The 71245-nt window shown below is 34.5% G+C and overlaps 7 protein-coding genes, 1 long non-coding RNA gene and 2 other non-coding genes across 11 annotated transcripts in view; 6 read left to right on the top strand and 4 right to left on the bottom strand.

The window, feature by feature from the left end:
• Positions 1–4326: 4326 nt before the first annotated feature.
• On the bottom strand, positions 4327–5910 carry LOC144547100 (uncharacterized). 2 transcript variants are annotated; one of them, XM_078295717.1, is made up of 4 exons: positions 5652–5910; positions 5247–5534; positions 4892–5174; positions 4717–4851 (listed from the first exon to the last, which is right to left on the bottom strand). In XM_078295717.1, the coding sequence occupies exons 1-4, from the start codon at positions 5859–5861 to the stop codon at positions 4814–4816; spliced, it is 819 nt and encodes a 272-aa protein (XP_078151843.1). In that variant the 5' UTR covers positions 5862–5910; the 3' UTR covers positions 4717–4813. The 2 variants fall into 2 exon arrangements, with proteins under 2 accessions (XP_078151838.1, XP_078151843.1); XM_078295712.1 differs by having other exon boundaries at positions 4327–5174.
• A 14766-nt stretch (positions 5911–20676) lies between these two features.
• On the top strand, positions 20677–24197 carry LOC144547181 (Zinc finger (C3HC4-type RING finger) family protein). Its single transcript, XM_078295772.1, has 2 exons — positions 20677–21153; positions 22108–24197. Exons 1-2 carry the CDS (start codon positions 20899–20901, stop codon positions 24040–24042), a joined length of 2190 nt encoding a protein of 729 aa, XP_078151898.1. The 5' UTR covers positions 20677–20898; the 3' UTR covers positions 24043–24197.
• Positions 24198–30491: 6294 nt separating this feature from the next.
• On the top strand, positions 30492–32632 carry LOC144550628 (uncharacterized). The gene is made up of 2 exons (XR_013510524.1): positions 30492–31036; positions 31470–32632. It is a non-coding gene; the product is annotated as an uncharacterized LOC144550628 (long non-coding RNA).
• Positions 32633–34891: 2259 nt separating this feature from the next.
• LOC144547116 (P-loop containing nucleoside triphosphate hydrolases superfamily protein) lies at positions 34892–41640 on the top strand. The gene is made up of 15 exons (XM_078295724.1): positions 34892–35058; positions 35153–35506; positions 35847–36001; positions 36109–36306; positions 36706–36882; positions 37342–37715; positions 38078–38258; positions 38985–39107; positions 39187–39303; positions 39386–39490; positions 39583–39723; positions 40359–40424; positions 40515–40670; positions 41199–41280; positions 41378–41640. Exons 1-15 carry the CDS (start codon positions 34968–34970, stop codon positions 41428–41430), a joined length of 2373 nt encoding a protein of 790 aa, XP_078151850.1. The 5' UTR covers positions 34892–34967; the 3' UTR covers positions 41431–41640.
• An 8315-nt stretch (positions 41641–49955) lies between these two features.
• LOC144550723 (small nucleolar RNA F1/F2/snoR5a) lies at positions 49956–50095 on the bottom strand. The gene has a single exon (XR_013510565.1). It is a non-coding gene; the product is annotated as a small nucleolar RNA F1/F2/snoR5a (small nucleolar RNA).
• A 238-nt stretch (positions 50096–50333) lies between these two features.
• On the bottom strand, positions 50334–50422 carry LOC144550725 (small nucleolar RNA U31b). Its single transcript, XR_013510567.1, has one exon. It is a non-coding gene; the product is annotated as a small nucleolar RNA U31b (small nucleolar RNA).
• A 617-nt stretch (positions 50423–51039) lies between these two features.
• Positions 51040–54205, top strand: LOC144547132 (small ribosomal subunit protein cS23-like). Its single transcript, XM_078295728.1, has 2 exons — positions 51040–51274; positions 53605–54205. The coding sequence occupies exons 1-2, from the start codon at positions 51098–51100 to the stop codon at positions 53881–53883; spliced, it is 456 nt and encodes a 151-aa protein (XP_078151854.1). The 5' UTR covers positions 51040–51097; the 3' UTR covers positions 53884–54205.
• Positions 54206–60071: 5866 nt separating this feature from the next.
• On the top strand, positions 60072–64559 carry LOC144547143 (glycosyltransferase family protein 2). Its single transcript, XM_078295738.1, has 4 exons — positions 60072–60258; positions 60999–62132; positions 62460–63130; positions 63234–64559. The coding sequence occupies exons 2-4, from the start codon at positions 61033–61035 to the stop codon at positions 64250–64252; spliced, it is 2790 nt and encodes a 929-aa protein (XP_078151864.1). The 5' UTR covers positions 60072–60258; positions 60999–61032; the 3' UTR covers positions 64253–64559.
• Positions 64560–66739: 2180 nt separating this feature from the next.
• LOC144547153 (glycosyltransferase BC10-like) lies at positions 66740–68818 on the top strand. The gene is made up of 2 exons (XM_078295749.1): positions 66740–67483; positions 68017–68818. Exons 1-2 carry the CDS (start codon positions 66986–66988, stop codon positions 68698–68700), a joined length of 1182 nt encoding a protein of 393 aa, XP_078151875.1. The 5' UTR covers positions 66740–66985; the 3' UTR covers positions 68701–68818.
• Positions 68819–69574: 756 nt separating this feature from the next.
• The window catches only part of LOC144547161 (putative prolyl 4-hydroxylase 3), a 3573-nt gene continuing 1902 nt past the window's right edge, over positions 69575–71245 (bottom strand). The window contains exons 5-8 of the mRNA XM_078295755.1: positions 70675–70804; positions 70195–70382; positions 70018–70116; positions 69575–69828 (exon numbers count right to left, since the gene is read on the bottom strand). Coding sequence (XP_078151881.1) covers positions 70043–70116; positions 70195–70382; positions 70675–70804 — 392 coding nt within the window. The 3' untranslated portion in view covers positions 69575–69828; positions 70018–70042. The remainder of the gene's footprint in view (positions 69829–70017; positions 70117–70194; positions 70383–70674; positions 70805–71245) is intronic.

Genomic DNA, 71245 nt, shown 5'->3' on the forward strand with positions numbered 1-71245 from the left:
CAAAGCAATATTAAATGAGAAAAATGACCTGTAGTTTTCAAAATTTCAATGATGTTCGTCAATGCTTAATTCAAAGAACTATAGGAGACGCTGCTCTTCGATTCTGAGACTCAATACTTGATTGAAACAAAGAAGAAAAATAAAAATAAAAGGAAAAAAATCATATCAGAAAAGGAAAGAAGTTTCAAAATTATAGGAAATTGAAAAATTACATCAATACCAGTATATAATGAACAAAATATAGATTTCAAAACTTCGATGCTGTTCGTCAATGCTGATGCTCCTCGATTGTGGCACTAAATACTCGATTAAAACAGAGAACAAAAAGAAAAGGAACAAAATCAGATCAGGAAAGGAAAAATCAGATCAGGAAGGTTCAAAAAACAATTCAATTTTCAAAAAAAAGGAAAGCGGTAAAAAAAGAATGCCTTAAATAGGAAAAATGGCAGCTGTAGTAGTGGGGACCGCGTCGCTACCGGTTATGGCAGTTGAAAGCGCGTGGCTGAAAAGTACTTCTTCCTTTATCGGCGGTTGAAAGCGCGTCGGAACGACGCTAAAACGGGAAGATTTTTATACGTGGGGATTTTCGGGGGACTGTAGTCCGGAGGACGTTACCTTTTCTCTTTTTTCTTATCTAATTTATAATTTTTTGTGGTGATAAGGATCGGTAATATTTGTAATATGGGCGATGTTGTTGTTACTACTTGTATATATATAATTTGTATAAGAGTCATATATCAACTAGTTGTTTTAATTTCACAAAATGAAATGCTAATCACAGAATCAAAGACCAAACAATTATCACGGGCTACATTTAATCAAACAAGATACAAACCATATATAGCATGATAATACATTACGCATTAAAAACACAATACATTTTTAGCATCACGTGAACATTAATTTAGCTCACATAGTCACATAGCATACAAGCATTTTATTTAGCATAAATATAACAGATCATGGAAATTAATTATCAAATGCTAGTTCTCTTTCTCATTCGCACCCTGAGCTCATTCTTCATGTTTAGTGTAATAGACAATAATATATGTAGGTTCGACAGCCTGCCCTTCTACAACTTCAAATTAAAACAAAAATTATACACCATTGCTGCTGCTATCATCTTCATTTGAGTTAAGACCATATTCTTTCCCAAACAAGTTCTTGGGCCAGTATATATTGAAGACCATAAATTTGTATGAAGGCACATGACGCAATGTGCCCTTTTCAGAAATCCACCTTTCTGGTTTATACTCCATGCATGCAATCTTCCCCCCATATCTTTTGCATCCTCCCCATTGCATAAATAGACACTAAAATCCTCATATCTGGAGTTACTCTGAAGCCACTTGGTAGTAGGTCAGGCTTCAAGGCTGCCTTAGCTTCAAGTTGCTATATATTCACTAGGATTTTGGTTATCCAGTCGTGTATTTGGTGGACATTGGCTAGTGCTGAAGGCAGCATACGGACTATGGGGAAGTTTACTAATGGACGGGAGATCAAGAAGTTGTTTAACAGATAATAGAGAAATATGAGGCAAGGAAAAATATAGAGGATTAGGTTCGCCAATGCAAACCATGCCCAAGCCATAATTTGTTAATTTCAGGAATCAGAGGAGGATGTTTTGATAATTGATATATATGCATGGTAAACCTTGGGAATTATATAGTGATATATATAGGCTAGCTGTCAGCACATTAAGTTGAATCAAGTTTCCTTTTCCTACGATAATTAATTATCACAAGTTAGGCAAATTTTTAATCTATATATATATCATCAAATTAAACGAAAAGAAATTATAAATTTTGGTATTAATTATTAAACAGCTGTTGTGGTCGAATGAGAATACAATATATATCACCTGAGTTCATGACAGAATAATAATAAATTAATTAATAAATAAAACGAATGGCAAAATATTCTAAATATTCTATTGTTCCTTGTATAATTGAAGTTAACGGGTGTTTCTATTATCTCAACTAGGTTGTCATGATACAAATTAAACTAATTAAGTTAATTTGCTTGGATGTATTTATTTTTGAGCTATTGGAAATTAAATTCTAGGCTTGTAAATTGATGGCATATGTACGATCGAGGTTGAAATGAATACACTAACAGCAGAAGTGGTTACCACTTAGATACTGTAGCTATGTATAGTTATCGGGTACTTAATTAATTATCCAATAATTCAAGATTGATATATGCACATCTGCACAAAAAGTCCAAACAATTAATGTAGTTTTGTAAACAAGAAAAATTATGAATTCTACATGGGTTCCTGCAACAAAAACCAAAGAGTTAGGCATCTGTTTTCTTAAAAAAATATATTTAAAAACCAAGATGCAGTTTCTTAAAGAAATCACAGTAAAAAATATATTTAGACAGCTAGTACTTCTATAGTCGTAGAGGGTGGCAAATATATTCAGTATTTGTTAGTGAATATGATTTTGAGCACTTTATTTATAATCTTAAACTATTACAAAAATATTGTATACATGTTTATTGTGTGGGACAAAAATACATATTCATTATTGTATTCCCTTTCAAGTCACTCGTTGTCAATTAAGGTGCTTAAATGCCTAGCCCCAACTAACCAGTACCGGTGCTACTGCTCTAATATCTTAACTTACAGTTCCAATCATCTAAATATCTAATGTTGTGATGCATATTCATTATTGTATTATTTTAATTACTAATTTTACTTCATGTCTTTTCTTGGTCCTATAAGAAATAATCCTTTTCAAGGTGCTTAAATGCCTGGCCCCAAGCCCCCAACCAATCAGTACTGGTGCAGCGGTGCTACTGTTATAATATCTTAAGTTGGAGTTCCAATCATCTAATCTGATCAAGCCATTAATATATATAATAATATATATCTAATTAAATCTTGTTGGAAACAAAATAAATTTGCATTCTTCATTTATTGAAGAAAAAATCGTTGATTTTAAAATTTATTCTCTGATGCGCTTTGTTCAATATTGTATATTTAATGGTTAGCAAATATGGATGCAAGCTACGGTTCTAAATAACAAACCATGTATAGTTAAGAAAATAATACACGTATGCCTTGTAGAAACCGTGTATTTAACCATTGTTATTATACATAGTTACTTTGGTCATGTAGAAATCACCATTTTCAGAGGGGTTTTTTTTGGAGACTTGACACGGTTCGTTTCTATTAACCGTGTACAACGTACGTACTACCCTATTCATACACGATGCTCGCTGACACGGTCTTGTAACCGTGTAACATTAACTTTTCGGACCGTATATAGACGTGTTTTATATGTACTAGTGTGAACTTTAAACCGTTGGATTTCACTAAGATTTTTTTATTAAATAAAAAAAAAATCATTTTCCATCATGTAGCGTATGATGCGAATGGTGTAGCGAGTGAGAAAGTAAAAAGATTGTGAATTTGCGACCCCAGCCGCAGAAATCAATCCAAAAAACTCGGAACTGGCACATGAAGGGGTCTGCTGTCGCTATGTGGCTGAATAGGAGCATGCCAAAAGTTTTAATGGAGAATGGACGGGTCTTCAGTCGTTTGATCTGATTAACTGGATAACATAAGGGATTTAGGGACGTTGGATTCAATCAGCCTTTGTAAAGTTTTTCCCCTTATCCGTTGTTTGTGTTATCCCTTGTGCACTGTGGTCAGCTCGAGCTCAAATGAATTATATATATACCGCTTTAGAATTCAGATAAGTTGAGTTACATGATAAAATCAGATTAAATTCGAATCATTTAATTAATTAAGTTTATATGAATTATGAAATGGCCAATATATTTTGAAGAAGCTCGAAAATGTTTTTTTTGCTAGACTAATTCACCATTATTAACGACGCATTGTTAGGCGTGACCTTTTTGTATTTTTAATGTTGGCCCCGGGATTAAAAAACAACCATCCATACATGCACGTAACCCTGACCCCCATTGCCCATTACACTCTGTTCAGACCCCTAACGTAGACTACCAGCTCCATGTTTTTTGTCATACCTCAACCACAGCTATCCTTTCTCCTCTATCCTCTCTGCTAACAGTCGCGGAGGTAATTAACACCTTATTCCTGAAAACCATCGCGTTCATCTGCTTCCAATGGACCATATCCCACAAATAAATTATATTAATTGGGAGCAGCTCGCTTCAATTGGGAGGCCATTTTGTTCTAAATTAGTACTGTATCTAAGTAATGCTACAATGTAGATTAACTGGTGCATTTCATGCTTACAACCAGTCAGAAATATTCTAATTAATATTCACTACGTGGTTGGCAATTGCCACAAAGGGAGTGTTTGAAAAAAAGAAAAGAAAAAAACATGTATTCCAACAATCCTCAAAATTTCCTCAAAATCCAGGCATTCCAACAATCCAAAACACACTAAAACAGGTCCATGCTGCTCGTTACATTTTTATCTCATTCAAGCCTAAGAAAACATGGTATATATGTCCTGAACCAACAAACTAAGGGACTTGAACTATTACAGCAGCATTGCAATATCAAATTAAGGTTATGTACGATTTATATGATAGCGTAGCAGGTCAACCCGAGGATGACAACCCCGTAGAGCATCACATGTTTTTGAATGTTCCATGTAGTACACCCAATTAACAGTTATTTGAATCTCACCATACGGACTGCTGAGCTTCCCCACAGAGTCACCATAATACTCCGGTGGGAAAAGCAATGCGCCACGTACAAAGGGTTCGTTTGTCTCAGCATCCCAAAGATCAACTTTAGCAACCAGGGACGAGCCCGAACGGCAACAAAACAAGGATCGATACATGGGGAAAGACTCCAGAGATTTAATAGTTAAGCAGTCACCAGCTTTCTTGCTGAAAACAAAGTATCTCAGGTACTGCATATCGTTGATGTAAATGATAATATCACCATGAATTCTTGAACTTGTTGTTGTTTCTTTAGTCTCCGACTTGATTAGCTTGACATCTAGCTCAGCAAGCCAAGCATCCTTCATGATAACATAGGTCAGCTCGATGGAACCATTCCTTCCTTTGATCTTGTCATACAACCACTCGTTTGTGCGCTTGTTAACAGGCTTCCATTCTATAATATCTTCACATAGTTTGTCATCATCTATGTTGAGGTCGACCAGGATCATGATGGGATCATAAGCTATAGGGGCTATATCAGGACCGATTAACGGCAAGGAACCCTAGAAAAATGAAAAGAAATGTTGAGAGAGATCTAGTGAGAGATAGGATGGATATTAGTAGTGTATTGTAACCTTTTTGTCAATCATTAGAGCACTTTGTTTGTCAAGATTGAAGAGGTATGTTCTGTAGCACATGCAGTCCAATATGATCTTGCCATGGATATTGCCGTAAGTCTTCGTCTTCCCACACAGGTCCACTTTCACATCATAAACCTCTATCAATGGCTCTGCACACAGGAGCCTCTCCCTCCCTTCACCATTTGTCTTCACAAGAATTGGTTTCCAAATGCCATCTTCTATAGGCATTGGAGGTCTCCATGATAACTGTGTATCTGCTCCCTCAGGCTCAGGATAATAATCCTACACATATGAAACAGAGAGAGGTTTTTGTTAAAAACCCCTAAAACTGCATTATCAGAATCAAAGGTTGAAAGCAGCAAATAAATGACCACATTAAAGAAGATACACTAAAGCGACCTCAATATGCTTCTGATTTTGGAAGGGTGTGATCTGGAATTTGGTGCTCTCGACACAATTGGGGGTTTTTTCTTCTTTTTCTTCTCCTCCGCTCGTGACAGCTTCTTCTATGCAATCTTCATTAGCGCAGTGGTATTCCTTGGTGAGATTGAGATTGAGATTGAGATTGAGACGTGATCCCGTTGCTGTCTTCTTCCTCTTCCTGCCCATGGCGAATTAGGGAATCGAAAGGGACGGGTGCAACTTGGAACGATGGAGATTGCGGCCACCAGGATTTCTCAATGCTAAATTTCTAGAAATAAGAGATGTAATAAGCCCACTTAGGTTGAGATAAGCTTCCAATGATATTTTTGGGCTAAAGTGACTCAGGCCCGTTTCTATTTAAAACTCTACTAAAGAAGATGAATGACAAAATATTGTGTTTCGATCCGAACCGTCTGATCAGAATCGGAGCTAATCCTGTTCGAGATGAGATAAAATGCAGGGATTCATTTAATATTTATGCAGATTCTGATTGAATATTTGATATCTAAACATACATATTTAAAATTAGATCTGAGTCAATTTTAACTTGGCACAAATCTCAAAACAGATTGACCCCTCTATATTTAAATAGATATCGAGTTCTAATTGTTTGGCAGAAAGTTAATATGAGCTAAATCAGGTACCTTGGAGAATACGGATTCCTTACGAACTTAGATACAAAATTTTCAACTTATTTTAAAAGAGTGCCAAAATACCACTGATTTCTATTAAATATAGAAAACTAAAACTAAAAAAGACGACAAACAATTAAAAAATATAACTTCACAGATACCTTACAGTCTGTATCCTCTGTGGTGCCAAAATATTCTGTTTAGATCCAAACCGTCTGATCAGAATTAGATCCAATTTAATTCGAGATAAAATGCACAGCTCATTTAATATTCATGCGGATTCTAATTGAATGGTTCGGATCTAAACATAAATAAACCAAACCTAGAACCCTTATAATTACTCCGGCACATAACATGCCAATGAATATTTAAAATAGATCCATCCCCAGCTGATCCCTGATGATTGTATCAAAATACAGTTTTTTTTTTGAAGGACAGTGTACCAAAGCACTGTCAATTCATTGATATATAAAAAAAGTTATTTACAGAATCAAAATACAGTTTTAGACCAACAATATATCCAAAACTTAAAGGGCAACTGAAGAAGGCACATCTTATTCTTCCATCTACGCTAAAAATCACATTAAACGGGGAAGTCCCTGGGTTCCTCAAAAGACCAGTCTCTATTGTCAAAAACAAATTCATTAGAAATAAAATTTTATTTTCTGCTTGAAAGAGAAAGAATCAGGTAGGTTTTCTGAAAAATAAATAACAACGAAACTTTATTACAGTATAAACATGAGTATATTGTTTACACCGTAAAAACATAATACACATCCTCTCCAATACCTGATAAGGAAATCTTTTATAATTACTAGATCTGAACCGTTCTTTTTAACTTGGCATGAATTCAAAGCTCAAAAATACTGCCCCCCTGAGAAAGGGGAGGTAGCACAATTGGCTAGGAATAAATCCTAGAGTTGTTGTACCCAAAGGTCGAGAGTTCGATTCCCCCTCACGATTTCGCAGCTTCTGCGAAGATTTTCAAAAAAGAAAAAGAAAAAATACTGCCCCCTACTGCAGTTCGAATACCAAACCAGTTGAAATTTAATCTCAAACCGTAAAGTGAAGGTGATCCTCTTCAATATTGGAGAGGATATGAATTCGTAAAAACATCCGTTGTAAGAAAATTTTCTCACCTAACGCAAGAATAGAGACGAAGCAAGAAAAATCCGGCAGCAGAAACATACATAAATAAAAAACTGCTCACACTAGAAATTTTCCGGTTTAAGTAGTATCCCCAAATTTAAATCATGATAACAATTTTTCAGTGTTACCTATTTCTCGAAAATCCACCCGATTCCTTCACTTTCCAGAAAAAAATACTATTTTATTTCTAAATAAATAAAAAGAAATATCTATTGCCTCTGAGTGTCTCATTTGATATTGAACAATCCGGATCTAACATGACAGAATCAGCTTCCCAAATTGATCTAAATTCCTCAAAAGATCAGTCTCTGTTGCGCACAAAAAGATCCCTATTCGTTCATATATTCCACTATCTTTCCAGATGTAAGGTAAGCACCTGAAAGCCTTTATTAAACATTATTATCTCAAACTGGGTGTTCTATCTATTACAAGGGTCTAAAATCTACATGTATTAGAAAAATATCGAATTTATTCCCTGAGTTCACATTGCTCGGATATTCCTCTTACAGTTACAAGCATGTCATCAATTTTGCTTTGGTATTGAACAAGAAAGAATATCATCGTTTGCATGAATGATCCCTAATTCCTCATTACCAGTCAACTCTTAGTCTATATTAAATCATGTAGTTGTGGAAAAGCGATCCTCTTCATAGTTAAGTATTAATAGAATTTAAATGATATTAATTAATTTGAAGAATATTTATTTTAGGAATTCTTAAAAAATCCATTCTCAACTCAATTTTCTATTTATTTCAAATTCAAGAGGAATTCGATAATCCGCCCGTACTAAAAAAAGTCGTTATAATTTTGTCACAAAATTATGTCAGGGTTGAAAAGTTTCGGCTTTATTTTTTTTTCGTAGTTTTCTTTGAAGTTTCTACAAGTTTAAATTTAAAATTAAGTTATATTATTTAAAAAAAAGGACCACTTACAATGATTCATCTTAACAATGTTAAAAATATTTTAAAAATAAAGTTATTTTTAAAACCAGCGTGATAAACAATAACCATTAGTTGTCAGATAATCCCTCTTCCTATTAAATTTATTTTGCTAGATTGAGGAGCACTTGCCCGAATTTAATATTTGAATTTCTGAGGTATAAGATGTATATTTCATAATTCTAGTTATGGTCTTTTGATATATGGGACCATTAATTAGAGGTAAGATGGTCTTTTGATGGGACCATTAAGATGACTTTCAGAACTTGTGAAATTAATTTTTACGGACACTAGGAAGAAAAGTTAAGTTGGAAAGAAGTTACAGAGAAAATAAGCCAATGAAATATGTGAAAATTGAGGGGCTTTTTTTTTTTTTTATCCTTTCACCCTTTAATATGGTCCATCAGTTCAGAACCTTTAATAACTCAAATTTTCTTGACATCGTATAATTTTTCAAGTTATTTGGTTTTAATAAAAAATTGAAGAAAAATAATTTAATAATAGAGGAGACAAGTTATTCTCTTTCTTTTTTGAGAAAAGGTTTATGTCCACTGATTTTTGTCCACTATCTGTCCACAACCTTATTCAACTCTCATTCTAACTGTCGGCCCTCACCTTCTTCTAACGATTTCCTTAAACAAACATTCCTTCTTCACCAGCAATTCCTTTTTACAAATTTTCGATCTCTCTGCTGACTCTTTTCTCTTCTAATCTCTCTCCCTGTTTTCTTCTCTCACCATTCTTATGGATTCAGGTCTGATCTCGCCCCGTTTACACACTAGCTTTTGCCCCGTTTCTTTTGCATCCAGATTTGATCTCAACAGAAACATACTTTCTGCTCTTTCCGAAATCTCTCTTCCGATCATCAAATCATCACATCGACCTTTACTTCTGTCCCTAAAACACCATTGCAAGATCGAATATGAAGAATCAATGAAGAATCGATGCTAACTCGGTCGACAATGGAGCAAGAGGAAGAGAGGGACGAAGGGACCCTTGACAACGACATTACCTTGCTCAGAGAAGAACGGTCTGGAGCATAATTGGGTTTTTTTTTACAGTATTCACTTTGTAGTTTTACAGTATACAAGATTCAATTTTACTGTATACAATATTCAACCCAGTGAACAGATTTTTTGTGTGGTGAACAGTTTTTTGTTGAACAGATGATGGATGTATGTGTAGATTTAGAAATTTTACAGTATGCATGGTATTATTTTATAGTTTATATTTTGAAATTTTACAGTATACATGATTCTTTGCAGGTTGTAGTTTAAACTGAAATGTAGCATTTTTTACATTTTATCTTACAGTATACATGGTATTATTTTATGGTTTAGATTTAGAAATTTTACAGTATACAAGATTCAATTGAAAATTTACAGTATTATTTGAAAATTTTACAGTATACAAGATTCAATTGAAAATTTTACTGTATACAAGATTTAATTTTACAGTATACAAGATTCAATCGAAAATTTTACTGTATACAAGATTCAATTTTACAGTATACAAGATTCAACCCAGTGCAGACGCTAATAACTAACTCTAACTGCCAATAACTACTAATAACCGCTAATAACTAACTCTAACTGCCAATAACTTTCTATAACTGCAATTTCCGAAAGTACAGTTTGAAAGTACATTTCTTTTCTCGTTGCAATCTTTTTCTAACTATCAGGGAACCACTTCAAATAGTTGCTGGATGTTTTGTGATTAACTGATATATTTTATGTGATATATTGTATAATTATACAGTATGTAGAAGTAATTTTACAGTATTCACGCAAGTTAAAGCTGTGAACAAATTGTGGACAAAAGGCTGTGGATAATTAGACGCTTCCATCTTTTTTCATTATTTTTTTTGTATAAATTATGAACGAGATTATACATCTTTATTATATTGAAAAGCATTTTGAAGTACAATTAAAAGCAAGCATATAACAATAAATTTCAGATAACCATTTAAATATGGGTTTCCAAAACGAATAAAGCAGGTGAGGTCATCAATGTGTGTTTCTGTTTTGTACAATTGGATACATGCCAAACTGTAAGTTGCAAGGTTCACCCATGCTGTCATGCATGTTTTAATGATGTAGACACGCAAAACAAAGTTGTTAATTATGGTAAAGATGCTTTAATTAACTATTTAAGTGGGTGGCTCCGCGTTGACTCTCAAAATGTTGCATTTAATAGTTCGGTGCGCTATTACCTCATCCTCCTTGCCGCACCTATGCATCTGATGGAAGCTATATATGTTTCATCAGGTAAACTTAATTTAAACCGTCAGATTTGACTAAGATTTTCTTATTAATAAATAAAAAAAATGATTTTCCATCACGTAGCGTATGAGGCGAATGGTGTAGCGAGTGGGAGAACAATGAATGCAACCCCAGCTGCAGAAAATCAATCCCAAAATACTCGGAAGTCGGAACTGGCCCATGAAGGGATCTGTTGTCGCTTTGTGGCTGAATAGAACTTAGAAGCATGCCAAATGTTTTAATGGAGAATGGTTAGTGAACGGGCCTTTCCGCCTTCGGCCGTTTGATCTGGTTAACTGAATGACGGAAGGGATTTAGGGCCGTTGGATTCAATCTGCTCATTGTATAAGTTTTTCCCCTTATTATTGTTGTTTGTGTTATCCCGTGTACACAGCTTCAGATCAGGTGAGATATTTGATACAATTAGATTAGATCCGAACTATTTAATTTAAGTTTGTATAAATTATTAAGAATCAGCTTGAAAAACAGTGCTTTTGCTCCAATTTAAGATCCTGTTCGGCTGCGTTACTGTTTTCGTGGAAAAAAAAAAATTGAACTGAAATTTTTTTCTCATAAGAACAGTAAAAAGCAGTTTAAATTTTCACTTTTATTGTGCCCACATTTATTCCTATCGGTGCGCCAAACAGGACCTAAAGATAGTAAAAAATATATATATATAAATTGAAGCCATAAGATTTGAATTATGTTAAGCAGTTTAAATTAATTGTTTGAACTTTAAAAACATGAGGTATTTGAACTTGTTTCGAATCCATATATATTAAAAAAATTATTTTGAATTATCTTCCAATCTACTCGTATGGTTAAAAAAAATCAAGAAACTGTGATTGGACACTTCATTTAAAAAGCATTGTAGTCCGTTCTATAACGCTCAATCAAGCTGAATAGTAATTGTGAAAGGGATGTAAACTTTAAATTCAATAGTACAAACTTCAAAATGATCTGACATTATTTACTTTTCATGTTTTTAACAAACACCTAATAGTTCCTAAAAAAAAAACACCTAATAGTATAGATTTGTCGGATCGTTTTAAATAAATCTAAACCTCCCATTTCATGTTGAACAGTTCATACCAGGGTGAACTTAGTACGCGTTCTACTGCACATTTTTCCTTTTAAAATTCATTAGGATCGTCTAGTCCGAGAAAAAAAAAAAAAAAGAAAAAAAAAAAAGAAGAAGAAGACCAAATACCATTTTCTCACAAATTACTCAATTACAGCACAAACTTTCATAATCCTGAGGTTGACTGGTATTGTAGGTATGTTTGATTATGTTTGATTAATTGTAGTGTAAGAAGTGGACTAGGGAATCAGGTTCGATTGAATCAAATCCGACCTGATGTTAGATTAGAATTATATGATATATATATTAAGATTCATGCATATTAAATACACACAAATTTTGATGCGTATTGAATGACTTTTATTGTCTATTGAATTAAATTTGATCTAATACTCGTCGGATGCCCCCCCTACTTTGCTGAGTAAACTTCTTAATTCACATTTAAGTTGTCAAATGAGTAAATAAAAGTAAGATGTAGTATGAGATGAGTTAACTTGTAATAATTAACTTACTAATATTGTTTAAGCATATAACTTACTCTACGTCTCTTATTTTATCTATAGAGTTCCGGTCATGACTCATAAGCGCATATTTATTTTTTAATATTTTATTCTTTCAAACAAATGAACTGTAACCATAATTTAAATTGTCAAATAAAATATAAAATAGTATGAAGAGCACGTAGGATTAAATGAGCAACCTAATCTTCTTCTTGAATTTGACTTGTCTATGCTGTTTGAATTATTACAAAGCTTTTGTTATTTTCAAACGAAAATGGAGAAGTTTAGCAAAAGTTGAAATTTCTTTGCCGTATTTGGGAGTGTGACTGTGAGCTGCCACTATATATGGATGAAGACAGGCACTAATTGATTGCAATTAGGCATGATTTGATGAAAATGAGGTGGTCTAGAATCTAGATAGACAACTTTATCTTCAAGAATAGTTAATATTCAACTATATATAAAATAAGCCTACTGTCAACAAATAACGACAACCATAGTACCTACAAAATGGCCAAGTATAATTCAGACTTGAGAGTCAGCCAAAGAAAAGGAAATACGCAACTAAAAGGAATTTGATTCTCCTTCCACAACAAATCTAATCTGCAACTGCAAGTCACCATCCCACTTCCAAAGTTTCCATGCTGTTAACGAATCCGGATCCTCTCATGTAATGCACCTTTCGGAGTTTTGATTCCAATGTTCAATAAGAATTCGGATCAATTCAGCTCGAGTTATGTAATTTAAGAACTTATGATGGTCCTTTGACCTTCGTTTATACATAAATATTAACTATAAACACTACAATACTAACAATATGTTTATTGTGTACAATTTTAAAAACTTTCTATTACAAATTTAACTATTTGTATTTCAAGTGCAAATTTATATGTGTATGATCATACATAAACATTGTCACGCTATATAAGCAGGGGCAGATTCATATTGGCTCATGGTAAATACTAAATAAGTTGCTCTATTTTGAATTTTGAAAATAGATTTTCGGATATGCAGTTACTGGTCTCTTATCCTGCTCTGAAATATTTTTACCTTAACTTGTTGAGCCAAAATCTCCAACCGAAAATCTTTATTTTCGTAGCACTAAACACTTATTTTTTTATATGTTTTACAATTTAATTACGTAGCTCAGATTTCTGAGTCTTATTATTTTTCTTCCTTTGGCGTTGGAGAAGTTCTCTCTCTCATACGCAATTTGCACATCACTTTCTCTGCTCAACCGCCAGGCGCTCCTCTGTTCCTCCTTGTCTTCTCCGCTCAGGCGATTTGGTTAGCGCAATACTCTGCTCAGCCAATTGGTAAGAGTAGACCCTAATTTTTTTCTACTAATTTGTGAATTGAGATTGAAATTGAATGGATTGTCAACTAGTAAAACCGTAAGAGTTAACTCTATTTTTTTTTTATTATGTGAGAGAATATTATTGTTATTTTTTTGTCATGTTGATTGCTTTTTATGTAGTACTTTATTAACTAATGAATTTAAATCCGATTTGTTCTACCCAACATAAATCTTGAGTACGCCCCTATAAGTATCTAGTTGTACAAAGTTTAAACATTTGTTAGTGCACAATTGGCATCTGCTTAGAATATTACATATATATTAATTAACAACTAGATTATTGTTATAGGGGCCACAGGTTCTTTCTTCAGGTTTTAGTTTTACAGTGTCATATAAATTTATGAATAGTTTGGACGGTGGCATTTGATTAGCTAGGGTAAAATTAATAGTACTAGCCTACTAGGCAGCACATTTTCTTTTTTATGTTAGATTTATTTGATTATTTGGGTAGCTGGGACCGGTACCACTAAGGCACCTTTTCTTTGTTGTAATTTTGGTTTTCCTTATTGATTGCAACGGGTGGCTTGCTACACTCATAAAAAAAAAAATTATATAAATAATAGATAGACGCAGGGCGGAGCTAGACTTTCTGACTATGAGGATCAATCATATAAAATTTTTATGCTGCGAATGAGAGTCAATTTATAGTATCTGATAGGCCTAAATTATATACATATTCGATCTGATTTTTATCATGAAATAATACCAAATATCTTGTATTTTGAATATAAAGTGAATAGAATATACCTAGGATCAAGTTATTGCGTTTGTTTGGTTTTAATTTGCAGAAAATGAAGAAAAACTGAAGAAAAATGCCCAGTGCGGACGCACGATTTACGATACGACCGCACTAAGTACTTAGATGGATTTCTGGACGTGCGCCAATTTTAAAAAGGTATAATAAGCTATTCGTCAAAATCCGTGCGGACGCACGGATATCGATGCGGATGAAATCTGGACGCACAGGAACAATCCGAGCCCAGTGCGGGTGCCCTGGCCGCACTGTAGCAGAGCGCATAACGGGAGCCTGAACTTAAAATAGCCATAATTTTTGACTCGTAACTTCAATTAAGGCTTGTGACCACTTTTTGGAAAGCTAGGAAGAAGATCTACAACATGGGAAACTAAAAAAGAAAATTTGGAGTCAGTTGAATGCACTAAACTCGCAGAAAGCCAAAATTACACGTTTTCAACACGGTTTCTATTTTTGGCGGACCAAGGACACGTTTTTACAGCCAAATGTGGATAAGGCAATCCTGGAAAACAATCTAAATATAGCACCCACTAACTCCACTTTCTAGCCTCTTAATTGGGCATGGTCCTTGGCTATAAAAGAGGAGGTTCACTCACATTCAAAGGCATCTCTTCTCATTCATTCTCTCTCTACTCACACACAATATTTAGCGATAAATTCTGAAGTAAGAAAAGCTTTCAAGCAAGGAGAAGAAGGGTTTCCTGAGCAAGATTCGGCAAGATAGAGGTTTTTGATTTGTTAAAGGGTGCAATTACTTCTTTTATTTCATTTCTTCTTACTTTGTCAACATTTTGTAATGGATCTCTCTAAGAGAGAGTAGTTCTCTCTCTAGGGGTTTAGGTCAATGCATGAACTTGTTTAATTTTATTTTATTTGGTTATTTATTTTTATTATGATTGTTTTATGGGATTTGATTGTTAATTTCTGTGATTTAATCATTTGTGTTAATTACATAGTTAGTACTTGAATTGTAGTATCCCGTTTTGGATTCGAAAGAACCAAAATTGACTGTGATCAATAGGATAGTACCAAATTATGAATGCAAATATCCTAGGTTTAGATTAAGATTGTAACCAATTTAATCTAAGCCGGAACTATAGAAATTAAGGTTAGGGACTTGGTGAAGAACCTAACCGTGAAGTCAAACCCTAATTAGGACATCTCAATTCGAATCGGGTATTTGTATGATGGACTTAATTGTGAAGTACCAATATCTGAGGAGAGGAGAGACTAACAAGAGCTCAATGGGTCTAGGTAGCTAGGGTGGGGGACTTAATCGAGAAGTCCGAGTTACCTAGGCACGTTATTAATTTACGAAAATAACCCTTAATAACATATTAGGTTAGAAACCTCGTCAAATCATACATGAATTCAAACAAATACCGAATTAATAGAGTTAGCAAGGGATTGTAGACCAAAGACCCCTAGATCTCCTTTACTTGAAAGCAAACCAATCTTTCTTTTCTTTATTTACTTTAATTGTTTTTAAAATCCTCTCTTTAGAGTATTGAACCCAAACTTAGGATTAATTAGAACAAAACCCCCCCAATTTACTTTTATTGCACTTTACTTTCCTTTTATTTTCTGAAATTTATTACTAAAGTTTAAACTAAGTTTTTATCATACTCCCTGTGGATCGATACCCGATAATATACTACTTTGATAGGATTGTATACTTGCAATCTAAACCAAAAGCGTATTTAGGGTTTAAAAGGTACATCTCGTTGTACTGAAGCTTTTTACCATACCCTTTGGACGTATCAGTATTCGTAGCATTTTACTCTAGATTATATAGAAAACTGTGTATAAATACATTTTTTTTTTAAACCCGTTAGTTTTTAGTCCCTCCGCTTCTGGATAGACGGTTGAGTCAAGTTTGTACTTATATTAAACCGTCTCACTATATTCTTAATTCTTTAAAAAAAAGAGAGAGCATGTCTCTCAGGAGTGTCAATGGGTACGATACGGATTGAGTGGAGACATTTTCATACATGTATCCGTTATGATAACGAAAAAAAATCTTTACCCTTATCTGGCTTTTCAAATACGGTACGGGTAGGATAAACGGATAAAAAATGCTTTTGACATTTCAATCTGTGTTTTCGATAAAATATTTTTTAAAACAAGAAAAAAAAATAATGAATACAATTTGTATTATGAAAATTTATTGCACCATTACCATCTTCATACAAATACATATTTATATATATAATTTTATTTTTTAAAATTATAGTGTACAAAAACAGGTAAAATAACTGGAAAAAAAAATATTATTCTTATCCATACTCAATAAATTAATGAGAGAAAATAATCTTATTATTACTTGTATTTTTTACATATCAAATAAACGGATAAAAAAGATGGCATTGACACCCCTACCGTCTCTCTATAGAAATTGAGCTGAGCTACACTAAATACATCATACATGGTTTTGTGTATGGGCAGAAGTGGCGTGCAGAATTTTGTTTGTATCTGTTTGCTTTTATTGTTTAAGTCAGAGACAGTAAAATTTTCAAATTATTCACATGTACATAAAAGTTAATTATCTAAAATTATCATGTTAAATTTAGAGCTAATTTTGCACAATTATAATATTTTGCTCTAATATGTACAGTTAATGATGTATAAATGTAAAAGATTTGATATAAAAAATGGGAATCAATTAATTCTATTATTTATTATTTCAACATGGATCTGCCAAAGTAGTAGGCGACCTAACATCATTTTCTTCAGAAATTATTTTGTAGGCGATTCTTAATTTTGCACCATGAAGTTTGTTCATTCTTGAAAGAATTTAATATGAATGGTTTAATATCAAATGATAATTGGTTTAGTTCATAATTAGAATTTGTATATGAATGGAGAGGGTATTAGAAAATTGCAAAGTAGGAAAAGAGAACAGAAGATATTTCTCAGGCAGCGAATCGGCCTATTTATACTTTGTTTTTCTTTTAATTTGATTATGAAATTCAGAGCATAATAGTTTTTATTTTCTAAAATTAATAGGAATATATATTTGTTCTGATTTAATTCAGCGTGATAATAATGTGCACAAGGGACTTAAGTTCGGATGAGTAAATTTGAAATATTTAATGACGAATATATGTTTGATTAATTCGCTAATAATTTGTTGATATTATAAGACAGCTATCACATTTCACATCATTATTAAATATAACATTATTTGCTCCAGTAGTCCAATTATAATTTGATGACTTAATAAACGAATAGCAGCAAGTCCAAATACCCTACTAGACTCCTAGTAATGAAACCGATTGGTCTGACCAGGTTCGCTGTTTCGATTTTCATAAAGAAGAGTATGTCACAAGTCACTGACCGATGAACATTGTTCGTTAATGACTCGTTACATTATTTATTTCATGATGTGTGGAACGGAGAATTTGGGAAATGTATTAATTACGCAAAACAAGGAGATTGTTTTGAGGCTCTATTAGTCTATTGCCTCTTGGTCAACAAATTATTTACAAGTAATTTTGATCGTCATGGTCTCGTACTCGTACTCTCGTGGAGACCAGATCCAGATCTAGTCTCCTTCCTACCTAGCTATCGCGAAGACTCGAAAATTGAGACCATATCCTGGTAAAAATTGAATCGTATGTTTCAATTTGGACGGTGTATAAACATACAATTAAATCTAACTTTTTTTATCTGACTTTTTTATGATAGAAATACATTAAATCTGACTTTTTTTTATCTTCTTTTTCTTATCTTGTTTACGGAATTCATGTGGATAGAAAATTTCTGTCATTAAAGTTCATCCCTTTATTCAGAGGTGAAGCTAGATTTTCGAACTATGAATTATATATATTTTTGTATAGAATGGAGATCAACTTGACAGTATCATGACATTTTACTATAATTTATATAAAAAATTATATATAAATACAAAAAAAAAAAAAAATGGAGTCAGTTGACCTCCTCTACCGTATTCTTATATCTGTCTCTGCATTTATTGATCTATAATTTGAACGATCATAATTAAAGTATGAATTTGTCTTTTTTAAATCTTATACACTTTTTATTTCAAATATAACTGTTCAAATTGTAAATGGATGAGCGGATATGTTAGCAGGAATTTCCTGTCCATGTAGGCAGGAGCGAAAAAAGTAATTAAATGAGCTTTTGTTTTTATCCTTGAAGAAAAGTAATTACTTTTTTACCAGAAAAGAGGGGGAATGGCCGATGGGGGATGTCATTGACTCGCATTAAGTCGAACACCAAAGTCAAGAAAATAAGTACCAATGCCGGTTGGTGCACGGTACTAATAAAAGAGGAGATGTGCTATACTGCTATGGAAATTGGAAATTGTTTTTAATAGGTGGAAGGAAGAGGAACATGGAATAAAAGAGGAGGAGGAGGTAATAAAAAACTATTTAAACAATTTTTGACTGATCCACAAACATTTGTCCCCGCGTAAATCCAAATAATATGGCCAGTTTTTCAAAACTTACTGCGACAGAATAAGGTTTGCTGACCCCTCATTAAATGAATGGATTCCAGGTAAGCATCATCCTTTTCTATATTACTATTAGCCTATTAGCCTATTAGCCTATTAGCCTATTAGCTAGGCTCCACAGCCACTTGTAACTTGTTTCGACTTTTTCAGTTCTTTGTCCTATTTTTTTATAAATAAAAATATATATATATATACGAAGAAACTGAATGTGACTTAAGAAGGTACACTTGCTTTATTTTATTATTTTCTTCAATTCTTCTCACATGATAAGCCGGGCAGAGAAAACAAATATGGAATTTTGGCATAAATTGTTCGTATGGGAGAAGACACTTGTTTCATAGAATCCGGTTCTTCATGACACGGACTTGTCAAGCATCTAGCATACTTGAAATCTTGAATGATTGCGAAATGCAATAATTATAAGGCTATGGTTAGAATATTCAGGACTAAAAGCAAGCGAGGATAAAAAATATTTTTTATCGCTAGCAAACAAAAAAGAGCTATCTTCTTCTTTTTCAAGTTTTATCATCCAATCAAACATAATTCAGATTTTTTTTTTTTTTTTTTTTTACTGATCATAATAAAACATCAAATATGGAAGCGAAAGTTGAAGACAATATTATAAATTATCATATATAGATGTCAAATATTTAATAATAGGGAAACTTAAATGATGTCAAAAAAAACAACAACAGAGAGAGAAAATAAATAGTTAACATGAATCTATCCTGGTATACGAGGATAAAAAAGGAATTATGTCATTGTAATACCTCTTAGGCGAATATAATTAATTAAAAATTAACATATGTAAATTGTAAAGTCATTCAAACTAGCAATATATAGAGAAAGAAATATCATACGTGATGTGATGTGACAAACATGTGATCATTTTTTTTCACGTGACGTGAAAGTGATCAAAATAGTGGTGGACAATCACGTTATGCGAATGATCACGTTATTTGTGGTTAGACTGTTACCACACATGACTGGTCACATTTAATTATTGTTTTCAAATTTTAAGTTAATTTATAGAAAATAATAACAAAATATATTTAAAAATATAAAACTATTACAAATAACAAAACGTGATATGATGTGACTAAAATGATAGGAAAAAAGTCACGTCACATGACACATAAATCAAAACATGTAATCGATACACGTGAAGATTACCGTGACTAATTTTCTTATCTAGTAATACACAAAGACAAAACAAATCGTAACACTCTCGGTACTCTTCTAAATATTACTCTCACTACTCAAAAAATTACTTGATTTACTGCGTTGAGAAATTATAAACCATAATATATTTCGAATGGATATGTTATGTTGGAAATACATTTATTTATAAACTATAATAATTTAATGATTGAATTTAAAAAGACAAAGATAGCAAAAATACTGTTGATGAAGGAGAATAACAGCCGATTTTGATCAATATCTACTTGGTGTATTATACGGCAAGAGCCGGTCATACAAATTCTGCTGGGGGAAGCACACAGAGTCGGAGAACATGTGAGCGTAGTTGCACACAGAGTTGCAACTTTTGCTTTTTTTTTTCAAGTTCTCTTAATTATCACATCTGTGCATAGAGTCGCAACTTTGCAAGTATGTGGGTCAAAGCGTTAAAGAGGTCAAAACTTAGGAATCATGGGGAGTCCAATGACAATCGGACAGAATTCTGTTCTAACCAGTTCATAGCCATGAGATCCGTAATAGGGAAATAGTGCGCACGTATCTTGATGAAAGTTGAATGGCTTTAATCTAATATGGGACCGAATTTGATCCAATGCCTGTGGGACCGCTCTCAACTCCCAAAACTCAAAGCATCCATTCCCTGAGTTCCCTCCCTCTCTCTCTCTCCTCACGCTTTTTAAGGAGCACATTAACCTCCCCTCTTTCTCTCTCTCTTCTTATTTACCAGGAGAATCTGCTCGTTTCGCTCGCAAATGACGGCTCGCAGCGTAGAAAGCACAACCACTCACCTACTTTCTCTTCCCTTGTTCACTCGGATATCGCAAAAGTAGAGAAATTGTGGAACCTAAATTCCATCTAATTTGCTCCTGGAGAGAAGATGGGGAGTAGATGGAGAAAAGCGAAGCTGTCTCTTGGATTGAATCTGTGCGTGTATGTTCCCAAAACACTTGATGAGATTCCTTCTTCTTCAGCGGCTCCATCTCCCTCTGCTGCCACTGTCAGCTCCGATGCGGCTGTGCTGGCTTCTCCGGTCGCATCTGGACCGTCGGATTTCACGATGCTAATGCCGACCACACCGACTCCTTCGTCCTCTGGTCTCAGGCTCTCCAAATCTGGAAGTCGATCTTCCAAGGTAGATCTCTATTTCTTGGCACATCTGTGATTTATAATTTCTGCGTTCAAAATTTTTCTTGTCTCCTAAAACTTAACAAATTCTCTTAATTTTGGCACGGATTGCAAGGCGATTCTCTTTCTTTCTTTTTTACTGCTCTTCTTTTGGAGCTGTTCTTTCAAATCATGGATTTGGATGATTGTGTTGCGTTGCTTTCTTTTGGGGTCCTCCCCTCCGAGCCGCCCCACCCCCTCCTCTCTCTCTCTCTCTCTCTCTCTCTCACACACACACACACCTGAATTTATTGAGTCTTTTATTTCAATTAATTATTTTGAGAGGGGGTTAAAACTCAAAGCGCACTAGCCACTAGCCCAAGTGCCCCATTCTGAAATCAGAAAGAAGAAAAAGGCTGACTTCAGTTCAACCTTTTGCCTGGCATCTCCATCCTATTTGATCTTCATAATATGTTATAATTCTATATAATTTAGGTTTTTCATTGTGACAGCGCTTGATATAGTAGAATTTGGGACGTATTCCTTTCAAATCCAATTGAAATCTCTGGCTGTAAAGGAAAACAACAGTTATACTGCAGCTCATATAGCCTGGTCAAATTTGTGAAAGTGTGCTCCTATACTTCAACCCAGGCATGAATTTGCCCTGAGTTTCCTCAATATTTGAAAACTCTACACCTAATTACTAATAATTTTGTATAACTATCTTCTACTACTTACTGATGGATATTTTGCAGTTAAAGACTTAAAAAAGTATGTTATAGAATTATATAATATTAGAACCTGATAGTAATTGCCTTATGCTGTTGTTTTGCTTTGCGTAGATATTGTGCTCATCTCTTCTATTTTTGGAAGGTTCAAAGTTAGGCACTAATATTTTCCCTTAAGTGCACTTAATCTTCAATTATTAATCCCCTACTTAATTATGTTCAATAAACAGTACACTTGTCTTTGGTTTTTGCAGAAAACCTGTGCAATATGCCTTGGTACCATGAAACCTGGCGATGGCCATGCTTTATTCACAGCTGAGTGCAATCACACATTCCATTTTCATTGTATTGCCTCAAATGTGAAGCACGGAAATCAAGACTGCCCGATTTGCCGGACCAAATGGAAGGAGATTCCTTTCCGTGGGTCCCATTTGTCAGAACAATCCAACGGTCAACCCACCAGGAATAACCCTGGGGTCAACTGGGCCCAAGATGATGGGCAGATCAACCTCTTGCGGCGACTTCCCCGTACTGTATCTTCCCACAGGCAACAGCACCACCATATGCAGTCCATCTTCCATGATCTGGACCCTACTAAATTCAATGATGATGAGCCCTTGGAGGCAGGGCCCACTTTGGATCCTCATCCTGATGAATCAGCACCAGGCTGCTGGACTGCAGGAACCACTACAGTTGAAGTGAAGACCTTCACTGAACTGTCTGAAATTTCTCAATCTGATTGGAAAGAGAGCTTTGCTGTTCTGATCCACTTGAGGGCCCCAATTTCAAATGTCAATGTTAGCAGTCATGGTAAAGAAGAGTCAAGATCCACTCGGGCACCAGTTGATCTAATAACAGTGCTTGATGTCAGTGGTAGCATGGCGGGGACTAAACTTGCATTGCTAAAGAGAGCTATGGGCTTTGTTATACAAAATCTGGGACCATCTGATCGTCTTTCCATTATTTCCTTCTCTTCGACTGCTCGCCGGCTTTTCCCACTTCGCCGGATGTCAGAATCTGGCCGTCAGCAAAGCCTTCTTGCAGTTAACTCACTCACTGCCAATGGTGGCACCAATATTGCCGAAGGTCTCAGGAAAGGTGTCAAAGTGATTGAAGACCGTAAGGAGAAGAATCCTGTTTGTAGTGTAATACTTCTTTCTGATGGGCAGGATACTTATACTGTCTTTCCCACTAACAGCTTGAACCGGGTCCAGCCTGATTATTGTCCACTCCTGCCAGCTGCGGCTCGTAGGAGTGGTGCACAATCAATACCAGTTCATGTTTTCGGGTTTGGTACTGATCATGATTCTGAGTCACTTCATTCCATCTCAGAGGCATCAGGTGGTACGTTCTCATTTATTGAGGCAGAAGCAGCCATCCAAGATGCATTTGCACAGTGCATTGGTGGGCTTCTAAGTGTAGTGGCACAAGAATTGCATGTGCAGGTGGATGCTGGGGACAATGAGGTGCTGCTGGGTTCCATTAAATCAGGGAGCTACACAAATCATACTACAGAGGATAAGAGAGGAGGGTCAATACATGTAGGAGATTTGTATGCTGAAGAAGAGAGGGATTTTCTTGTATCTGTCAATGTTCCTCCGACGAACTCTAACGAAGAATCCATTTTATTGAAAGTGGGCTGTGCATATAAAGAACCTCTAACGAAGGACACAGTCAACATCTCCATGGTAGAGGTGAGAATAGTGAGACCATTGGTTGTGGTTTCTCAGCAAGTCGTATCAATAGAGGTTGACCGGCAGAGGTGCCGTCTAGAGGCAGCAGAGGCCATGGTGGAATCACGCTCTGCTGCTGAGCGGGGGGAACTCTCAGAGGCAGTATCTATTCTAGAGCAGTGTAGGGGAAGAATTTTAGAGTCTGTATCAGGGAAGTCAGGAGATCGGCTGTGCATGGCATTAGATGCTGAGCTGAGAGAGATGCAGGAGAGGATGGCAGATCGGCAGAGGTACGAGGCGTCAGGCAGGGCTTACATGCTGTCTGGTCTGAGCTCTCACTCTTGGCAGAGGGCAACTGCACGTGGTGATTCAACCGATAGCACCAGTCTTGTTCAGGCCTATCAGACATCTTCCATGGTTGAAATGCTTCAGCGCTCTAAGACTATGACTCCTTCAAATAGGAGGCCACAGATAAGGCACACCAATTCTTTTCCAGCAAGGCCAGAGCCTAGATGAATGTGTTTTGTATTTTTATCCTGACAAGAAGTTATTGTAAGTGATGTTTTTTTGTTTGAGAACTATTTTCGTGGTTTGAGGGTGGGTATAATGGAGATAAAGCTGAAGATTGGTTAGGATTGTCATGTAAAGTAATAAGATTTGATTTCTATTGTTGCAAAGGCCGAGAATTGTGGCGGCTTTGTTGTTTTTCTATTATGAGAAGGGATATTTACAATCATATTTATTTGACAATCATGCAACTATTATCAAAATTAAAAAAGGTTATAAATTATAGATACGTTCTTTATAGCTTACATATGTTGTAAATAAAAATTTGACATAATTTAAGAATTATTTGTCAATGTTAAAGTGCCAATATAATTGAACCGTCAAGTTTTCGAACCTCTAGATAGTTGGTTAATCGGATTGAATTGAATTTGATATACAATATAATTGAACAGTTCGAACCTCTAAGAGTCTAGATAGTTGGTCAATCGGATTGCACTGAATTTAGTATACAATATAATTGAACAGTTAATTTTTCAAACATCTAAATAGATGATCAATCGGATTGCATTGAATTTGATATACCATATATTTAAATTATAATGGATATGTCTGTAACTTCAATTCTTTAATTTTGTAGCCATTTTTTAGTTATCACGATTATATAAACTGTTTCTTTTATAAGACCTTGGTCTGTTTTCTTTCCTGGAGGTGGTGTGCAGATTTTTTTATTTATATAAAAAAAAATTAAAAAATAATTAAAGAGAGGCTGTATTTTCATAAGTATCCGAATCAGAATTTTTTTTTTTCCAGAAACTCATGTGTAAAACCGATTTTTTTTTTATATATATTATATATACATATAGAGATGGGTATGGTGCATTGCAATGTATAGCCTCTTTTGTACATTGGACTATAAATTACCGGATTCAAAGTCCAAATAACCGATCCAAACCGTTAATATTGTTCTTCATATTAATATGTATTTGACGACCAAATTTCTTTCAAAAAATGTAAAATTTTGTCTCCAAATACATATTAATATGGAGAACAAGATGAACAGTTTGAATCGGTCATTTAAACTTTGAATCCAGTGATTTATAGTCCAATGTACAAAAGAGTCTATACATTGCAATGCACCATAGCCCATCTCTATATCATATATATACATGTATTATATTATATATACATATACATATATTATATTATATATGAGGAGGGATCGGATTACACCCTTTTTTTGGTGACATCGGTTACACCCTATATTTTCAAAGTCCAAACAGTCGATCCAAACTGTTCAACTTGTTGGATATGTTAAAATGTGCTTGCAGATCAAATTTTATATTTTTCTGAATTTTTTTACTATTTATTAAGATCGGTACAAAAATTCAACGGTCTGAATATAGCAATTTTGTTAAATACTTAATAAATGGTAAAAAAATCTAAAAAATGTAAAATTTGATATGCAAGCACATTTTAACATATCCAACAAGTTGAACGGTTTGGATCGACTGTTTGAACTTTGAAAACTTTGAAAATGGAGAGTGTAATTCGGTGTCACCAAAAAAGGGTGTAATCGGATCCCTCCTCATTATATATACATATACACATATTATATTATACTAATATCGTGCCCGTGCGTTGCAACGGAGATGTATTATAAGAAGAAATTTGTTTTTTCATACATAATAGCATATATATTTCGATGAAATGTCCAATTGACTTTTCTTGGTGTAAAAGAATTGGAATGCCCAATAAATATATATATATATATATATATATATATATATATATATATATATATAGAGAGAGAGAGAGAGAGAGAGAGAGAGAGAGAGAGAGGTTGGCTAAGATCAAAGTGGTAGTTCCTAAGCTTTGGTGCTACCAATTCGTTTTTCAATTTTCAAAGTTCAAAACGTCGATCCGAACCGTTCAAGTTGTTCTCCATATTAAATTGTGCTTGGAGACCAAATTTTACATTTTTCTGAATTTTTTTACTATTTATTAAGCCACTTTGAAAATCGCTGATCCAACGGTGGCTTAACAAAACAGTAAAATCAGAAGCCACCGTTGGATTAGCTGTTTTCAAAGTGGTTTAATAAATAGTAAAAAAATTCAGAAAAATATAAAATTTGGTCTCCAAGCACAATTTAATATGGAGAACAACTTGAACGGTTCGGATCGACGTTTTGAACTTTAAAAATTAAAAAACGAATTGGTAGCACCAAAGCTCAGGAACTACCACTTTGATCTTAGCCAACCTCTATATATATATATATATATATATATATATATATATATATATATATTTAGTAAAGTTGGAGGTCAAGCCATCCAACTATTTAATACTCTTGTTATTACAATAAATATATATATATATATATATATTTAGTAAAGTTGGAGGTCAAGCCATCCAACTATTTAATACTCTTGTTATTACAATAAATGATTTCTTTCATCTGAATTTTGAACCATGACCTTAAAAAAAAATACATATTATTTAAATATATATTCAAAGTAATTGAAACAACATAAAAACCTTGCTTTATTCCTTGCCATGGGGAACAACATGCCGAAGGAACAAAGAGAAAGAAGACTCGGTTGAATTGGCTCAGTTCCTGGATATGCACACTCAGTCATCTCCTTTCTCTGCTAATTAAATCTCTTGATCTTAGATGAAGCCGGAAATGATTTGTATATAAACAAAATTGGGAATCTGTATTTGATCTCAACATATATGTTTCCTTATTGCTTCTTCAATTGAGGACAAGCACTTGGAGATTTGTATAGAAACAAATAAGAAGATATAAGGAAAAAAATAGCAATTTCCATTCCGCTCAATTGAAAAGAGAAAATAAGGAAACATATATGCATAGTTTGCTCAATTGAAAAAGGAGATATAAGGAAACATATTTCATGCAGAGAAATTTTGCTAAAAAACTGAGTTGGCTCAAATTTAATTGTAATATATAGTGTGGTTGTATGTGTGGCAAGTCTTATTTTAACTAAATTTAAACTTCTACGTATAAAAGAGATGCATTTAATCAAAAGAAGACAAATTATGTGATTGGAGGACTGAGATTAAATTCAAAATTTTATCTTTCAATCGTAGCCGTTGGCGGATCAGACACCCAACGTGCTTAATAATATAATGGAGATATACATATATTATAAAAAAATGGATATATTATATATACACATATACATGGAATTTTTTTTTCCGGTTTTAGACATGAGTTTCCGGAAAAAAAATTTCTTGTCATTGGTGCTAAAACCGGAAAAAAAATTTCCGGTTTGGATACTTTTGAAAATACAGCCCCTCTTTGGTTATTTAATTTTTTTTTTTTTGATGAGTAGAACTAGGGTGCTCTTAATTTTTTGATTAGTATAAAGTCAAGCGGTCAAAATTAGAAGGTTAAAAAATTAATTTTAGTGCATTCATTTTTTGAACGTTTTTTGACCGCTTGACTTTATACTAAATTAATTTGAATGTTTAAAAATTTTACATGTAGATGCATCACACGTAAGGTAGGCGGGTTTCAACGGTTCAGATTCGTTATTTGAAATTGATTTGGTGAGTTTTAGAATTAAGCTCACCAAAACTTTGGTAAGCTTAAGAGCACCCTAGTTCTACTCTGCTTAGCAACTTTTATAATTTTAAAATTTAGATTAGTATATTAAAATTTAATTAAATTTAATTTTTTTAGAAGTTATTAAATGGTCAGTCCCATCATTTATGTTTTCTGAAAAAAAGGCCTGAGCTCATTGTATTACACTATTACTAAATAACAGAATGTTTACATATCCCTAAAGTTAACCAAAAAATCCCTCCAAAAAAATGAAACGTTCAGCCCCATTTTATGCCTCTGAATCTATACTTTTGTGCTTTCTCCCAGCATGCACTCCCAAGTTGTGCAACTTTGTACAGATTAGATCTTGAATTTTGGGATTATGCATTATCGTTCGGAAAATTGGTACATATTGATGTCTCTGTCTTCCCTAGGAGATGTGTTTTTCCATGCGATTGGTTTCAAAATTTATTCATAATGTTGATTTTTGGAAATGTTAAATTGAATTTATATCTTAGTATGCAGCTTCGGTCAGTAGTCTGTGCCAAAACATGCAATTCCAAGACAATGATCAAATTGCAAGATAACCATCCAAATATAGACATGCTAACCTGAAAGTCAATCATAAGAAAATTGCAAATCACATATTTTAACAAAAAAGTGAAAAGCATCAATGCTTGGAGGCTATTGAATTCTGGTACAATTTTTTCGTAACGTTCCATCATAATATGACTCGCTTTGTTCATGGATACGGCCGGTGAGTCTAATCTTTTTCCGTTCACAATCAATCAAACATGACCAAAATGAACAATCCTGACCGGATTAACGGACTTGGTAGATATATTTTTAGACAGCGTACCCTATTGTGAAGATATATATTTAGATGTTATCTTATTAAATTTAAATTTATTTTTAAGTTATTGAATCATAAAAACTGTCTGTTATACTTTAAATATAATATAATCTAATACTTGTACATAAATTTAATAGATTAATTTTGATTGCGTAGATATATTTTTAAGTTACATGAAGGATTCTCTATGCAAACACAAACAAAAGATTTCCAAGTGATGAATTAATTACTATACAATTGGTCTCATTTTTATGTAATACATCTAATCAGTAATCACAATACAGAAAACTAGGAGATCAACACAGATATGCCATTAATTCTGTAATTAAGAGCTCGGCAGAATCAAAGTGTCACCTAATAACCATCCGTACTTAATCAGTTGCTAAAGCTGATATAAATAAGTGTGCGTACCAGAAACTTTTTCATCTATTTGGAATTCAATAGTTTTATTGTACAATTTTCTGACTAACCATAATATAATTAGCAATGTAATTTAGGAAAATGATATCACGATCAAGTGGGGACCATTAGAACGACCAAGTGCTGGCAGTGTGAACTGGGATGATGCATGGCGTTCATCAGAAAACAGAGAAGATTGTAATAGGTCATTCTGATCAAGATGGCATAAAATTTTTCCAACCTGTTTACACTGATTCAGATAACAATCATAGCATCGAATTGCAGGCTAGGTCCACAGCATGGAAGCAACGAAGGTTATGAAGCCACTACATTCAAACTGGTATTTTTATGTTTATAAAAACTTTAGATTGATTATTATTCTGCATTTTTTCTTCTTTTTATATTTGAAATAATTGTTTTTTTCTTTCTCTTTCTCTTTCTCTTTCTCTGTATATATAACATCAAAGACTTTACTACGATACTAAAACAGACAATGATATTTTTCTTTTTGATAGTTCCAGCATACATGCAACTCTTGTCAAGTACATCTGACCTAATTGATACCTTAAAAAACATTGTTTGAACTTAAGATATTAAATTATATATGTATCTTCATTATTTAAGGTTAAAAAACATGCAACTCTGTATCTACTAATTTATCATTTTTTATGGTTCTTAATGAACAACCAATCAAACTGCAAATTATTGATCAGCACAAAATTTTCAACTAGAAACTTATATTATATTATTGTAGTAATGATTTCTTTACAATTGCAGATTAATATATCAAATTAACCAGTCACTCGGATAAAAGGAACTTATCACACTCTTTACGGAATCAAATATCTCTAATTTAGTAACAGTGAAGGTACCTATGGTTCAATTGGGATCAAATCTGGTAATCATTTTACATTTGAGTCAGATCATGGATTTTCTGCGTTCCATGGTATTACAGATTGCAAATCTCTCAGGTCCCTTGGAGAGTTGGAGTATATATTAATACCTCTGTTAAGAAGCATCTATTGATTCCCTCTTCCAACTAATATATTCTTATTAACCTTTTTTTCTCAGTAATCTGAATGTATTATATATGCATGGTTAATTATGTTTGGTGTTTGTTTTCTTAGAATTATTAATATATTTACAAGCCTACAGGTTTTCATATAAGGACTTGTTTGTCCAATTTTCTTTTCGATTAAACACTGCCTTTATTAATTATGTAGTCACAAACCATTAATTAGTAACATAATCTGCCATAATATAAACAACACTGTTTGTTGTTGAAAAGAACCTATACAATAATAATATGACTTGAGATGTAAGTAGGTAACCATTTACTTGAATTGATTTGTAATGACTTTCAGTTACCTTTCATTTATTAGTACTGACCAGTGTTGTAAATAACGGTATGCAGTTGTCGGACGGATAGGGCACTGTTAAGCAATTAATTAGAAATAATCGGCCAATTAATCAGAAAAATCCATAATGGTTTGATCACCGCCAACTACTAATCAGCCGATTAATCGCCCTAAATGGGCGTTTTTTACAACACTGGTACTGACTACTTAAACTATGTTTACTGTTTTTTTGTTTGATGCGTTTCTTTGTGTTGTCAGTGCTGCTGTTATGGCATCAAGCATTCCCTTAGGGGGCATTTGGTTCGTACTTTTAGACGGGGATTCCTTGGCATTCTAATTCCCTGGAAAGCGATGTCCGTGTTTGGCAAAATCAACGAGGAAATAGCCATGGGAATTGGTGATTCCCGGCTATGCCGATGACCTGATTTGTGGCTATCGCGATAGCCGAAAAAAACGAGGAATTCTTTGATGCCCGCTCGATGGACATACAGCCCAACGCGCGATTTTTTCTTTTCTTTCGGTGAAACTCTTTTCCTCTTCTCCTTCTCGGTCTCTCTCCGAGACCTGATGGCATCCCAAGCTCGTCAATGGCGTCGATCTCCGGCGCCTTCTCTCCTTTCTCCACTCTATTTCAGCCACGTCGCCACCAGTCTGACGTCATCTCCGCCTTTCCTCTTCACCGCCTCCGTCCGCCTCAATCCATCACCGATCTGCCCAGTTCCTCCTCTCCTTCTTATCCCTCCTCTTTCAGTGAGAATTTTCTCAAATTGGGACCTGTATTGATTCGTGTTGGTGGCAAGGATGAAATTGAAAACTCCATTTCAAGGGTTGGTATCTCAGTTATATTTTTCTTAGAATTTATTTTTTTGAGAGGATATGATATTGCCATAGAGGAGTTGCAGTACCGGGTTTCAGTACTGGTATGATCCCTGTACCAGTTTGAGGACATTTTATTTTAGCCCCTCCTTATTTCAGAGTATAAATCACTGCTGGGTCGAAATGAGGATGTTAATTGGGTCAAAGTAACTTCATATGCATAATGAAGAGTAAATAAGCCATTAGATTAAATTTAGCCTAGTTGTAAACATAAGAGATGTTTGAGCTGTAATTGGGTTCCGCTCAAAATTACCATCCTTGACCAAGATACAATTGCTACAATAGATTAATTGTATTATAGGTGAGAGCCAAGTAGGAAAATAGTGCATAATTCTTATAACTTAATAACTACTTATTTAGTAAATATTTAATACTTGGGTACAGATAGAAACTTAGGCGGTGTAACTATCTCAGAGTGAAGGTGAGTTGCTTCACTTCAACAAAAGGAACAAGTCAATAAGCTAGCAACCTCTCTGAAACTGGTGTAACTATCTCAGAGTGAAGGTGAGTTGCTTCACTTCAACAAAAGGAACAAGTCACTAAGCTAGCAACCTCTCTGAAACTGGTATCCCACAGAAGAAATTTGATTTCGTTTAAGAAACAAGTTACTTGTACATGTATAGTTTGTCTTCTACACATAAATGCACTTATTCATCTATGCAAATATTGCCACCACAGAAACCTTACATGCTTTTGTTTCTCTCTGCTTGTATCTTGCATAACATGCCAACTCGGTCCTGAGTTTGCCTCAACCCTTGTAATTGTTATCTCAAAAGTTAGTAACACGCTTTCAAATTGAATAAATTAGAACTCCAAACAGGTCTGCTTTTGATGGATTTGGGAATACCAGTGCTCAGGTAAATAGCAATTTCGTTTGGTTCCTTATGCCAGTAACAACAATGAAGTTGGCTTTACACCAAATTTATTATTTTAAGGATTTTTTTTAACTTGAGACTTTTCTTTATTAAGACTATCTTGTTTTCTTGTGCTTGTTTTGCCAAATACCTTTTGATTTTGATTTTCCTCAAATATTCTTATTTACAGTTCATGAGTTCATATTTATGTTTTTGAAAAAACTAATAGTGCTTTGGCAGTGGTGGTTTTGAGGGGATTTATAGAGCTGTGCAATTCTGGCGAGTGCGATCTCTTTGGAGCAGGAGGCTTGATATTGTTTGATGTAAGTGATGTTATGGTCACTTACCACATAAACGATCAGGCAACTTCAAGCAATTCAACTGCCCCAATGGCTACTACAATGACTTGGCAACTCTACTGCACGAAACAAGAACATCGATGTTCATATACGTGTATTCTTTATGTGTGTTAATATTGTTGTCTTGTTCATAGTTCATTGCTTCATTTGAGGGACTTCAAAAACTCATAATTAATTTTGTAACTAATAACATACAGTTTTTCAATTTTGATACATATCAACGGACCACCATCATCTTTGTTACTGGTACGGCCGTACTAGAGGATTTTATATTGTTCCTTGTATATGAATATCTTAGTTCACTTCTTATTCAGTATCAGAAGTTCAATTACAATATATATTTTTTTCTATATTTAATTGTCCATGTCTGTCAAAATTTTGCCATTTCAGTTCGGAAACGCAAAAAAAAAAACTCAGGTTTTGTCCGAAATATTTATCTCACAGCTTGTCAGAAAAAGTACCAGTATAACAACCCATGTAAACTTGAAAAGAGAGTTGCCAGAAAAATATGTGTAAATAATTGTCAAACCATTATAATGCTGTAGAAATATAGAACATACAATAGGTAGTCTGAAAAGACAGACACAGTTAATGTGACAGGCATGCCATCTCAAATATATTTTATTTGATTTATAATTTATCTTTAAACAATACAAAATTTTTTTTGGTAACGTAACGTTATTTAGTTAATAATTAATAAATAGTGAAGTTATGTCTATAGCCATTGGAATAGATGCGCGAATCAAATATGAGAATGACTCATTCCAAAGAATGTTGAAGCAATAGCCATACACGAATCAAACATGGGAATGACACATGCCATAGAATGACATTCCCTGACATTATATTCCATGGAATCCTTCTATTCCGTGGAATGACCTATAGCGCGAACCAAACGCCCCCTTAGTAACTTGGAATCATAAATTGTGAAACATTTTGTCAACGTAACTCAATTACAAACAAGTTTGTAATCATATGATCTACCCAGTAACAATATCATGAACAGAATGTCATCGGGATTCTGTTTACGTTTGGAATTAACACAGAACAAATTGGAAGTGAAGGTTTTTTTTTTTAAATTCCAACAGAGGCTGAGGTTTTGTTATTATTGGTTGGTTGCTATTCCTCAAGGCGCCAACACAAAAAGGTGGTTTTAACAACAGACGGCCCACAAGTCAGCAACGCCTCATTCAAAATATTTTTATGTATATTTCTTTTCGCTAACATCTTTAGAGCTTGTATCCTTGGAGAAGACTATTTTAATGGCTTTTATCTTTTCGCAATTGGGTTTTTAATTTTAATGGATATAATGATATCAAAATTTCATCAGGAATAAATGATAAAAACAAACAGACTATTTCAAAAATTATTATAAAACACCACATTCTTAATTTGCTACACTTTTCAATATTATGTTCCCATAATAATAATGAGGAGGGATCTAATTACACCCTTTTTTGGTGACACCAAATTACACTCCATTTTCAAAGTTTTTAAATTCCAAACAGTCGATCCAAACCGTTCAACATAATGGATATGTTAAAATGTGCTTGTAGATCAAATTTTACATTTTTTGAATTTTTTTTTTACTATTTATTAAGTATTTAACAAAATCATTATATTCAGACCATTGAATTTTTGTACCCATCTGAATAAATAGCAAAAAAAATTCAAAAAAGTGTAAAATTTGATCTGCAAGCACATTTTAACATATCCATCATGTTGAACGGTTTGTATTTGACTGTTTGGACTTTGAAAATATAGGGTGTAATCCGGTGTTACCAAAAAAGGATGTAATTGGATCCCTCCTCAATAATTATTATCTTAAAAAACTTTACAAAATTATGCTATACATTACAAAATTAAACAAGTGCCAATTGATAAGAAAATGCAGCATTGTTGTTAATTTTTCAAATAAAACAAAATGTCACTTGAATTAAGATAATTAAGAGTTGAACAACTAATGATGGATTAGAATCCAACACAAATTTTGAGTTTAGATGACTGTCCGATCAGAATCCGAACCAATCCGGTCTAAAGTGGAATGCACAAAGTTGTTTTAATATTTGTACAAAAGCAGATCAAACAGTATAACTCAGGTGATATGAATTCATCCAACAGTAGGATTGTTCCTTGTACGGTTGTACCAGTAGGTAGGCTATATTGGGCCAAATAAGCCCAAAAGGACCATATCAGCAGTAACTGACCGTAAATAATTTGGGCCCCATAAGCCCAAAAAAGTACACTTTAAACCTACTCTTATCGCTTTCTTCTCTCTTTTTATACTTATACGAATCCACACCAGCAAGAGCCAAGAGGGCTCTCAATCTCATGGCACTCTCTCTCCTACCGCTAAAACCCGAATCCATGTCCTTATCCTCCCCGTCACTGTAAAAGGGAATCTTTTACAATTACTATAAATTCTATAATAACGGGTCAGATTATTTGTCAGCCGGTGCCTATTTGGGATGGCGGCATGGCGCAAGGGGCAGAATTATTTGTGCTTCTAGATTCGTGCAAAGTTAAAAGAACGGTCCTGATCCACTAACTGTAAAAGATTTATTTTTTCGGTACCGGGGCGGGGAGTACCTGAATTCCTAAAACCCTGCTCGCTTTCTCTCTCCTCGCCTCAGCCGCCCCACGACCAAGCTAGCTCTAAGAAAAAGAGCATGAAGAAGAACGGGAAAGAACCGCTTCAATGGACTGACACTTTTCTCTCCGAAGACCCCTTTTCCCTCCTCTCCGGCAGCGATCAAGGAGGTCTCTCTTTCTCTCTGACGAATTCCTTGATTTTCTTCCCTTGTTTATGCCTGTTGAAGTATTTTTAACTTATTGGGGTTTTAATTTTGAGCAGGGTTTCTGTCTCTGGAAGAGATTGACGAGTCAGAGTATGGCTTGATCGGAGAAGTTGTTGAGGCGGTTGGAGAAGAGAAATGGAGCAAGAAGAAGGCTTCTCTATCTAATTCTCATAAAAGGAAGCGAGGAGATGAAAAACCAAGCGAGCTTGTTTCTGCTGCTGTTTCTAGTGGAGGAGGAGACAAGGGGAAGAAAAAGCACAAAGACAATAATAGAAGTAAAGATGTAACAGCTGATGCACAAGGAAAAGAAGAAGCAAAAATGAAGAAGAGGAAAAATAAGAAAGAAAATAAAAAGAAAACCAACCAAAAGGAAGATAAAACTGACAATATTGTGAAGGCTGATGTCCAAGGTACTTCACTTATTTCTCTCAATATGTTTATAATTTTCGGAAGTTAGAATTTTGAGTCCAGAGAGTATAGTTCTTTGTGGATTTTATCTGTTTTTGGGTGGCATTTAAGAGGTGGATTTAAGCTAATTCAAAACCAACACTTTCAAAGTTTAGGAGTACATGTTACAATTTCTGTATCATTTCTACTTTGGAGGAAACTAGAGCTTGTTTGTTTTGGAGGGTACAGTTGAAAAGGATCTAGTTCATGTAAAGACAACTTTTCATCCTTTTGGAGGGACAATTCATTTCTACTTCTGATTATTTTACTTTTCCTGATAACTATTCAAAAATAAAAATGAAGACGGTAGGGAGTTACTTCTTGGAGAAGATGAAGTATATGCATGGAATGAGCTGAGGTTGCATCCTCTCTTGATAAATTCAATTCGTCGGCTTGGTTTTAAAGAGCCAACTCCTATTCAAAAAGCTTGTATTCCAGCTGCTGCCCATCAAGGGAAGGTTTGTACTTCATTAAAATAGTGGTACATAATAAAATTAGCTTACAAAAGATAACTAAACCAGCACAGTGATTAAGAGCTAACTGAAAGATTTCTGTTAATTTACAGGATGTGATTGGTGCTGCTGAGACTGGATCTGGTAAAACCTTGGCCTTTGGTCTACCAATACTACAGCGGCTCCTAGAAGAAAGAGAGAAGGATGCAAGGTTAATATTGGAAGACAAAGATTTAGCTGATAAAAAAAGTAGCACAGAAAGTCCCCTTCGCGCCCTTATCTTGACACCAACAAGGGAGCTTGCATTGCAGGTTTCCTATGCCTCCATTTTTTTTTTTTTTTTTCAAATTACATTCCATTTCACCAGATTTGTAAATAACATCCAGCTTTTTGAGAAAATATCAGACTTTTAGTCATTTCCATGTAGCATCTTACTTTTAAAACCAGAGTCAAGTAAAAGAAAAGGCTGTGACAAAACTACACCAAGTTTCCTCATATTAGGTCAATCAAGTGTCTTCATTACTAGCTCTTGCAACTAGGAACCTGATATATCACTCCATTTGACTTTTGATTTATTTGATTGAGAGGAAAAAGAATTGGTGATGCACATATGCTAATATAAGAGGTACTATTGGCGAATTTACTTGTAAGGTCTTATTGATTAACTGTAAAGTGTTAGTTTCTGGCCTGAGAATTTATTTCCCTCCTAGGTTTGTGATCATCTCAAACAAGCAGCAAAATCTCTGGAGATTTATGTGGTACCAATTGTGGGGGGTATGTCGTCGGAGAAACAAGAAAGACTCTTGAGAAGACGACCTCATATTGTTGTTGGAACTCCAGGCCGGCTTTGGGAGCTGATGTCATCTGGAGAACAACACCTTGTTGAGGTTCATAACATTTGAGTTTATGCAGGAATTTGCATATTTTATCTTTTTATTGACATATTTGTAGAACTTCTGTTGTATATGGCTGAACTATTGTGAATATCTGTTTCCCTATAGATTGTTTGAAACTTATTCAGGTCACAATCCTTGACAATGAATTGTAAAACTGCATCTGTCACAGTTCTCTTTAATTTTTTAAAGGGAGGTGAGGCGTTGCAATTTATGAAAGAGGGGGGCTTTTAGCGAAGATATTTTTGGTGGCTTATGGTACATTTGTCGTAAATTATAATGCACTTTTTTTTTTTGTTTTAAGAAAGCTCCCAAGAAATAAAATAGCTGTCAACTGTAAAATTAGTATGGTGGTCCAATCTAAACTCTTGTGTTCTATATCATGATAGTGACTGGACCTCAATTGGTGTCACTACTCTAATTAACAAATACATTTTATTTTGCTCAACGCAGTTGCACTCTTTGTCATTCTTTGTCCTGGATGAGGCTGATAGAATGATAGAGCGCGGTCACTACCATGAGCTACAGTCCATCATTGATATGCTCCCCGTGACAAGTGGGCCTGGTACAGAAAGCTCTAGTAGTCAGTCTGAGCTCAACGTGCAAAGAAAGAAAAGACAAACTTTTGTCTTTTCTGCCACGATCGCCTTGTCAGATAACTTCCGTAAGAAGTTGAAACGTGGTATCTCTACCTCAGGGTCCATATCTGGTGGTCTGAGTTCCATTGAGACGCTCTCTGAGCGGGCTGGGATGAGGCCAGATGCAGCAGTTGTTGATTTAACGAATGCTTCGATCATGGCTAACAAACTTGAAGAGTGTTTTATTATGTATGCCCTTTTCTTGAACCCCTCTCAAATACCAGATACGAGAGAGAATTTAGAGATGAGTAATGTGGATTGTGTACGTCCTTTTTTTTTATAATCCCCAGATTACAACTGCAAAGAATGAGCAAAGTAAGCAAGTTGATAAGTAAATTGATTATAAGTGAACAATTAGGAGAATGCTTGATGATAGAATACAGTTTTAGTTATTGTAGGGATTATCCCTGTTCCTTGCTTGTTTCTTTGTATATCTTGTCAAGATCTGTACATAGAATAACTAGATCCTTACTCTTTCTTATCATCTTATGTAATGCCTTTTTCTGACTGGAAACTTGCTGATGGTTTCTTGATGTTTGGATTGTTTATAGGTGTGGGGAAGAGGAAAAAGATGCATACTTGTATTATATTCTGAGTGTGCATGGTCAAGGCAGAACAATGGTATTTTGTACCTCAATTGCTGCTTTGCGCCATATTTCTGCCATTTTACATAATCTTGGAATCAATTCATGGACTCTTCATGCTCAGATGCAACAGAGAGCTCGTTTGAAGGTTTACATTTCATATCAGAGTCCATAACCTCTTTTTTCTCAATATAAACTCTAGCTTGAATCATTGTTGCATTGTAATTTGAGCAACATTTTGGGAGATACTTGATGACATTAGTGCCAAAGGTAAAAGAGCTGATTCTGGAATTGGAACCTTGAACTCATTTTAGACTTTCACCAAAAGGAAAAACTTAAACTTGACTGGTAGTATTACTGACCAAAATTCAGTGCCTACAGGGCAGAGCCACTGTTTTCGAGGGTTGGGCATCTGCTCTACCCTGGATTTTGAAATTTTTTTTTTTTTTTTATAAACTCATATTGTATTGGGTTGCTACCCTACTATGAAAAAACTTTTGCCCTACCCTGTGAAGTCCAAATTTTCCAACGCATGATGCAATTTGTAGTTTTTGAATTTGTACTTCAATATTTTGATGAAATTTGAATTGTTAATATTTTCGCCCACTCCTGACTCAAATCCTAGCTACGCCACTGAGTGCCTCTTGATAGTTTAGTAAGTTTACCTGAATTTCTGAGAAATAAAACAATGTCTTCTACTGTTCGACTTGAATCCTTGTGTTGTGAATTTTTTGGTGATGTTTTGAGACCTCATATGCTCCACGGGCAAACTTGATCATTGTCAAAGACTAGACCAAAGCAATGAGCTCATTTATTCAGTATAATTGAATTCTACAAATCGTTTTCATGTTCCTATCTTTTTTGCATTGAGCAGGCTATGGACAGGTTTTGTGGAAATGAAAACTCGGTATTAATTGCAACTGATGTTGCTGCAAGAGGACTTGATATACCACATGTACGAACTGTAATCCATTATCAGTTGCCACACTCAGCTGAGGTAGAAACATCGTCTATTATTGTTGTTATTTTATGCTGGTAAACTTTTTGGATGCTTTACTGAAGTTGTTTTCTGACAGGTTTATATTCACAGAAGTGGCAGGACAGCACGTGCATTTGCTGATGGGTGTAGCATTGCTTTAATCTCTGCTAAAGACAAAACTAAATTTTTTTCCCTTTGCAAGTCTTTGTCCAAGGTAATTTTCTTTATCACCTTTAACCAGTCTTTTATGTTGAAATATCTTTCTAATCTCTTTCTAATGTTGGCTTGAAATGCAGGAGAGTCTTAAACAATTCCCTGTTGATAATGCCTACATGCCAGAGGTAATGAAGAGACTCTCCCTTGCACGTCAGGTTGACAAAATCACCAGGAAGAACTCGCAGGCAAGTGCCAGTATATTTGTTTATAAATAACGTGGCTGTAATTTTGGTAAATGCATATTGATTATTTTTGTTGGTTTTTCTGTTGTGTCTAGGAAAATGCAAAGAAGAACTGGTTTGAAAAGAATGCAGAAGCTCTGGGATTGGACCTAGACGTCAGTGACAGCGAGGAAGGAAGAACCAAAGGAATCAAGGAGAAGAAAACCTCTTCTGCTCAACTACACAAACTCCAACAGGTTCATTTTGAAAATTTTATAATCTACATTATCGTCCTAATTATCATCCAGATATGGCAAAAACAATTTACCTGAGCTGGACAACGAAATTGGTTCCAGTACAAGCCACCTGGTTTTAGTTTGTCACAGTTGATTGTACCAGTGTGTTATTACTTATTACTAATGCAAAAGGGATATATTGTACAGAGGGATGTATTGACAACCTTTTTTTGTTTTTGTTTTGACAACTGGGACAACTGATATTAAAATTAGTCAACATTAAAAAAAAGTGCAGATTTTTTATTTTTCATTTTGGTAACTTATCAAATTTGCTGCAATTTGAAAATCGCGACAATCAAAAGCACAATACTAGAAGCGGTAAACTTTCAAAATCTCCGATGGCGACTAATTGGTTTTCAAATTGCACCAAATTCAATACATAACCTATCTACAATTTTCTAAGTTTGTTACTTTGATAAGCATCATGCTGGTTGTCCTTGTATTATTATTTTTTTCAATATAACCTATCCTATCACTAACATAGTACAAATGTTGTTACAAGTTGAACACTCTTTCTACCTGAATGTTTGTTTTTTATTGTTAATCTGTACTCGTCTTTCATACAAGTACTTGTCCTTACTATAAACTTTCTTCAGGAATTGAATGCTCATCTGAAACAGCCATTGCAGCCTAAAACACTCTCGCACCGCTATTTGGCTGGGGTTAGTACCATCTTTTCTTATAATCATGTTATTATTATTGATTTTTTTTTTTTAACTTTAATAAATTAACACTTGCTTGATATATGATAGGCTGGTGTTTCGACAATACTTCAGCAGCAGCTAGAGGAGCTCTCGAAGAGCAATGCAAAAGGTGATATTACAGAAAACAATAAAAAGACAAAATTTGTTGTAATTGGCCAGGACCTTGTTGAACCACTCCAGGCCCTTCGCAATGCTGGCCATGAGGTATGTGCAATATTATATTTTCTTCTTCTTCTCAGTATAGTTGTTTATTGGAAATAATCATCTCCCTCGCATATCTGGCCCCCATCTCACAGCCCGACATGCTCTTTAGTTTCACTAATCAGATTAATTTTTTTTTACTTATTTGTTTAAAAAATGTAGCTTTTACTAGAAATTTTCTGTTCTTTTGGAGGGAAAATAAAGGTCTAGGACAATCTGAAGAATATGTTTTTAAAAAATGTTTGTTCTTACATGCTTTCTTAGAATAGCCTTTTTAATCCCTGAAATATTTCTTTTTGAAAGCATCTCAATGTTAAGAGGCTCGGACTTTTACACTTAACAGGAGTGGCTTAAGGACTCCCATTAATCCTGAGATCCATTTCTTTTTTAGTTACCTCTTGCATTAATTGAACTTGCATCTTTTGTAAAGCCTATCACCATTGGCACTAGGCTTACAAGTTCAGGTTTCAAACCCATCATTTGTTCCCTTTTTCCGTTACTGTTGATGAATTTCTCATCTATGTCTGGCAGGTTTGTGTGAACTTGGAAAAGAAGAAGGAAGTGCACAAGCGTGCGGAGATATGGAAAAAGAATAAGCGAGATGAAAAGAAACGTAATTTCCTTCATTCCATTATAATTTTTGCTTCTATATTTTTATTTTTTATTTTTCTCACTGTTTGTTCACTTGGCCTGTAATTGGTGGTTATTAGGTGCACGTGAGCAAAAGAGAAGTGCCAGAAAGAGAGCAAAGGAAGGCATGTAAAGGAGCATGTCAGGTCATCATGCAATTTTGCAGCAGAGTAGCTTTTGTTTACCCCTCTTTTTCAGTTTATTGTGTTGGAGTATTTAGAACTTGAGATATCTTGTGGCAGGCTTAGTTGATAATATATAATTTATATTTTGTATTATTTTTTTGTAATAGAATTATAAACCCTTTCATAGATAATTTGGACTAAAAAACTTGAAATTCTGAATTGTGGATCTTAGGGCCTGTTTGGTAGATGAGTTTCCCATGGGTTTTCATGGATAAAAGTAAATGTGCGTAATTTTTTCCTTGGTGTCTTTGGCACAGAATGTAAGTTTCTATGCATTAACATAGACTAGACATAATCCTTAGGATCTTGAACAATATAATTGTCACAAATATAAAATTACCTGATGCGGAAGATGCAACCATGCTACTTCAACTTGGTGTATAAACGGTTTCTCTCCCTTGACCCTCTTTCTCTTAATGTTACAAACCTTTGAGATGGAAATATTTGTGTGTAACCTCTAATGGGTAGGGATAGGGCCTATTTATACTTGTTTAGCATTAATCTGGTACGTCCATCAAATACCAAATGGATGGATTAGATTTAGTGTGCTATTAATAGTGGCAAACCAAAAGAATTGAAATTCTCAATATTCATGACACTAAGAGTTACACAATTTATTTGGTGACCTTAAGAGACTAAAAACTCTTAACACATTTACATCCATTATCTAGGTCACTTAATTGGAATTAATCTAACATTCTCCCACTTGGCCTGATAATAGAACAACATAGCTTCACTACTTAATAGCACCTTCATAAGCGCGCATAAATCAACTAATCCTCATAAGTAATTACCATATTTTAATATTTCACAAAATACGAGTTATGGTGGTCATACACTATTTTAAGAAGCATATTTCCTTTCATATACTACAATATCTGCAATCTATCAAAACAGGTCTTTAGATTATATAAATTTCATAATGGTCCACATAATATTCATTTTTCTGTTATTAGAAAACATCACGTGTATACACTATCATAAGTACCAGAAAAATAAGGGTCAAAAACACTTTATTGAGCTCAGAGTGTCAAATACATTCATCTTTACAATAAAGACCCATTCTTTGTACATGTCCCTTAAATGTCTTTGGTTGTAAACCTTTCGTTAAAGGATCTGCTATCATTAAGTCAGTCCTTATGTGTTGAATAGACACTCTTTGTTTTTGAACCTCCTCTTTAACGGCAAAATACTTTAATTCCATATGCTTGTCACCTCTAGAGTATTTGTCGTTTTTTGAGAAGAAAACTGCTGCCGAATTATCACAATAAATTTTCAGCGGCTTGGTAATGGTGTCGACAACCCCAAGTCCTGAAATAAAGTTTCGCAGCCATAATGCTTGAATCGTGGCTTCAAAACATGCCACAAATTCTGCCTCTATTGTGGATGAAGCAATGACAGATTGTTTAGCACTTTTCCACGATATTGCTCCTTCAGATAAAAGGAACAGATATCCAAAAGTAGACTTTCTACTGTCGAGACATCCAGCAAAATCTAAATCTGTATATCCGATCACTTCAAGTTGATGGGATCTCCTATATGTGAGCATGTAATTCTTTGTTCCTTGCAGGTACCTCAACACTTTCTTTGCAGCTTTCCAATGATCAATGCCAGGATTGCTTTGATATCTACCCAACATTCCAGTAGCAAAGCTAATATCTGGCCTTGTACATGTTTGCAGGTACATTAGACTTCCAACAACAGAAGCATATGGAATAGATTCCATCGCGTTACGTTCTACATCATTCTTTGGACATTGCATGAGACTAAATTTATCTCCTTTCTGAATTGGAACAATTCCAGCTGAGCATTTATCCATATGAAATCTCTCTAGAATTTTTTCAATATAAGCTTTCTGAGACAATCCCAACAAACCTTGTGACCTATCACGGAATATTTCAATTCCTATCACATAGGATGCCTCTTCCATATTTTTCATATCAAAATTCTTAGAGAGAAAATCTTTAGTCTCATGTAGTATGCCCAAATCATTAGCAGCAAGTAAGATATCATCAACATATAGGACTAAGATTATAAATTTGCTCCCACTGATCTTTTGATATATACACCTATCAACAGTGTTTTCATGAAAACCAAAAGATGTTATGGTATTATTGAACTTAATATACCATTGACGGGAAGCTTGTTTAAGTCCATATATTGACTTCTTAAGCTTACACACCATGTGACCTTTTCCTTCAATTGAGAAACCCTCAGGTTGATCCATATAAACTTCCTCCTCAAGATCTCCATTAAGAAATGCTGTTTTCACATCCATTTGGTGTAACTCTAAATCATAATGAGCCACCAAAGCCATAATTATTCTCAATGAGTCTTTCTTTGAGACGGGTGAAAATGTCTCTTTATAATCTATGTCTTCCTTTTGAGTATAACCCTTAGCAACAAGTCTAGCTTTATATCGTTCAATGTTGCCATTTGAGTCATACTTGGTCTTGTAGACCCATTTACAGCCGACTCGTTTACAATTCTTTGGCAACTCAACGAGATCCCATACTTTATTTTGTTCCATAGATTTTAACTCATCTTTCATGGCATTAATCCATTTATCAGACTCAATACTTTCTATAGCTTGTGAAAACGTAACCGGATCTTTATTGATTCCTAAATCATCTTCTTGTAAATAAATCACATAATCATTCGGAATAGCTGATCTTCTTTCTCTTTGAGACCTTCTTAATGGTATTCCTTGTGATTCATTTACATTAGATGATTGTGAGTTAGTTTCCTCATAGGATGTTTCATTAATCAAATGTTGTTCTATATTGCCAAATTTTTGTTCAGCAATTGGAACTGCATATGGAGTGTATGTGGATAAAGGAATACTTACAGGTAAATTAATATCTACCTTTATCTCATTAATATCCACATCTTGTCTTACATCACTCCCACTAACTTCACCATTCTCAATAAATTTTGCATTTCTGGTTTCTATGATTCTCGGACTATGATTAGGACAATAAAATATGTATCCTTTGGATTTCTCTGGGTAACCTATAAAGTAACCACTAATCGTTCGAGAATCCAATTTCTTTTCATGTGAATTATAAATTCGTGCTTCTGCTGGACAACCCCAAACATGCAGGTGCCTTAAATTAGGTTTCCTTCCAGTTCATAACTCAAAAGGAGTTTTTGAAACTGACTTACTAGGAACCCTATTTATTAGATAAACAACAGTTTTTAGTGCATACATCCACATTGATTTAGGTAATGACGAGTTACTCATCATACTCCTAACCATATCCATTAATGCCCGATTACGCCTTTCTGCTACACCATTTTGTTGAGGTGTGTCAGGCATAGTATATTGTGCAACTATACCATGTTTCTCGAGGAACTTTGCAAATGGACCAGGACATTGTCCAGTTTCATTATATTTTCCATAGTATTCACCACCTCTATCTGACCTTATGATTTTCACATTTTTCTCTAATTGTCTTTCAACTTCATTGACATATATCTCAAGAATATCAACCGCTTGAGATTTTTCTTTAATTAAATAAATATAACAATAACGTGAATAATCATCGATAAAGGTGATAAAATACTTTTCTCCACCAAAAGATGGAACATCAAAAGGTCCGCATATATCAGTGTGTATAATTTCAAGAAGCTTACTACTTCTTGTGGCTCCTTTCTTGTTATGTTTGGTTTGCTTTCCCTTAATGCAATCCACACATATACCAAGGTCAGTAAAATCCAAATTTGGAAGAATTTCATTCTTTACTAATCTTTCCATCCTTTCTTTGGAAATATGACCCAAACGTTTATGCCACAAAAAAGCAGACTTTTCATTTTCCATGCTACGTTTTATTCCAATATTATGATAAACTGTAAGTAAGGATTCAGTAAAAACATTATCAAGATTCAACTTATATAATCCATCACTAAGAATACCAGAACCAATTAGACAAGTATTCTTAAATAAACTGAAACCTTTATTTCCAAACTTAACAGAAAACCCAGAAACATCAAGTTTTGAGAGAGAAATCAAATTCCTAGAAATTGAAGGTACATAGAGAGTTTGGAACAGGTCTAAGTGATGACCAGTATCCAAAATTAAACGATAAGTTCCTATGCCTTCAATAGGAGCCTTCATACGATTTCCCATCAACAAAAAGCTCTCATTTGGATTTATGGTTTGGATCGAACTGAATCCCTGCATTATATTGGATATATGAGATGTAGCACCAGAATCAAGCCACCAAGTATTATTAGGAACTTCAGCTAAGTTTGATTCGAAACATACAAAAGTATTAATATTACCTTTCTTTTCGAACCAAGCTTTTCGTTTCAGACAATCTTTCTGATAGTGTCCAGTTTTATTACAAAAATGACACTTATCTGCCTTTTGTTCCTTCTTATCGGCATGTGAAGCTTTAGCAGCCAATTTCTTCTTTTTCTTATACTTGTTAGCCTTTTCCTTAGGTCGTTTACTAGCTCCTTGACCAACGAGGTTGACAGAATGACTCATTTGTTTCTTTAATCTCGATTCCTCCTGAGTAAGCATACTGGACAATTCACTAATATTCCATTTGTCCTTAATAATGTTATAATTAATTTGGAATGGTCCATACTCAGGAGGCAAAAAGTTAAGAATGAATTGCACTAAGAATGAGTCATCTACAGTCATCCCCAAAGATTTTAGCCTTGCTGCGATATTTGTCATCTCAATGATATGCTCTTGCATACTCCGCGACCCAGTAAACTTAATGGTCGTGAGTTCTACCATAAGAGTACCAGCGAGTGACTTATCTGCAGAACGAAATCTTTCTTCCACAAATTGAATATATTCCTTAGCACTTTCTGTTTGTGGAATAGTAGTCTTAATGTTGTTGGCAATAGTCATTCGCATAAACATAAGGCTTAATCTGTTAGACCGTGTCCAAGCTTTATGATATAACTTTTCTTCCTCACTGCTTTCATCAGTAATAGCAGTAGGTTGTTTTTTCAATAGTGCCAAGTCAAGATCCAAAACACCTAAGTGGAATTTGACTTGTTCGCACCATTCAGAAAAGTTTAATCCATTAAACATAATAACAGAAGAAGCATGCGAATGAAGCGAAACAGCTGAAAATTAATACAAAGAATGCTCATAAATAATAACGTAATAGATTCATAAAATAAATCGTAAAATATATTATAATTCTCCTTTGAGTAGATACTATAATATATTATCATAATTTTATCAATGGTTGCCTTTTGGGCCAGTTACTATTACACACGAAATCACAACCAGGTAAGTTCCCAGGAAAATCAGGGATCACCATGGATCTCTTTGAGTTCCGATTTTCCTAGACAGAACTTGCCTTAGACATTGTTTTATCCGTAGTATCGCAACAGTTCTTACTAGGGCAAACCATTAAAAATGCCATAAAAATTTTATTAGGTAATCAAATATGTTTAGCCAAATATACATGTTATCTTTGGATATACAAAATACATTTGACCAAAATATTATTTTACCTACTTTATGCTTACTAATCATAGAATTATAAATTATCTTTGGGTAATTCCCGAAGTTCTAAAGATAAGTAAACGTCAATTTATCCATATTCTTTTCTATAATAGGCATTCTAACATTATTATGGATAAGTGACTATTTTATGCATGATATACAAAATATATATATAATAAATTATTTTAGTTCGGCCACTTTGGTGACAACAAACTATATAACAAACTTGGATCCATAATATTTCATATATATATTTTAAATCATTCTAGTTTGGTCACTTTGGTGACAACAAACTATAAAGCATATAACATAAGATCATGCATATATGTAATAATATTATTGGCTACACAATATTTAATTTACTGACTAAAAACTTGAGGCTTAATTGTCTTTATAATTTCTTTAGTTTTTATGTTTTTGACCGTTTAATTTCTAGCACTTATTTTAATTAAAAGGTAATAACAACACTAAGCTAATGAATTGACAAACTATCATGATATTTACTCCACATAAATTAACTTAAATTTATAAACGTAATATAAATTTATATCAAGGTACTGTTTTTGTTTTTATTGTATTAATTAGGTCTCATAACTAGCACCGTAATATAAATTTTACAAATAAAATTACTAGCATGGGTTTAACTTCAATTGTTTTGTAATTATCAAAATTACAAACACCATGATATAAACTTAAGTGATATAGATATTTATCGACTGATGCGCAGTAAAAACAAAATACTCAGAAAATATAAGTTACCTATTTCTCTGTTTCGAGACCCATTCAAAGGTTTTAAGTTTATGTGGTCATCCAAAACAATTAATATTCTTATACATATAGAGAGAACCGGAATATATTCTACACCATCAATTATGCACTAAAAAAAAAATAAAGTATGGCTATATTCTATGGTGCCTCATAAATTGGACAGATTAATAAGTTCAAAACCTTAGGCTCTGATACCACATGTAAGTTTCTATGCATTAACATAGACTAGACATAATCCTTAGGATCTTGAACAATATAATTGTCACAAACATAAAATTACCTGATGCGGAAGATGCAGCCATGCTACTTCAACTTGGTGTATAAACGGTTTCTCTCCCTTGACCCTCTTTCTCTTAATGTTACAAACCTTTGAGATGGAAATATTTGTGTGTAACCTCTAATGGGTAGGGATAGGACCTATTTATACTTGTTTAGCATTAATCTGGTACGTCCATCAAATACCAAATGGATGGATTAGATTTAGTGTGCTATTAATAGTGGCAAACCAAAAGAATTGAAACTCTCAATATTCATGACACTAAGAGTTGCACAATTTATTTGGTGACCTTAAGAGACTAAAAACTCTCAACACATTTACATCCATTATCTAGGTCACTTAATTGGAATTAATCTAACACAGAATTCATATATCCTCTGAGGTAACAAAATATTTCTGTTTAGATCTGAATTGTCCGATCAGAATCTGAATCAATTCGACTCGATGTGGAGTATACTGGACCTCTCTAATATTTGTGTGGATTTTGATCAAAAGGTTTGGATCTAAACAGAAATGCCCTGTTAAAGTGATATGAATTCTTCGGCACACGGGTATTTTTTCAAATTAAATTCCCAGATGGTTAACTTTTTCCCTTTCAACGGTGAGTGCCCATGAAAAAAAAAAAATTGGGTCAGAGTTTTTTTTTTTTTTTTTTTATCCAATTCGCGGTGCTGCTTGGCTGTTTCATTGAATTGACCATTCATTAATCATTGATACTGGCGGAGTTGTTTCACCAAATTCATTAATTTGACCATTTTGTTAAGTTCATTAAATTGTGATTAAGTTAAAATAGTCTAAAATACATTAATATAAGTGAATTGAAACATAAGATTAAAAATAACTTCAAAAAACATTTCAACATTAACATAATAATTGACAAATACAAAACTAAAAATAATTAAATAAAACAGAATTTAAAAGTATATGAAATTTTAATTGAACAAACTACAAGATCAATATAATAAGTTATTATTTCGACGTCTAACATAACTATACTATGTAAGTCTAGCAATTTTATCTTTTTTTTTTTTATTTCTTGTTTAACGTTAATTGTTAAGTCTTTTAACAGCTTCGTTGTACTCTTCATCGCTATGCCGTACATTCGTATATAATAAAATTGTGTATAACATGCATGCTTGAATTATGTCCGCTTGTGTATCAATTGTGTGATATGTTTCAATTTTTAAAATGAGAAGTTGTCATTTATCACTATGCATTGCGTGATCAATTCACTATAATATCACTTTACAGTGTATAAACGATTCAATCATTTAATTTTTTTAAGAATCTAATATGTACAATTATATTAATTTGAACTAGTACCTGGTATCAATACAAGTAATATAATTTGATTTTAGCATTACATCTTCTATAAAAATAAAAAATAAAATAAAAACTAACTTCATATCAAATTTTCTATGTAATTTCCGAACATCTATATTATAATATTTTTATATGTTAAAAATTTACAAATTGATATTCCCATACGTAAAATCTAATTGTTTACAAACATTACATGGTTTGATCATTTTTGTTACAAACATCATACCTCAAGGTAATTGTTTTTATTTAAAAATGTTGTTTTACTTGGGCATCTGTTTCATACTTTAATGTTCCCAAGTCAGCTTTAAAAAAAAGTTTGTTAAATTAACAAGTTCAAAATTGTATTGTGCATATAATTTTTGTAGAGAATATTAGCTAATCTTCTATCAACAAAGATCCTTCGTACCAAACAAATATGCCATTTCCGTCGGGTAAGATGATATTTGGACAATAACATATCTATAAATTTATTTTTAATTGCAATTTTGTCTAATTTTAAGAAAATTATTGTTGTCAAAATAATATCGAGAATATCAAAAGAGACATATTAAATAGAGATCATAAAATGGAGAAATATTAAATAGAGATCATCATAGAAAAGTAGCAGGTAAAGATTTTAGAAGTCTAAAACATGTAAACAGGTCAAAAGTAACTGCAAGCTCATAAAAGGAGCAACCAGTGTCGCAAGTAGTGTAAATTTTTATCTGCCAATCTTACGAGGTAGCTAGCTACTGAATTTAAGCAAGGTACGAGATACCTCATGGCATTTCCTATACTATAGTTTCAAAATATCCTACTCAAAAACTCGAAAAAGTAACAATTTCATTTTTAGAAAATCAACAGTGCGTAAGATCTCAGCCGAAAGATGGTGATAAATGTTTGCAATAATCACGGTGAATCATCAATTGGACACAGTTTGCATCACGGAGGGAGAACGCACTGTTGATTAAGCAAGAACAAATTTCACGAAGACTGAAAATAACAGATAAAAACAGAGGAAAAAGGTGGATTCAGATAGAAATAGTCAATCACCATGGACCCGCCATCTTTTGATGCGGATCTAAGACTGGGGCGACAATCAAATATCATCATTTTCCACAAAACCACAAAACAATCTCTTCCCATTCATCAGATCTATAATGTTTGTCAGTGAAAAAGAAACTACGGTTTTACCAACATTTACTGAGAAGAAACTGTAGGCTCCGAGTCGCCGATGAGGTACAATACGGCGAGATAGAACTAGGGTTTATATAAAGAGAAGAAACGGCTAAGCGTCTCTGTTCGTGTCGATCTCTATTCTCTAGACAGATATTGAGCCTCTCGGACCACTCAAAACAACTAATGGATTACCTTTGAGAAATAGCACCCAAAACAAATTTTGAGTTTAGATCTGGATCGCCTGATCAGAATCCCGACCAATCCGGTCTAAAGTGGAATGCACAAAAATCCTTTTAATATTCGTACTAAAACAGATTGAACAGTCCGAATCTAATCTCAAAATTTGAGTTAACTCAGGTGATATGAATTTATCCAACAGTAGGATTGTTCCTTGTACCGTAGTCTATATTTGGGCCCAATAAGCCCAAAAGGCCCATACCAGCAGTAATGGATTACATTGGAGAAATTGTTGTTCCTTGTACCAGTTGACCGTATATAATTTGAGCCCAATAAGCCCAAACACACACTTTAAACCTGCTCTTATCCCTTTCTCCTCTCTTTTCTTCCGAAGCCACACCAGCAAGTGAAGAGGAGTAAGAGGGCTCTCAATCTCATGGCACTCTCTCTCCTACTGCTAAAACCCTGCTCCCTTTCTCTCTCCTCGCCTCAGTCTCTATATCTTCATAAGAGGAAATCTCTTTCTCTCTCTGTTCGATCAGCGCCTGATGCCTCCTCAAGCTCCACTGATACCGCTCCAGAAAATACAACACAAAATGTACCAGAAAAACAGGTAAATGTTGCTTCTTTATTGTCTCAACCTTTAATTTTTTTTCTTCTCAATAGTGGGTACTGTCTACAGTTTTTCAGTTGCAAAACTTAATAACCAAATTTCTGGTAAATATTTAAATAAAGTTTTCAAATAAGTAGTACCAAAATAAATCTATACTGGTTATTGCGGTACTGGTACGAAATGATAAACTACTTGGGTGTTATACCTGAGTTTCCTTTTATGTGATTGCTTGATTGGTCTCTCCATCCTTTAGAATTGATTGAAAACCCATGTACTATCGTTTAAGCTTCGTACCAGTACCATGTAAATGTTGATTGCGGTACAGGTAAATATTGCTTCTTTAGTGGTTTTTACATCTCAATAGTGAAAATGAGTATTTCTACCAATTAAAGATGAATCAATTGGTGGGTACTGTCTTCAGTTTTTCAGTTGCAAAACTTAGAAATCATATTTCTGGTAAATATTTTAAGTGAAAAGGACTTTGCACTACCCTATTGAGCACTGAAGGAGCCAGGTAGAGCTAATGCCTACCCTGGATATTGAAAACTATTCTTAGATCTTCCTCCCCTTTTCTTCTGTGCATATTTTCTTTGAATTTTGGTCTATTTTCTGAGGAAGGGGACAATGAGATTGTGGAAAAAATATCGAATGGACATGGTACACATGAGCCTAAGAACTATTATCATAAAAAAATTCTGTGAACTGAGTTTAAATGAGAAAATCTACGGTTGGGTTTCATTTCTAGCCTACCCCAACTTGTTTATGCTTGGTTGTTGTTGTTGTTGTTGAGTTTAAATGAGAAAATGGCAGAAGGGTGGGGCCCGTGGTCAGAATAAATGAACGACAGGGCATCAAATTCCCTTTCTTTCTTCTTCTCCATTGCAACCAAACCCTGGAACAGATCATTTCCACTGTTCTCTCCCATTTCCTTTCTTCATCTCCATTCCTGTGTGTGGAGGACACCTCCATTTCCGCTAATTTTTATTTTCTAGTTTTATTTTAATTGTTGTCATGTTTTTTTTGCTACTTTTTGTTTCTCTTTATTTTCTTTTTTTTTCTATACTTTTGCTCTTATAAGATATGGTTAATCATGAGATTAATTTTATGAAAATTCTAATGAGTTTGAACCCGATTAGCTAATGGATTTGAACCCGATTGACTATTTTCTAATACTGGTACTAGCCAATATCAGTGTTATTTAGCGTACTGGTGCACACTACTTCTTCCCTACCATGACAAAAATCTTGGATCCGCCCATAGTTATAACTTTGCTTGATAGTTATTGTGGTACTGGTAGAAAACAAAAAACTTTTTGCATGTTATGCATGTTTTTTCTTATTTATTTGATTGCTTAATTGGTCTTTCTTTCCTTTAAAATTTGATTAAAAACCCATGTACAATCGATCAAGCTGGATACAGGTACCATGTGGCACCTGCCATTTACTGGTATAAATAGTGGTATAATGGCCCTTGGTTCTGACCCAACTGCTCCCAGTCATTTTTTTTATTGATGCTAGTACGAGTCCGGATCCTCTGAAGCAACTCAAATTTTGAGTTTAGATCCGATCTGTCTGATCAAAATCCGGGCCAATCTGGCCTGAGGTGAATGCATGTGGCCCCTTTAATATTCGTGCCAAAACAGATCTGACAGTTCGGATCTAAACTCAAAATTTGAGTTACTTTAGGTAATATGAATATTACTACTTTGGATTGAAAACTTTTGTTAGGATGTAAGTGTTTAAACAGTGTCTCCCAGTTTGTTATTTTTGATAATCTTCATTTTACAATAGAAAACTTGCTTCTCTGTAAATTAAGTCAAACCGTTCGATATTTACCCTGTACCCGTTACACAATTAGCATTTGGGAAACTAGTAGTTGGTCCATCAATAGTTCCTAAAATATTTTATGAGTGAGCATAATAGTAATATGCATATTACGCATCGGCCCGTGTTATAGACCCATATCTCTATTTTCAAATTTCAATCAGTCAATCCGAACTGTTAAACATGATATTCATATGAAAATGTGTTTGGAGGCCAAAGTTTACAATATTTAGAATTTTTTTACTATTGTTTAGATAGGTAGAAAATCACTCCAGAATTTTATATGAAGTGATTTTCTACCAATCTAAAAAAATTAAAAATTCTGAAAATTGTAAAATTTGGTCTGCAAGTAGATCATGTTGAGTGGTTCAGATCTACTGTTTGTACTTCGAAAATGGATATATGAGTCCATAGTACAGACTGCTCTGTAGCATGCATATCACTCTATATATATTGTCTCATTCACTTTTAATTAAATGTGAAGTTTTGAAATTACATGATTTGTAGAAAATGCAAGTGGTGGTAAAAGTCATGGAAAGATCACGACTTGTCTTAAAATTTCTATGGATGGAGAAAAACCTTGGCCTGGCATTAGACCAGGTCGTACCGGGCCACGGCACAATACCGATAAGCCCGTACTACTTTTGGCCAATGGAGGATGCTTGGGACGTGCTCAAGGCCAAGTTGGAGCGGCCCTGGATCCCTAAAAAGCGTAGAACCGCTCTTCTCAATCAAGCAACTGATATCATTAATTTATGGCAACAGAACATTGCTGAGTCCCAATAGTAAAGGGTTTTCCTTTTTCTTTTTCTTTTTCTTTTAATTTTGTTTTTCTTATAGAGTCCATGAGCTTGTTCGTATTTATTTTGTTTAAAAAATGGTGCTAGTATTTTGTCTAAACAAGATTATTTTGTTCTCTTTTTCATGTAGGTTTTGATAATATGTATTAGTAGTTGTGTAGGTTAGAGATAGTGAAATTGAGGGGTAGTTTAAGGACTGTAATAGTAATGATTGATGTGCATGTAATTGTTAGTACCAAAGAGTTTGATTACTTTATACATAATTAGAATGTAAAATTTATTTTTCATCAATGGAATTAGTGGCGTTATGCCACTTGAGAATTCATATATATGTAACAAAGTTGTTCTTCGGATGGTGCAAGAAAGGCATCAAAGAAAATCAGGCAATTGGAATTGGAGTTGCAAAAGGTGCAGCAGATGGTATTGAAAGTACTCGAGGCGGAAAGTGTAAATGGAATTACAGCAAGTGTTGTGCCATTGCCAAAGAGATCAAAGGTTCTTTTAGTAGAATATCTCAGTGGTTGCATGCGATTCAAAACGCATGAAGATTAGTTGCATTTGCATGCATGTTCTTTTGATTATATGCCGCTTATTGTATAGTTTGATTCATCAATTCCTTGTATTCACTGTGAGGTAATTTGAAGAGTGTTCGTCAACTTCAACAAAATCAAGCAAATAATATTATCAAATTAATCTTTTTTTTTTAAATTGCTTGGTAGTGGCTACCAATTATCAAATTAATCTCTCTATAAATTAACTAGTCGGATTTCAAATTGCATCAGGTTTAACATGTATATATAATATATAAACTATAGAGAATACACACACAATTTAATTTTTGGGGTAATATTATACGAGGTCTCAAAATTTGTAGTTTGTGACAAGTTGGTTTCCGAACTTTAAATTTTGAAAATCATGCGATGATTGACAAGGACCGCCCCACCCCATGAACTTATTTACTATTTTCTTCAAATAATATTTAAAACTTGCACATATTTTAATTAGAGCAATTTTAAAAATATATATCAACTTTTATACATAAAATAGTTGTAATATAAGATACCTCTGAAAAGAGTAAGAAAATAAGCACTGAGGCCTTCCAATCTTTCTGTTTTGAAACTCATATAAAAACACAAATGGTACGAATTAATATGCATGCTAGCTAGAGCAACACTGATACCGGCTGGGACCATTTTTGCAAGGGTGCCTAGACAGATTAATTGCAAGGAAGCATTATATCTAATTTTTTGCTCTTGCCTAATTTTGCCTAACAAATAACGGCTGCATGCATGTAATCGGCCGGGTAGTGCAATTAAGTATATCCTATAATAATATTGACTCTTCAGTCAACCAAATGTTTGCTATTGCTTATATTGGGGTGTGAACGAGAGCTATATATGACCATATATTATTAATTTAAGATCATCATCTAAAAAATATATGGAACCTTTAATTTGTTCCGCTATCACTTGCTTTTTGATAAAAGGTGCTAGTATTTTTCACGCGCCTTTTAACCAAACAAATAAATAAAAAGATAATACTCGTCTGCTAATGTTATTTTCTATGAACACAAACTTCAAACCATCTAACATATCTTAATATTCATAGGAATCTTCTAATTAATCAGATTTCAAACTTGTTATCTTTTATATAAAGAGAGTTATATTTTGCCATTAAATAAAAAAAACTAATCTTTTTTGTCAAGTATTAATAACTGAGTGAGGCTACAGTACTGTACATAGCTAACATTGATATGTACTGTGAATATATATTTTTATCTACCTAAAAATAGTAAAAAAGCTCGAATAATATAAAAGTTGGCTACAAGCACGTTTTCATATAGACATTATATTGAATTGTTTGAATTAAATATTTAATTTTTTTTAAAAAAAATATGTATCCATATTACGGATCAATATCATAGCTCACTCTTAATTATGTATATATTTAATAAAATTTACCACTTTGATTATCTCAGCGACGAAGCCATATAAAACCAGAAGGTAGACAATTAGATCATTGTGAAATCATGTTTCGAATTAAGTTAGATCAAAAGTCAGCATTGAGGACAAGAGTGTGGCAAAATTTCAGCGTAAATAATTCTTGTTAAAATTATGAAAACATATATTTCTACAATTATTTTATTATAGATATACTTGCACAAGTACATTTAAAAAATATATATATTTAATTAGATGTGAGCAGGTGTCTCACTATGACCAGGGCAAATCTACGGCATTGGCCAGTGGTGTTTAGCTAATCTTATGATTTAATTTTTTTACATATAGTTAATTCTTCTCATAAGATATTAAATATGTGCCAGTAATTTGCGGTGATTATAATTTCAGTTTGTGTTTATGAAGATCTGAGTTTAAATTCCACTATCACATATTGTGTGTTTTTATGTTTCAGTCTCTCAATTTATTTATTTTTATTTTACCTCGGATCGTGACTCTCCTATGTTGCATGGAATTATATTTTATGATATCCAAACTGTTTCCAAAGAATTTATATCCTCAAAAGCGTTCGAAAAATTCAAACATGAATCAAACGAACGAAATCTGATCGAAATTTAACTTCATTAAAATTGTTAATATTAATTTCAGCCCATCCACCTTTTCCAAAATGCAACTGCAGACACCGCGTTGGATGCATTCCAATGCTGTTGAGAGTATAAAACTGTTTTAACCTAGAATGCCTTTGGGTTAGTGCTTTTTATTTAATGTTTCATGGAGTATATTTGAAAAATAAAAAACACATATATTGTTACATCGATCAATCCGAATCATTTCTCTATTTAAGTTCTCGAAGTGTGCGTTTTTTTTACCCAAATGTGTTGTGTTGAGAATAGTTCGTCAGAAATAGCAGTTATTCCTGAGTTAGCGCTATTTCTGTGTCACCCAAATGTACCCGAACTGAATTGTATCCTTCACTTTTTGTAAAATTAAGAACAATAGAAAGCACCATATATATATCTCCATTATATTATTAAGCACATTGGGTGTCCGATCCGCCAACAACTACGATTGAAAGATGAAACTTCGGATTTGATCTCAGCCATCCAATTACATAATTTGTCTTCTTTAGATTAAATACATCCGTTTTATGTATAGAAGTCTAAATTTAGTTAAAAACATACTCACCACATGTGCTGTCACACGATACGTTACAATTAAAATTGAAAAAACTCTGAAATTTAGTGATATATTTATCCGTTTTCTTATTTCATTGTTTCCATATTTCTCATCTTCAATTGAGAAAACTCCACCTTCCATTTTCTTATTCTTTGTTTCCTTGCTTCTTCTTCGTTTCTATACAGATCACAATGAAAATCATTTTTTTTTTATTTCCTTATTTCTCTTTCTTATTTAGAATATATTTCCAATATATAATATATCAATGTGTGTGTGTGTGTGTGTATTCTAAATTGGAAACAAAGAAGAAGAATAATAATATAAATTGGAAACAAAGAAGAATATAAATTGAAACATGTGTGTGAATATATATTTCTCTTATAATATGTGTGTATGTGTATCCTATACATACACACGATAACACTTTTTATTTATGTTTTTTGACATCATATTATATGTTGATATTAAATTGTTGTACGATATTTGATATTAGATTCGAATCGAGCTATTATTTAATATCATTGGTACTTAAAAATAAAGAATCATCACATCATCAAATTATTATCAGAGATCACAATTAAAGTTAATTAAAAATACAACATCATATAAATTTTCTATTAACATGTGTCTTAATTTTTGAATAATTATTATTATTTTCTTTGATATTTTTTTTTCTTATAATATGTCTCCGTTGCAACGCACGGGTATGATACTAGTATATATATAGAGAGATAGGCTAATATGCTTTCGATAGCATATGGGCCGAAATACACAGGGTCCAAATTTAAATTTTCAAAATTCAAAAAGTCGATCTGAACTGTTCATCTTGTTCTCCATTTAATATGTGCTTAGAGACCAAATTTTACATTTTTCTGAATTTTTTTACTATTTATTAAGTCACTTTGAAAATTGCTGATCCAACGGTAGCTTAACAAAACAGTAAAACCGTTGGATCAATGATTTTCAAAGTGGCTTAATAAATAGTAAAAAAATCAGAAAAATGTAAAATTTTGTCTCCAAGCACATACTAATATGGAGAACAAGATGAACGGTTTGGATCGGCTATTTGAACTTTGAATCCAGTGATTTATAGTTTAATGCATAAAGATATCTATGCATTGCAATGTATGATAGTCTTACTCATATAGAGTATATATATATTTAAAAAGGCAAAATGCCCGTTGATGAAACATGAGTCTTACCAAAAAAATAAAGAAAAACACAAAAGAAGCACCATAGATATACTTCTACTTGATAAATTTGGAATCATTATAAAAAATTTATAAAGAAAGTTAAAACTGTCATTGTGTCGTTCATTACTCGAAAATTATGTACATAAATATTAATTAAATGTAAAATATTGGTTATTAGTTACAAGTCGACAAAAATAGATTATTGTAATTGACATAATTATCTGATGAACGACTCATAGTTATCAAAAATCGAATCATATTGATATAATGGAATATGCTAGCATGCTACGCGTAGCATAGCTCCCTTCTGTGCAACAGTTCAATATTCGACTTTTCAAAATCCTAACGGTTGATCCGAACCGTTCATCTTGTTCTCTATGTTAATATGTGTTCGGAAACCAAATTTTACATTTTTTGAAATTTGTTTACTATATTTTTATATTTATTGAAAATCGATGTTTTTAGCAAATATGGACTATAAGAAAACAGAGATTTTCAATAAATCTAAAAAAATAGTAAAAAAATTTCAAAAAATGTAAAATTTGGTCTCCAAACATATATTAATATGAAGAACAAGATAAACAGTTCGGATCGACCATTAGAATTTTAAAAAGTCAAATATTAAGCCGTTGCACAGAGGAGAGCTATGCTACGCGTAGCATGCTAGAATATTCTTTGATATAATATCTCCATAAATTTAAGGTTCTTTAAACTATAGTTTATTGATGTGGTTAAATGTTGATCGGTGTACATGGAATTTAATGCGGACCTCATCACCTCAGTACAGTGCACGAATTTTGAGAGAAAAATTTAATGCGGACCTCTGTACAGTGCACGAATTTTGAGAGATCTTCACGCGCCTGGCCTCTTTACCCCCTTTACAAATTGACAAATATTTTAATCAACAATAGTAATTAGTCAACTTCGATTAAGAAAAAGTGGGTGGGCCGTGGGCCACTAATGGGCCTTTCTTTAACAAACCACAGGAGTTATTTAATTATTTTTCCAGCAGCAAATCCAATGGAAAGTTGCCTAAAAAAAACTTAATTTGACCGTATTATGGACCCTTTGACTTAATTAGTTCTGGATTCAAATCCTCTCTTCTCTCTTTCTCTCCCTCCTCATGGCGTCTTGCCTAAGTTTGGCAAGCAGCACATGAGAGTATGAGACTACCAGAGCAAGAGACAAAGACAAAGATATCTTACAAGAGACTTGAAAGGATTTGAGTTACAAAGTCAAAGGTGCCACCTTTTGAACTAAGCAACTATTTAAATGCACCATATTCTTCTCTGGTTGATTCCCATCCTCTCATTTTCTAATATAATCTATCAGCTCACTTCATATTCAGGCAAGACCCATCAATTTCTTGTGAGGTGTTGTAGCTTCTAATCTCCGTGATATTTTTGAAACCAAAGGTCCGTTCGTAGACATTCTCTTATTTCGAAGTTTTGACGTGGTGATGAATCTTTTTTTTGGTTAATGTGCCTCTGATATCTTGAGATTCGGGTCTCTTTTAATCGTCGAATCTTTACTCCACTTGAACCCAGTGTGTTATCGTTTCTTCAAAAACAAATATCAAACCGTTGAATACTTCTATTTGTAATATATTAAATTTATTTACCTAAGTAATAAACAGTAGTAGGTAATTCAATAATTAACACCCCACCTAATATTCTTCTAATATTTACATTGTTTATTGATCTGTTATCTCTACCTTCGATTCGCACATTTCATACTGTTAGATAGATTGTATGCTCTCTATGTTTCTTCCTAGAACTTCATTTATTTTTCTTCTCTCAAAATACATACATATATTTTTTTCTCTCTTTCTCTGACACTTGGCTGGGAAAAAGAGCAAGCAGAGTACCCAAGACGTGAGAAGTGGTAAAGAAACCACGCATATATTGTTTGACGTCTCCCAATTTCACGCCTACAAATCTGGCCTTTAATGGCCTCAGAGGAGGAATGCATTTTATAATTTTGGCCAAAATATCAATAAAAATAAAAAAAGAAGAAGAGCAAGATGTGAACAAGGTATGTGAACCCTTGCACAAGAAGAGGGATGTCCCATGTGATTCTTCTCTTTTTATTCTTCTTTGTTTTCCAATGAATCTCCTTTGGTGCTTCTATAATTCTTCTTTACTTTTTAGTGTGATACGCCATAGACCTTTCATGTTCTACAGAAAATCAAAATGTAGAAGCTTCTTGTTTCAGGATTACGAAAAACTGTTTGCACATGGATTTGCATGCTAGCTATAAAGGCATAGGCAATTTAATTAACAGGTTCAACTTAGGGTCCCTCTCTGATTGCTCCATAATTTACCCCTCTAATTCTGCTCTAATAATCTTTGTACAAGTCTCTCATTCTACCAAACCACTTCTTCATTTCTTTCCCCTTGATTTTTAAAATTAAATCAAACAGTTTACTTAGTGTCAGCACATTTCAACTGTCCTACATCAGGCGGGCCGTTTACTTGCAGGATTTCCTCAAAGCCTTGAAGATATATTTCTGAAAATATTTCTGAAATTGTTTGATTGTGCAAGGTAATTGCTTGTTTGATTGCAGGTGTTTTCCTTTTGGAAATACTATTAGTTCATTGTTTGGTCTAACCCATTATATTCCTTTAGATTTTGCCCCACCTCCGGTTGAATAATCTAAATTTCTCATTTCTCTAGCTCATCTTGTATTTGCTTGTCATTCAGTGATCAATGTCTTTAATTTTTTTTTTCAAAAATGATACTCATTCTTTGTTTTTGGCCCTTTTTCAATGCAGATAGAAATCATATATACATACCGCATAGTGGCACATGGGTCTAATTCGAACTCCAAGCATGAGAAGTGGGGATTATTTAGAAGGGATGATGAATGATTATGTAGGTGGTAAAGCAAATAATAGCAAGATGAGAGTGCCTCCTAAGAGCTCTGCTCGCTTGGTTGCGGGTCTGACCTTCCTTCAATTTGCCTTTGCTATGTATGCCACATTCCTCCTCTATTACATGAGCCCTTCTGTCGATCTGCGCACAAAACCCGACTTCACATGGGCAACCCGCATTGCCCACCAATGGAAACATTTCATAGCACAACCTCATGTACTATCTACCATACAAGAAAATGCGCTCGTTATCAAGTCCTATTCCCCGCAAGAGGTATGCGAGTATGAGAAGATCGAATTCTCACAAAAGAAGTCGAATGATGAATTGATGATCCGGCTCAAAACGGGGCTTTACAATGAGGTGCTAGATTTTCAGCAGAAGAATTTGGGCACTGAGACGCTTCCTGAGCTGCTAAATATGAAGTCAAGGTGGAGCGCACGTGGTCCCAATGTGCCTAAGATCACAGTGATTTTAAACCATTTTAAGAGAAAAACCCTTTGTGCACAGCTCGATTCGCTCCTTAACCAAACCCTACCTTTTCACCATGTGTGGGTGATTTCATTTGGAAGCCCCAATGAGTTATCCCTGAAAAGAATAGTTGATAGTTATAACCATTCCAGGATAAGCTTCATCAGCTCAAGCTATGATTTCAAGTACTATGGGAGGTTCCAGATGGCACTCCAAACAGAGGCTGACTTTGTTTATATACTAGATGATGACATGATACCAGGCATGAAAATGCTTGAGATTTTGGCACATGTAGGTGGAACAGAGAAATATAGGAACTCTGTTTTGGGGAGTATCGGAAGGATTTTGCCGTTTAGGCAGAAAGATTTCACATTTCCTAGTTACCGGAAGTTCAGATCGAAGGAGGCTGGGCTGTACTTACCTGACCCTGCTTATGATATCACAGTCAAGAGGATAGTACAGGTCGATTTCTTATCCAGCTCTTGGTTCCTTTCAGCCGACCTTGTCAAGACTTTGTTCATCGAGACACCATTTACATTCATGACCGGTGAAGATCTCCACCTGAGGTAATCAATTAACTACTACATAATTACAATTTTCAGATTTTAGTTCAAAACAAAATTCATATTTATAAGAGGCTACGGTACTATGCATAGCGCGGATTGGTCCGTACTATGGATCAATGTACAACTAGTCTAGAATTTTTAGATCAATTGCCTAAGGGCTTACACACACACACACACAAAATTAGATCAATACATAGTACCATAGCCTCACTCTTATAAATAAAATATATAGCAAAATAAGACTAAGAGAAATTAAAATTTTCTGATTTGAAGTTATTTGACGGTTTCTCACTCAACTAATTGATATGTCCATTATTATATATGCAGCTATCAGTTACAGAAGTACAGGAATGCAGGATCCTTTGTGCTACCAGTGGATCCAAATGATAAGGAGACATGGGGAGACAGTGAACACCGGCTTGCTTATGTGTCAGAAACAACCGTAATTTTCAAGGATATAGTGCAGGTGCGAGATGATCAATGGTGGAAAGCTCTCACCACTGGCTACATCACTCAATGGGCATCCATGCACCCTCAGAAAATTGATGCACTTTTCTATGCTCACTCCCTTTCTGAGGTCAAAGCATTGGCCCCTCTCCTAGAGAAATTCCGTACCACGCCAGGTAGAAAGGCCTATATCGTTGTATCGGGCGGACACTACTGCCCCTGTGAACAGGCCGCTATTGCTCTTAAGTGGCCTCAAATTGTGTGCAAGGAGAGGCGGTTCAAGATATTTGATTTGGAAATAGGGGCGATTTCTGGGGGCTCCAAATCAGACGTCCCGATCGTGCAGGCTGTCTACTCAAGCATGAGAGGGCTGCTAAAGATGCACAATCCCAGCTTAATCATCACAGTCAATGACATAGATGCAAGTGTAAAGAGTGCACTAAAAATGGCTGCTGAGTCAAGTGTGAACCATACGGCACTTGTTCTCCTGCCGAGACCTTCTATCCAAAAGGTCCTTTGGATGGCCAATCTTCGACCTGCGGCTTTACCAAGTAAATTTTTAGTTTCCTCATATCATCCTTATTTGCTAGTACTTTTTAATATATGTTTTTTTGAATTTACATAAATTTCTAATTTTTTTTCTCTGTATTTCAGATTGGAATCGGATGAGGGTTTCTGTGAACATCATCACTCAAAACCGTGTGACATCTCTCCAACGGCTACTTAAATCTCTCGAGAATGCCTATTACCTTGGCGATGAAGTGCCTCTGAGTTTCAACATGGACAGTAAAGTGGATGAGGCTACTCTGAAGTTGGTGGGGTCATTTCAATGGCCCCACGGCCCCAAAACCATCAGGCGGCGCATCATCCAAGGAGGATTGATCCGTGCCGTTAGCGAGAGTTGGTACCCAGCCTCAGATGATGATTTCGGCTTGCTATTAGAGGATGACATCGAAGTGTCCCCGTACTATTACTTATGGATTAAATATGCATTGTTGGCATATCACTACGACCCTCAGGTCTCATTGCCGGAGCTTTCATCCATCTCTCTCTACACGCCACGGATAGTGGAGGTTGTGAAGGAAAGGCCTAAGTGGAATCCGACCGAATTCTTCAAAAAGATTCACCCGAACACACCGTACCTACACCAACTGCCCTGCAGCTGGGGAGCTGTTTTCTTCCCCAAGCAATGGAGGGAGTTCTATGCATACATGGGCGCAAGGTTCACAGAGGATGCTAAACAGAATCCCGTGCAAATACCCAAATCGAGAACTAACGGATGGCAAGCCTCGTGGAAGAAGTTCTTGATCGACATGATGTACTTGAGGGGGTACGTAAGCCTGTATCCAAACTTCCCAAATCAAGCTAGCTTCTCCACAAATCACATGGAACCGGGGGCCCACATAAGTGCGAAGGACAATGTTGTAAAACACGACAAGAGCGATTTTGAGGTACCACTTATGAAGGATGATTTCTCAATGATGTTACCTGCCATGAAAATGCCCCCTGCCTCGAAGCTACCGGCTCTCAACCTTTTCAACCAGCCAATTTCTCTAAAAGGGCTCAAGGCTGCTGGGGCCAAACTAGGTCAAGATGTCATAACTTGCAATGGGTCAGAGCTTGTTATTGTTGATCACCATACAGGATTGCCGAAGAACTGCACGAGGTTCTAGCATGCTGTCATTCATTCCTTTCTTCATTCTTTGTGTAATGTCATTTTAATTTGTATTTAGATGTCATTTTTTTTTGTTTCGTTCGTTTAATTACTTCTAGGAGAAAGGTGGGTGGAATAGGTTGTGTTTGTTACTTGTTATACAAACATCTTGAGCAAACCAGTTGGGCATTCAACTTGTATCAAACCATTTAGGAAGGCGGGTTGGTGCCCCAGGGCTCAGGATGTGAAAGATATTTCCATGTAGTCAAAATTGGATAAAATTCCATAATAAAAATGGTCCTTGTATACAGAAATAAAAATCCTTAATTACTTGAATGCTCTCTTGTTTTATAGAGCCAATTTATTTATTTTATTTATTTTTTGCTGGTATCATGAGCTGAGATTTCTGCATCAGCTATTTCCCACAGGGTTTGGTCAGTGTCAGGATAAACTGGCATAGTGGCATGCAACCTAAATCCAATTGAATAAGTCTGTAATTTTGCTTTCTTTTCCATTTGGTTGATTGCCACTAAGGCACCTGAAGTCTTGCAGAGTTGTGCCAGTCTGAATATTGAGTGATATGTAGTTATTTTGCTAGTGAATGGATTTTTTTTTTTTTTTTTTTGTCATTCAAAGACCATAGGCAAAATTACAACATTTCTCTAGTTCTCAAACAGAGTACAAAACCATTTCTCAGATAGCACACCTAATACAACTCACAACTGTATAAAGCATGGAAATGTATACCTAGAGCAATCCCAGCCATGAACTCTCCCATTCTTTGCCAAATTATCCGCCGACTCGTTGTGGCTTCTTTGCAATATTATTATAGGATATACTTGCACAATACCCGATTACATGCAGGCATGCAGCCGTTTTTTATTAGGCAAAATTAGGTAAGAGCAAAAACATTGGGTGGGGAAGAAGATCGATGACTCGATTTTGTACGCATTTAACCACTTGCATGGTGAACCCTGCCTTCATCCTGTTATTATTCTTATCCAAATTTGCATCAAGTGCTGTGAATCTTCAATCCTCAATTAGCTGCGAGATTGGTCCATCAGCTATGCCTATGATGGTATCGCAAACCGAATTGCAAGCCGATTAATTTTATAGATTACCATTTACCAGTATCATGCAATATGTCTACTCTCAACTATAAGTTAATTAGAGGAGACTTAAAATATATAATATAATGAAATACAATTTTAATGTAACACATAATATTATATTATATATATATATATAGAAAGAGAGATGGGCTATGGTGCATTGCAATGCATAAGCATCCTTATGTTTTGAATCATAAATCACTGATTCAAAGTCCAAATGACCGATCCAAACTGTTCATCTTGTTCTCATTAAAATTGACCTTACCCATACCCTATCCATACCCATTAAAAATTGATCTTACCCTACCCTACCCTACCCTTACCCGTTAATATTATTGGGTAACGAAACGGTAGCGGATGAATAACGGATAATACTAGTATAATAATTAGTTTTATTATATTTTACAAATTAAACATCAAAAACTGCTTTTTGGTTCTCCATAGTACATGTTAGCCATTTTGAAAATCCAAACAACCGATCTGAACCGCTCAACACGATCTCCATATTGAAATGTGCTTGGAGACCAAATTTTACATTTTTTTAAATTTTTTTTACTATTTATTAAGCCACTTTGAAAATCACTGATCCGGTGGTCCAGAAATTTTTAATGTTTTTTTACTGTTCATCCGGATTTTCAGATTTTCAAAGTGGCTTAATAAATAGTAAAAAAATTCCAAAAAATGTAAAATTTGGTCTCCAAGCACATTTCAATATGGAGATCACATCTAACGGTTCGGATCGGTTGTTTGGACTTTCAAAATGAAAATATGGCGTGAAGTACAAACGCGTGGTGCTCCGCGTCTCACCCAAGTCCATCTCTCTCTCTCTCTCTATGTATATAGTGACTAATGTGCATTCGAATGTATATGGCCCGAAATACATACGGTCCAAATTTGACTTTTCAAAATCCAAACGGTCGATCCGAACCATTCATCTTGTTCTCCATATTAATATGTGCTTGGAGACCAAATTTTACATTTTTCTGAATTTGTTTACTATTTATTAAGCCACAAATATTACACACAGTTTGATGCAATATAATCATCGGTCCAAATTAATAAATTATGCATCAATATTTGGTAAAGTCATTTCCAGGCCCATCCAGCCTAATTTTCCTTTTGTAATTGAAAAGCCCAATATCGGCCCATGAGACTACATATAGTTAAGTTACTGGGCTTATTGCACTACGAATCTGACAGAGTCACAGACGAGAAAGACGAGATAAAAGAAAGATTAGAAAATAAGCTTGCGGTTGTTTTCTTCCTCAGCAGTCAGCAGTCAGCATCGACCCCACCCTGCTCACTGCTGCATGCCTGCATTCTGGCATCGGTTTCTGAATGCTGAATAGATCCACCTACCTCTCGTGCCCCTGCACTTTAGTCTCAAAATCATCCAACCAGATCGGACTTTCCCCAACCAAATTCAATTCGCCTGAATCTAAATTTCACCAAGATAACAACGCCTGATTCTCAGTTCTTTTCCTCTTGCGTTTTGAAAGAAGAAAGGCACCCCCTGCATCGTGTAAGATATCCAGTTCATATTCCCTCACTTGTACTGGACTTTCAACTGCGGAGACCAAATCGTCATCGATGATATTCATTTTCTACTTTTAGTCCCTTTCTTTTTATTATTTGCAAATATGCAAATCAAAGTTTCCACGGAGGAGTTTAGAGAAACACTCCACCGAAGCCAACCTAGAACGTACCCAATGGTGCTATTAAAAGTGTTCCTCCTCTTTCTGGCAATGGGAATCGGATTCTCAGTTCTCAGTTTCTTCATGACCCGACAAACCGGGGTTCACACTGCAATTTTGCACCATTTCCAGTCATGCCCGGAGGAACCAAACGGCCTGGAACGGTGGATCAAGCCGCCGACAAATCTGATCCATTTAATGACAGATGAGCAGCTCCTCTGGCGTGCTTCTATCGTGCCTACGGTCGAAAAATACCCTTTCGAAAGGATACCTAAAGTTGCTTTCATGTTTCTGACAAGGGGGCCGTTGCCTCTGGCACCACTGTGGCAGAAATTTTTCAAAGGGCATGAGGGGTTTTATTCAATTTATGTCCATGCTCTTCCTTCCTACATTGCAAATTATACCTCTGAGTCTGTATTCTACCGCCGATTTATACCCAGCAAGGTAAGTCATGTACATAATTTTCTTCTTTCTTTCTTTCTTATTTTTTCACACCAATATGTGCACGGTAATGTATGAACCATATGCCTTGCTGGTTTATTTCTGTTTCTTTTAAATTTGGTATTCAGTTGCAATATGGGGTTAATTCAGGCGAATTTGTCGATGCTTAATTTTAGGTTAGGGAGGGAGGTAAATCCTTTCTGGTCTGGTACTCTGGTATATAAAACTAACTAGGCTACTAGCAATCATTGCCCTGTCAAAATTGAAATCCCAGGGAGTATCCACTTTTTGAAATAAGATTTTGTGCTAATATTATTGGGCAAATCCAATGGATGAAATTTCATTAATTTTTTTGTGTTTCATCTTTCCTGCCATCAAAACCCCCTTGCACTTGGTAATATTAGTTTTTAAACTGTGCTTGATTTTGATAGACAGACTTTACTTGAAAAAAGCTCAAGTGCAATTAATACTATAAACAACAATTTGATCCCAAAAAAGACAATAAATTAATTTCTCATTTTGCTTGCTGCTGTTAGGTGACAGAGTGGGGTAAGATGAGCATGTGCGATGCAGAAAAACGACTCTTGGCAAATGCTCTACTGGACATATCAAATGAACGCTTTGTTCTCCTCTCAGAGTCATGCATTCCTCTATACGACTTTAACACCACCTACAACTACCTCACCCGCTCCAACCACAGCTTTGTGAACCTCATTGACGATCCGGGCCCATACGGCCAAGGCCGGTACAACCCCAACATGGCCCCAGAAGTCAACCTCACTCAATGGCGCAAGGGGTCCCAGTGGTTTGAGGTCAACCGTGAACTTGCTATAACAATTATCAAAGACACCCTTTATTATCCTAAATTTAGCAACTTTTGCCGCCCGGCTTGCTATGTGGATGAGCATTATTTTCCCACCATGCTTTATATTGAGAAGCCTGGTTCTCTTGCCAACAGGAGTGTTACTTGGGTTGATTGGTCCAGAGGTGGAGCCCACCCCGCCACATTTGGGAGGTACGATGTGCATGAAGGCTTCTTTAAGAGGGTCTTAGAGGGGCAGAATTGTAAGTATAACGGCCATAACACAAGTATCTGCATACTTTTTGCTAGGAAGTTTGCTCCTAGTGCCTTGGAACCGTTATTAGAGTTTCTGTCACCTTCTTTAGAGTTTGGCTCGGAGAGCGTAAGGAATGGTTCAGTTAGTTCAGCTATGAATTGATGGATGTTTTAGTCATCTTGAATGAATTACATAGATTTTTTTAAATCCCAGATTTTTTTTTTTTATTTCTGTATCCTTCTTGTATAGTGACAACACGATCAGAGATTTTGTTGTATAATTGGGAAGCTTTTAGGGATGTCTCTACAAAAACTATGTGAGATAACATTTAGAGAAATGATTTTGATCGCCGGAAAATATCACTTCCATCTTACCCACCAAAAATTTAGATCCAGCCATCCAGGGCAATACTTGACCGTGTATAATGAGATCTGAGTCGTTGATTCAGGTGATATTTTTATTTTCATAGGTCAAAATGCAAACATTATTTTTCTAGGTCACATAAATTTACATATTTTTTTTTAGCAAGTGTACAAGTAGTATATGCGGTTTAGAAGGGCGCATGTCTCGCTTTTATTATAATCATGCGTGATACTGTCATTCGGCTTTTCGTCATAAATAAGCCTGCAATAATTCAGATTTGCCTTCTTTGAAAAAGAAACTTATTCATAACCTTTTTGGATAATCTTAAATTATTTTGTAGTTTCAGTAATAAAATCGGGTAAGATTGAACTTAAAATTCCCGAATTTTTACAATAAAACTCAAGAAATCGCTGCCAACAATTCATTATTGACATTCGTTTTCTCCCTCGTCATAAATTCTGTATTAAATACCTCAAAAAATTTACAGCTGCATGTTAGATATTCAGTACTCTCTTATGAGCGCTTTATGACCATCTCGGGCAGCTATCATTTAACCTCAAACAAAGCTTGGAGATTTGCCTTGATTACTAAGTTCAGCTTCAAATGTGTCAAGACTCAATTTAAGCATGAGCTCGGTACCAACTACGTTACTAGGATCCTTGCTCAAGTGATCTTCTCAGAAAAGACTTAATACAGTAAACAGAATGTACATCTAGCTGCCATTGGTGATGACGAAAAAACTGTTATGCTCTTACTTTTAAATGGTACAAAAAATATAGATGAAAGCTACATCAACTTAGCTGTGGCCTAGTAGAACACTAATTGTTTATGTTATAACAAAGAAATTAACAAAGTGCCAGGAAAAGCCAGAAGCCAAAGAAAGCAACTCGTAAGGTGCAAAAATGTCTCTATGTAATGGTGATAAACCTGCCAAGAGAGGATTATTGCATATTAGAGAAAACTATTAAGTATGCAAATTATAGATTTAAGATTTATCTCCCCCTTCCTTTTCTCCCTCGCTTTAGAGAGCAATATCAAGGGAGGAGTAGTAGTAGTTTGAGCATTATTTCAAGAAAAAAAAAAGTAATTATCCTAAGGTAAAAAACAAACATATACCAAGGTAGCCTATGGTGCAATAACCTCAAGTTTTGTATTCATGTACATGCATCCATTTTGTAGATGACCACTTGTTTCCTTTTATGACAGGGCATCCACCTGTAAAAGCAAATTTAGTTAGAAAATGGAAAAAACCGACATTGATTTACAATTGAGTCAATACAATTAAGAACAAACCATGCAAGCTGAGTGGATCGAGTGTTGCATCTGGTTTCATACTCCAAAAGAGAAGCGCATCCCCTGCCTTGGCTTTCACCCCAAGGCCTCTCTTGCCACACTCTGACAGCTCATCGTGCCATGGCAATGAGCTACTATTACCTTTTGCATCTGGGAAAATCGTCTCCCCACCTTCTTCCACATCAGACCTATACATATAATTCCCGCTATATGTTATGATTGATGAACTTATGATTCTTCTAAATGCTGCTGCTAGTACAGAGCAACATGTTTTATCCATTGATATCATTAGAATTTGGCACTTCATTATCAATTTGATCGGATGATAATGCTTGTTTCTTTGATGCTTTTGGCTTGTATGGTGCTTCCCATCTGAGCAAATGCTTGTAATCATAGATCGAACAAGTTGTTCCACAAACTCTTAACAGATTAACTTAACAGCCTAGACTGAAATAGTATCTGAGGAAAATTAATACATACAAATACATGAGAAGAGTTGCCATTCGCTGTCCTCCATTTTGCGTGTTAAATTCATCAAGGAAATAATCATAGTGCGGCTCATACTTCTGTCCAATTTCATAGTGCAGAATTTGAAGACCCTCTCCATGGTCTACAAGGAATAGAGCAAAAGAGTCAAAATTAAACAGAATCTTTGGAATCACTAGTAAAAATGAGAATTCACAAATGCATGTAATCAGATACAATAGCAACTAGTTTATACTGTACTGAAAATAAAAAGTCCCTTTTCCGTGTCCTTTTGAATAAGCCAGAACTTAATATTTAATTTAAAGTGGAATAAACAACTCAGAAATAAAGGGTGAAAATTTGAACCCAGGAAGTTAAACACTTCCATAACAGGTAGACACTGGGCAGTCATAGCCTGAGAAATAAATGTTCGGACTCTTTTGATAGGGGTACTGAATAATCAGCAAATAATATAAACAGAATTGACCAGGTGCATATAATAAACAGTTTTGTATTGATCTCTATGGTCCACATATGACCTAGTCTAATACATTTGCTAGGATGAAGATTATAAATCAATAATAAA

The sequence above is a fragment of the Carex rostrata genome, chromosome 2 (assembly GCF_964058835.1).
Source record: "Carex rostrata chromosome 2, lpCarRost1.2, whole genome shotgun sequence".
Lineage (NCBI taxonomy): Eukaryota > Viridiplantae > Streptophyta > Magnoliopsida > Poales > Cyperaceae > Carex > Carex rostrata.

Coding starts and splice junctions, on each gene's coding strand:
- LOC144547100 (XM_078295712.1), bottom strand. CDS start 5,861: ATGGGCAGGAAGAGGAAGAAGACAGCAACGGGATCACGTCTCAATCTC. Junction 5,535..5,651: donor AAAATCAGAAGCATATTGAG/GTCGCTTTAGTG, acceptor TCATATGTGTAG/GATTATTATCCTGAGCCTGA. Junction 5,175..5,246: donor CTCTAATGATTGACAAAAAG/GTTACAATACAC, acceptor TCATTTTTCTAG/GGTTCCTTGCCGTTAATCGG.
- LOC144547181 (XM_078295772.1), top strand. CDS start 20,899: ATGGGGAGTAGATGGAGAAAAGCGAAGCTGTCTCTTGGATTGAATCTG. Junction 21,154..22,107: donor CTGGAAGTCGATCTTCCAAG/GTAGATCTCTAT, acceptor TGGTTTTTGCAG/AAAACCTGTGCAATATGCCT.
- LOC144547116 (XM_078295724.1), top strand. CDS start 34,968: ATGAAGAAGAACGGGAAAGAACCGCTTCAATGGACTGACACTTTTCTC. Junction 39,491..39,582: donor TCACCAGGAAGAACTCGCAG/GCAAGTGCCAGT, acceptor TGTTGTGTCTAG/GAAAATGCAAAGAAGAACTG. Junction 41,281..41,377: donor TAAGCGAGATGAAAAGAAAC/GTAATTTCCTTC, acceptor GGTGGTTATTAG/GTGCACGTGAGCAAAAGAGA.
- LOC144547132 (XM_078295728.1), top strand. CDS start 51,098: ATGGCACTCTCTCTCCTACTGCTAAAACCCTGCTCCCTTTCTCTCTCC. Junction 51,275..53,604: donor AAAATGTACCAGAAAAACAG/GTAAATGTTGCT, acceptor CATGATTTGTAG/AAAATGCAAGTGGTGGTAAA.
- LOC144547143 (XM_078295738.1), top strand. CDS start 61,033: ATGGGTCTAATTCGAACTCCAAGCATGAGAAGTGGGGATTATTTAGAA. Junction 62,133..62,459: donor GGTGAAGATCTCCACCTGAG/GTAATCAATTAA, acceptor TTATATATGCAG/CTATCAGTTACAGAAGTACA. Junction 63,131..63,233: donor TCGACCTGCGGCTTTACCAA/GTAAATTTTTAG, acceptor TCTGTATTTCAG/ATTGGAATCGGATGAGGGTT.
- LOC144547153 (XM_078295749.1), top strand. CDS start 66,986: ATGCAAATCAAAGTTTCCACGGAGGAGTTTAGAGAAACACTCCACCGA. Junction 67,484..68,016: donor GCCGATTTATACCCAGCAAG/GTAAGTCATGTA, acceptor TGCTGCTGTTAG/GTGACAGAGTGGGGTAAGAT.